The sequence below is a fragment of the Schistocerca cancellata genome, chromosome 1 (assembly GCF_023864275.1).
Source record: "Schistocerca cancellata isolate TAMUIC-IGC-003103 chromosome 1, iqSchCanc2.1, whole genome shotgun sequence".
Lineage (NCBI taxonomy): Eukaryota > Metazoa > Arthropoda > Insecta > Orthoptera > Acrididae > Schistocerca > Schistocerca cancellata.
In genome coordinates, this window is record NC_064626.1 from 831,593,953 (window position 1) to 831,666,041 (window position 72,089).

Consider the following 72,089-nt stretch of genomic DNA (forward strand, 5'->3'; position numbering starts at 1 on the left):
GTGTCCGGAGCAAGTATGGTGGGTCTGACACACCGGTGTCAATGTGTTCTTTTTTCCATTTCCAGGAGTGTATAAAGAGTCAAGGAAGATGTACGTTTTGAGAACTGTAGATCAAAATATGAAATGACATCTTTCCATTTATTTTCGTCTTAATGGAAAGAAAGGAAAAAAAAAACGTTTTTGTGTACAGAAACGTCGTTCTTGGTGCTCTGACACTCTGTTCAGTTTTACGATGTTATCAAAGGCGCAACCGTCTGAGCCTGCAACAACGTTCTGTCAACATTATAACGAAAGTCAATGATCTTCTTCTTTATTGTTTTTCTGTTGCGTTGACGTAGGTCGTTCGGCATTTTTAACGATAACCATCTTCTTATAGGAGCCCCGGCGACTTTCTGTTCAGTCTGTAAGAATGACAATGATTAGAACAAAGATCCACTTTAACAAAACCATGTTATCTTGTCCGTTGGTCTTGTGTTGAATTTGATGTTTTTGATGCAATAAAATCAGTACCCTTACATCGATTGAAACACAGCAGAAAAACAAAAGCGTGTTGGAAATTTTTAAAAATATAAGTGCAATGAAACTCCTAGCTCTATACCAGCTTATTTACGGAGCAAACATTGCTGTATATGCAAAGTAACATTTTATAAAACAAAAAGGTTGTAACATCTCAGTTTTTCTCGACGTCATTGATTACTGCTGTGCTTTCGGCTGCTCTGTCGAGATTTTTCCTTTATTTTGTTTATAAAATATAACACTCAGAGGCACGCCATTAAACGGATAGTATTCATTACGCTTACGTTACAGTGGCCACTACATTGGTTTTCTGCCCGAACTGTAAATAATAAAATTTCACTAGATGCCACTACACTTATACTGCAGAATAGTATAAAACGGTCTCAAATGTAATGGACTGGCTATTCTTCTGTCTTTTCACACGATGAAAAAGCAAAGGAATGTACTACTACTGGCAACTAAAGTTCACAGCAAGCTAACCACCACAGGTAATAATGAAGCTGACATCCTAGTAATTTCATACCCCAACGAGTGAGCGTCGATACATACATTCATGCTCATAAATTAAGAACAATGCTGATACATAGTGAAACAACGCTCTGGTGGGCGGTTTGCGGGTTTGAATCACCTCCGCGTATGACCATACGGTGCATCTGACCTGCAGTCGTAGCACGGTGGTGCTGGCAGCAGTCCACATACGCATGTCAGAGTACGGTGCAGCGAGTAAGTGTGCAGACAGCCCGCGCGGTTGGCCGTGCGGTCTAACACACGACATTCCGCGCGGGAAGGAGCGCCTGGTCCCCGGCACGAATCCGCCCGGCGGATTTGTGTCGAGGTCCGGTGAACCGGCCAGTCTGTGGATGGTTTTTTACGCGGTTTTCAATCTGCCTCGACGAATGCGGTCTGGTTCCCCTTATTCCGCCTCAGTTACACTATGCCGACGATTGCTGCGCAAACAAGTTCTCCACATACGCGTACACCACCATTACTCTACCACGCGAACATAGGGGTTACAGTCGTCTGGTGTGAGACGTTCCCTGGGGGGGAGGGGGGTCCACCGGGGGCCGAACTGCACAATAACCACGGGTTCAGTTTGGGGTGGGGGAGGGGTGAAGTGGACTGCGGTAGGGGTGAAGTGGACTGCGGTAGCTGTCGTGGGGTTGTGGACCACTGCGGCTGCGGCAGGGATGGAGGCTCTCCATCGTTTCTAGGTCCCCGGTTAACATACAATACAATACAAGTGTGCAGACGTTTTCAGACGTGCTAATGGTGACTGTGTGTTGAAAATGGCACAAAGAACACATATTGGTCAAATACCGCAGGTCGTAGCATGGGCCCTTCGTGTGCCACAAAGTGTGATCTCAAGATTATGGCAACGATTCCAGCAGACAGGAAACGTGTGCAGGCGCTACAGTACGGGGCAGTGTACAACACCACAAGAAGACCGATATCTCACCATCTGTGCCCGCAAACGGTCACGGAGTATTGCAGGTAGACTCGCTCGGGACCTTACTGCAGCCACTGGAACAGTTGTCTCCCGACACACATAATATAGACGACTGAACAGACATGGTGTATTCACCCGGAGACCTGCAAGGTGCATTCCACTGACTCCTGGTCACAGGAGAGCCCGTAAAGCCTGGTGTCAAGAACACATTGCGTGGTCATTGGAACAGTGGTCCCCGGTTATGTTTACGGACAAGTTCAGGTATAGTCTGAACAGTGATGCCTGCCGGGTTTTCATCTGGCGTGAACCAGGAACCAGATACCAACCCCTTAATGTCCTTGAAAGGGACCTGAATGGAGGTCGTGGTTTGATGGTGTGTAGTGGGATTATGCTCTATTCACGTACAGCCCTGCATATATTTGACAGAGGAACTGTAACGGGTCAGGTGTATCGAGACATAATTTTGCATCAGTATGTCCGCCTTTTCAGGGGTGCAGCGGGTCTGACCTTCCTCCTGACGGATGATAAGGCACGCCTCCACCGAGCTGCCATGGTGGATGACTACCTTGAAACAGAAGACATCAGGCGAATGGGGTGACCTGCCTGTTCTCCAGACCTAAACCCCATCGAGCACGTCTGGGATGCTCTCGGTCGACGTATCGCTGCACGTCTTCAAACCTCTATGACACTTCAGGAACTCCGACAGGCACTGGTGCCAGAATGGGAGGCTATACCCCAGCAACTGCTCGACCACCTGATCCAGAGTATGCCAACCTGTTGTGCGGCCCGTGTACGTATGCATGGTGATCATATCCCATACTGAGGTTGGGGTACATGCACTGGAAACAGTGGCGTTTTGTAGCACATGTGTTTCAGAAACGTTTTCTCAACTTATCACCGATACTGTAGACTTACAGATCTGTGTCGTTTGTGTTCCCTAAGTGACTATGCTATTAGCGCCAGTTTTGTGTGGTGTCAGATTGTGTGGCACCACATTCTGCTATTATCCTTAATTTATGAGCATAAGTGTAGAATACGAGCAAATATTGTGAAAGGACTTCAGATGATAGTCTGTAGACCTCCTGACGCGTTGCTATATTTGAGTGTATTACGTCGTCAGCGAGTCTCGGTAGAAGTCATGGGAAGGTCTGGGTCTGATTTCAGTTATTTGGATGCGAAACATGTGCTACGGTGGATGGAAAAATAGATTTTTTTTATAGAAACGTTTTAGACATGAGATCGGTTTCTGTACTGTGGTGACAATTCTGATCCGTTGATTTTCTATATCAGCATGGTAATACTCTTATCCACTATGGCATCTTTGTTGAAGACAAATTAGTAGGCCCTCTGGAGTCACCAGCTCAAAGTCCTGACCTGAACGTGGATAATATAGAGAATTGGTTGTAACACCATAGCTCTAATGTTGTACGGATTTATTTTGCTTTTTTGGTTTGGTTTAATGTTATAACATTGAGTATCTGTAAATATGTTTGAATCGATAACATAAAATTGTATACTCCTTTCTTTGTTAAAACTTTGATGTCGTGGTTCGATTCTATGCAATGTAGTATATCTGTCATTTAAATTCTTTGTCTCAATTGAAGGGAGACAAAACGTACTGTGTACATTTGGAATTTGGGTGAATAATTTTTTGTAGACACACTGATGTGTGCAAATGTTCTGTTTTATTTAAAATGTTTGTTTGCTGTTATGTAAAAAGCTGATCCTCACTTAGGGTTCTTAGTCATCCTGTATGTAAAAGGTGTAGTGGTTCCCCTCGGAAACGGAACTGTGTATCGCGCGCAAATTGTGGTTGGCCTAGGAAGAAAAGGTGGAACCAAGAGGCAGTCGGGGACGAGCTACCAAACTGTGCACTGCCATGTAAAAGTTGTATATTGTGCTGGTTCCACGAGAGGCTTTTCCTGCCACTTTCCAATGCCTCGGATGGATGGATGGATAAATAGCTGGAACGAATCTGGGATTGGTATCCATCATCGCCACCAAGAAGGGACAGAGTCCAGCAATTCTGCCTGCATATCCACCTACCAACATGCAGTTGCCACCACATTGCGCGATCACTGTAACGGAATACTATAATAATGTACAGTGAAGGATCAGCTTACTGGATGTGTTAGTGTGCTCAAATATAAGGGAACTTATAACTGAATTCATGTATCTATCTTGATTTTTTCCCTATCACAACACCTCTCAGGTTCCTCTATATTTAAACTATGATTACCGAGTGTCCTAGTTTGTGGGAAAAAATGAAAGCCTCAGAACATTAAATAATGTAGTTTGATCTTTGGTTAGAAGGGAGTGTTCAGATTTACTGTGGATTTAGTGAAAGTGTGGGAGGTAGTAAATGTAGTCTTGTGAAAGCCTCCCAGGGATGGAAACAGTGTAATTTAAAGTTTTGTGGAGTTTCAAAGTCACCTATTTAATCATTTACTTGAAAGTAGAAGACAGTGGTAATAAAGACAATTTGCAGTTTCTTTTAAAAATTAAAAGCTCTTAAAACTGAGGCTTCTAAAGTGTTGCTTAATTAATTATCATAGTAAATTTTAAAAGGTGAATCAGTTTCTTGTAAATTTGTCAACATTGTGTCTCACTGCAGCAAAAGTAGTGAATTGCAGTTGTGGAAAGTTATATTCACTTGTTAAGCACTTGTTTCTTTCGGGTATTGAAAGTGCACATTAATAGTGTAACAAGATCCACATGTTATCCTTTACCACTATTTATGAAAACAACAATTTCTTTATTCAAAAGGTAGTGAGGAGTAACCTGTTAGTGGATTACAATTAACTTTCATTTTAAATAGTAAAGTATTTAACTGAGAGAGACTAAACCTATGTCCAATTTATGATTCTGCAGTGAATATTAATAGTAATGATATAAAACTTATTCGGTTTGAATAAGCTTTGAATGTTTTACTAGAAGATTTTACTAGAATAAGAATAATTTCTTTACACGAATTGCCTTAGGCTTTGAGGTTATGGTATAGTAGAAGCGGACAGGAATGTTATACGTGGCTTTTCCGTGACAGGACTAGTTTTTCTGTTGGGGCATAGTACGTAATAGACCAAACTTGGTATTTGATTACATAAACTACGTAAATGCTGTTGCAGTGTTATATGGTATATAACCATGTCACTGGAAGAATTTACAACAATTACTCCTTATTCTTCAGTAAAAAGGAAGAAACATTCACCTTTACTGGATCAGAGCTTCGTAGAACGACCAAAGCTATTAGATGAATTTCACGCGTTCGCGTCACATCATTGTAATGAATTTAAGAATCTATTTGTGCATCAGACACAGTACGCATAAACACTGATGTCGCTGTTCATCTTATAAGCTGTACATTTAAGGACAGGGACTTCGACTTGAAAAGTAATCGGTTGTGAAAGTCAGTATTCGACCTTCCAGCACCTTCCACAATATTGTAACATCAGGGGTGTTCACAACCTTCGACTGTTCGTATCATAATAGAGAGCGGAGGACCAACAAAGTGCCTTTAGACGCCTTCAAGGTAAGCTCTTTCGACTGCGATACACACAGCTAGGAATCAAGTGGAGGAAGTCATTGAAGACTGCTTATGAAGCACTCGGCTTCTCTTCCATGGGACTGCGCGAACATCACATGTCTCTCTCTGTCGCTGTTATTTGTAACAAAACTTCTCGCGGAAACATTCCTCTTTTTCGTTATGTCTGGTGCCTATATATTCACTTGCGGAAAACAAATCTGTTTGAGTTTAAACTGTTTAATGCTGTGGCGCTTCTCCACATGCTCATTTATATGTCTTTAACATAGAACACCATTTAGTTAATGACTCTATCATTAAAATTTTTATATATATCTTATAATCAATTATAGCTTACAATCATTATGCACAAAACAAGCAAAAGAAGCACAGACTCAATCATATAACCTGTCGTAGACAAGAAATATTGACGTTGAACAAAAGCTTATGTTGTTTTATGTTTGGACGAGAGTCTGCTGCTGGTTACGATGCATTTGGAGAGGAGGCAGCATCACTGCACTTCTGAAGCAGTTCTTTTTTATTTCCGCCTCAACTAGCGGTTTGTTTTTGGACAATAGATACATTTCATGGTCATTTCACAGTTGCAATTCCCTTAATTCTGTCCTCTTCAGTTTCAAAGCCTCGCATCTTATTACAGCTTTACTGTAACGTTAAAAGGCTCGAAAGTTCTAAAGATTAATTATTTTCAGACGTTAATATGGAAATAATATTTGGTTTACTCAAAGAAATGAGATATGCTGTTTTCTGTTAAAAAAGGCAGGCGGCCCAACGAGAAGCAGTGAGACACTCCGGGAGAGAAATTAAACTTTTAAATTGCATCGCAGCCGTCTGTTTGATGGCAAGGCTTTTACTTGGAATTTAATGTGGAGCTAAATTAAATGCCACGCGTTTTCAGCATAAAATAGAACCGAGTCAAGAATTTATTTCCAAAAATTCACCTATTAATCATCCTGATGTGATACAACAAAAGTCTTACGTTACTAACACAGGCTACTACTTATCAATAAGACACATCTTCAGTTCAATTAATATGATTGTATGCAAGGTTCTTCTGTTTGATACTGATTAATATTTAGATGGATCTTTTCCGTGGCGCTCCGCAGTGCTGCATGATTCTCTTACACCATCAGGCAGAAAGTACATGCATCAGAAAATGTTTTGCATCACCCCAGTTCCAAGATCTCCAGAAGATAGACGTTGACTGCGGATATTGTATCACAGACACAGTCCCTCTGACTGTTCAGAGATGTCACTAAACCCGCCCAAACATGTAAAAAACCATGCATGAGCAGCGCCCATTAGCTGGAGGGGCTTCGACAGCCGAGGAGTTCCAGTCATTCCACCAGGAAGGAGGTACACGGCTCATGTTGTCTGTAGTTCAACCGTGTCTACACGCTCAATACCGCGGTTCGATCGCGTCCGAATTGTTACTTTGTGCTAAGAAGGGCTCTTAACAAGGGAAGTGTTCTGGACTCTCGGAGAGAACCAAAGCAATGTTGTTCGGACATGGAGGAGACACAGAGAGACAGGAACTGTTGATGACATGCCTCGCTCAGGCCGGCCAAAGGTTACTAACGCAGTGGATGACCGCTACCTACGGATTATGGCTCGGAGGAACCCTGACAGCAACGCTACCATGTTGAATAATGCTTTTTGTGCAGCCGCAAGACGTCGTGTTACGACTCAAACTGTGTGCAATAGGCTGTATGCTTCGCAACTTCACCTCCGACGTACATGGCGAGGTCCATCTTTGCAACCACTTCACCATGCAGCGAGGTACAGATGGGCCCAACAACATGTCGAATGGACCGCTCAGGATTGGCATCACGTTCTCTTTACCGATGAGTGTCGCATATGCCTTCAAACAAACAATCGTTGGAGACATGTTTGGAGGCAACCCTGCTGCTTCGGGATGGCATTATGTGGGGCCGGCGTACGCCGCTGGCGGTCATGGAAGGCGCCGTAACGGCTGTACGATACGCGAATGCCATCATCCGACCGATAGTGCAACCAGATCGGCAGCAAATTGGCGAGGCATTCTTCTTCATGAATGACAATTCGCACACCCATGATGCGCATCTTGTGAATGACTTCCTTTAGCTAACGACATCGGTCGACTGGAGTGGCCAGTATGTTCTTCAGACATGATCGAATATGCCTGTGATAGATTGAAAACCACTGTTTATGAACGATGTGACCCACCAACCACTCTGAGGGATCTACGCCGAATCGCCGTTGAGGAGTGAGACAATCTGGACCAACAGTGCCTTGATGAACTTTTGGATAGTACGTCACGATGAATACAGGCATGCATCAATGCAAGAGGACGTGCTACTGGGTATGTGTGTACATCAATCTGGACCACCACCTCTGAAGGTCTTGCTGTATGCTGGTACAACATGCATTGTGTAGTTTTTACGAGCAATCAAAAGTGCGGAAATGATGTTTATATTGATCTCTATTCCAGTTGTCTGTACAGGTTCCGGAATTCTCGGAACCGAGGTGAGGCAAAACGTTTTCTGATGTGTATATATTGTGTGGAGCGAGGAACTCATGTTGAGGGTTTTCCTTTTCTTTATATTTAGCCAAATCACTTCTATATACACTGACGGAAAAAACGTATCACCGAAATAATTAATGAAGAGTGATGAAATTTAGAGGATGCATTTGTTTAGGTCACTCCAAGATCACAGGATAATGAAAGCGCGAGATAAGCCATTAACTGCAATTAATGTCAAATGCCGGTACATTTATATTAATAACCAACGTAACGGCCGGAACGTTGAATGCAAGCATACAAACGTGCATGCATTGGGCTGTACAGGTGCTGGGTGTCATTTGGTGGGATGGAGTTCCATGTCTGTTGCAATTGGTTGATGAATACAGGGACGGTTAATGCTGTTTGTGAATCACGCTGGAGTTATCTTCCGATGATGTCGCATATGTGCTCGACTGGTGACAGATCTGGTGATGGGGCACGCCGAGGCGACATGTCGAAGTCTGTAGAGCATGTTGGGTTACAACAGCAGTACGTGGCCGATTATTATTCTGTTGAAAAATACCCTCTGGAATACTGTTCATGAAGACAGCACATCGAATCACCAGACTGACGTACAAATATTCAGTCGTGGTACATGGGATAACCAAAAGAGTGCTCCGGCTGTCAAACGAAATCGCACCCCAAACCATATGTCCAGTTTTTGGTCCAGAGCGTCTAACACGCAGACACGTTGGTTGCAGATCCTCAACTGGCATCCTTGTAACCAACGTATGGCCATCACTGGGACCGAGGCAGAACCAGTTTTCATCAAAAAATACACCCGATCTCCAGCCTGATCCACAGTAAGGTGTCACTTTGCACCACTCAAGTCGAAAATGATAAGGCTATGGGGTCAGTGTAATGTATGCTACAGTGCACCAGGCTCGCAGCTGTCATCGAAGTAACCGATTTTTAGTACTCCGGTGCGTCGCCGTGGCACGAACTGGGGCTCAAATTGTTGCTGCAGATGCAGTATGAAGTGCCAGAGTCATACGCTGAACACAATGGTCTTCTCTCTTGGTAGTGCCACGTGGCCGTGCGGCGCAAGTATTTCTGCGGTATCGTAGAAAGAACATCCAGATTTTCGTATCTTTATTACACGACCGCATTCAAACTCAGTGAGTTGTGATAATGGCGGCTCTGTTGTCCTAAAGGCATTCTTCACTAACATCAACTAACCACGTACAATCTCAAAGGTGACTAACGCTGACTACTATTACAACGTGTGTATAAAACAAACCTGATTTGCATCCTTATAGTGGCACTATTAGCGCCATTTATAAACGACTGGTGCGAAATTTGAATAGGTGTAATCTTTTAAATGAAGAAACACTCCTACTAACTTCCGTTTATGTTGCAGAACTCCTCCTTGGCGTTGCGATTTTCTTCCGCCGTTGTGTACATAAAAAGGATACATCTTCTGCAAATCAGTTAAAACGGGACGATGGTACCGTCACAGGAATTTTCTTACGTCTTCCTAAGCCAGTTCTGTTGAGAGGAGAGGTTAGCTGACAAAAGACACATATTCCTGAACTAACTGCCTAGAGTGTTATAGGTTGTGTTCACGTGCTTGGCTTTTATATTTGGGCTTCCGGAATTTTGGAAATTTAGATTTGTAGATTTACATTATTCAGCACTTGCGTATCATTAGTGCCGTACGTCAACCCGTTCGCGTCACTTTACTTTCAATACCCAGAAATTAAACTTATCGCCTTTTCGTCAATGCTTCTCAGTACACGATTATTCTGACATTTAATACTAGATTGTGAATTTACTGCTGCTATCTTTGACTACTGCTCAGATTGCATCCCTCAAGAGGATATTGCCATTTTACTTCCAGGTTTGATGCATATTTATGGAGATTGGAGATATCAGGTGACATATTAGCGTCATCAGCGTTTCTCGCTGCTTATCAGACATATTTCTGACATCTCCAAGCATAAAATTCTTCAGCAATACACATTTATAGTTCCGGTGAATGTTTAACCATTCCAATACTGGCAAATGATCAGTGAGAAATAGAAGAGATACGAAAACACTCAAACAAGTGGTGGTACTGAGAGAAGGTGCTGTGATGTCCGTCCTTGTGAAAGGCTTAGTCTTTGCTCCACCACCTGTCGCGTAGTTCCCCAGTGCGCTCTCATAGATCTCCTCCTACTATACAGGGTTCTGGGTCCGCCTTAAAATAAACCACATTGTATTTATTTAATTCTCCAAACTACTTTCGGCAAAATACATTGATCTTCAGTGGGTACTTGTTTCTCAGTGACAAATGTGTCTTATTATGGTGTTGAGTAACGGCGGTAGGGAGGAGTTACCTTATATGATCCAAGAAAATGATGACTAGGCTTCCACTTATGGGGGCCTCATAGGTAGCCCTCCTTGTTGCAAACAAATGTTATAGTTAAAAGTAAAATAATTTTGTTCTATGGTTAGCTTTAGGATGAATAAGATTTCACTTACGTGCCTGAGGTTTTATTGCTTTTCGGTTGTCATGTAATACATCTAGTTTCTTCTGTGAGTGTTTGTGTGTATATTACACAGGGCACAACGCACGAACATACTCGCAAGCACGCTAACCCCCACCCTCCCCCCGGTCCCTCACAGAGTTCTATGCAAGTCACAGAAGTCGTCGAATTTCTGCAAAGTTTTCAAATTTTCTCACGATACGCGATAAATGTTGCGAAACATGTCAACAGCAAGACTCCGTAATATTTTAATTACCGCCAAATATAAAAGCTAATGTTTCCTGTCATTTACGGAGTACTTGAAGCCGACAAGTTTGGGTTAGTATATGTCAGAATATATTACAACCTAGTACCCACCGAATCTGTATCACAACACAGACGCAAATACCCGTTTTATAAACACGGACGTTTTGAAGTTCGCATTTTCGTAGTCTATCAACTGAAGACCTAAAATCTGTAAATTAATTCGCGATCATGTTATGGCAATTTATTCGCAAAAGCACGTCTTCTCCATATAAACTTTACATTTCACAATTGCCAGTTTCGGCCATTACCATCTTCAGATATGTAACAAATAGAAAAACAGTGGAATAACTAAATAAGTTCAATTAATTGCAGCAAAATCGACAATAGGTCTAGTGATATAGGTAATATAAAAATAGAAACGTTAATATGATTAACAGCCATGCATACCAGCCATACACAACATGTAAATATTCTGATGTAGGTGTCAACGTCAAAATCTATATTCTAGGTACAGAGTAGGTACTGGTTACGGCCTGGATATGCACAGTATATGTACAAGTAATTCAAGTCAGTAGCAACTAGAGTAATGTGCACGGGTAGCCAGTATAGTAAATTCAGTACTTAAAATAAAGTGTGCGCATTCGTCGATCAAAATCACTTCATATACCAAAATGAACGTTGACAATAAAACGGCGACTCACATAAAATATGAGGAAATAAAACTCATATTTAAAATTCACATAAAATGTGTAAAGAGTAGTAATGGTTCAAATGGCTCTAAGCACTATCCGACTTAACATCTGAGGTCATCAGTCCCCTAGACTTAGAACTACTTAAACCTATCTAACCTAAGGACAACACACACATCCATGCCCGAGGCAGGATTCGAACCTGCGACCGTAGCAGCAGGGCGGTTCCGGACTGAAGCGCCTAGAACCGCTCTACCACAACGGCCGGCAACGAGTAGTAATAGAAAGCTAATTGCCTGGCAAAGTAAATAGCACATAAATATATGGAAGCCAGATTAAACAGATTAAAAGTAACTTGAAATTTATAAACCAAAACATTTCAGCATCACAAGCAAATATAGCCGCAAGTTTAAGACAGTTAAAAAGACAGAGATTCTTAATTAAAATCTCTGTAGTCCATGACACATGCGATGTGGAATCTCAGTGGCACCGCCTCGTGGCTTCTCTGTAAGTAGTCTTTGTTTTCCTTTGACGGAGATAACGCAGTTCTATGCACCGACAACCAGCGGCAAAAAGACCGGGCCTTCTTTCGAAAGCTCCGCCACAGGGAAACAAAAACTTCTTACAGCGAAGCCACGAAGCGGGGACACTGAGATTCCACTGCGAATGTGTCATCGATTATCGAGACTTAAATTAAGATTAGTTTGCCATATGAAGTAAGTTTAATTGACGATTACGAAGGCTGCATTTTGACTGTTCAATCTACGATACTGGTTACCCAGGCACCCAAGCATTAGTGTCTTCTACTCTCCTCAGTTAATTCTGTAACTGTTGGAAGCATCTCGGCCTTGACCAGAAGTTAATGTGTACCTTGATTACAGAAAAAATTTATGGCCGGGAGTCCCCACCTGCGGAATTTTGACCGCAGAATTGCACGTCTTTTCAGGTCATGCCACGTTTGGCGGCTTGCTCGTCGATGATGATAAAATGATGATCAGGACAACACAACACGCAGTCCCTTAGCGAGGAAAATATCAGAGTATTTTCATGGTATGTTGTTGTTAATCATGTTAACATTTATATTTTGGGTGTACCACTAGGCCTGTTGCAGATTTTGCTTCAGATAATTGAATTTAGTTACTTCACTGTTTAACTATTTGTAACAGATTTAAAGAAAGCAATGGCCACAACTGGTAATTGCGAAAAGTATAATTTAGATCATCAAGATGGATGTACACAAATAAAATTTTCGTAGCTGTTAATGACAGTTATTCATACTTTTCCTCAGCAGACGGAACGCTGTATGCCGAAACCGGCAACAACCACAGAAATTATGCGATAACTTTCAAGTAAAAAGCTGCTACAAAATTATTCACACAAACATCTTGAACCAAAGAGCACACACATAATAATATTTTTTCATAATATAATGTAACGATTTCAACTTTTCATATTTTCCAACAAAGGAACCCACTAAAGATGGCGGTATGTCGTCGAAATAGGTATGAGGAATTAACTAAAGCCGGCATTTGTGGCCGAGCGGTTCTAGGCGCTTCAGTCCGGAATCGCGTGACCGCTACGGTCGCAGGTTCGAATCCTGCCTCGGGCATGCATGTGTGTGATGTCCTTAGGATGGTTAGGTTTAAGTAGTTCTAAGTACTAGGGGCCTGATGACCTCAGATGTTAAGTCCCATAGTGCTTAGAGCCATTTGAACCTTTATTGAATAAAATAAACAAAAGAGCGTTTGCACCAAGGTGGACACACAATCCCATTTTTTGTTTATGCAGACAAGGACTAACAAGAGAAGAATTCCCTAGCACCTGCTGTAGCCGAGGTTTTGCGCCAGGAAGTGTGCCGTATCTTCACCAAGGCGTACACGCAGACCAACAAAATAAGAGCTTAGTTACACCTGATGTGGATGAAAAAAAAATGTTCAAATGTGTGTGAAATCTTATGGGACTTAACTGCTAAGGTCATCAGCTTACACACTACTTAAACTAAATTATCCTAAGGACAAACACACACACCCATGCCCGAAGGAGGACTCGAACCTCCGTCGGGATCAGCCGCACAGTCCATGACTGCAGTGCCCCAGACCACTCGGCTAATCCCGCGCGGCATGTGGCTGAAGATATACGTCATACAACGTGCCTCACTCTCACGGGAATGGGGAATTAATAATCAAAATATTTTTTGCATAATGGTGGACTTACAATCCCCACTTTATTTTTACGCAGATACGGACCAACAAATGAGGAGTTCCCCACCACGTTGTGCGGCTGACGATATAAGGCAGGAAGCGCGCCGCACTCTCGCAAGAGCTGTGACACCGGCACACACCTCCAGACCAGAAACTGCCATACTGCATTCTTGACGTAAACGTCTTCACAAAGTGACTTTGGCCTCGTGCTACAACACTACCTAGGCTCTACTGGCTTCCTAATTGGCACCTGAGATCCGTAGTAACCACATCAGGAGCGTCAACACACAAGTTTGCAATACACATAGCGTCAGTTCTGATTCTGTCAGCTTGCAAATGTGGGCACCAAGGGTTCTACTCAGTTTAAGAAACAATAACAATAGCGTAGATTTTACAGCTTAGATGCCACGATTTATTTCAACGTTATGTCACCGTTTAATGTGTTCCACGAAAGCAAACACTGCATGCAACTGGAAAGTAATTTGGGACAGCAAACACATAGAATTTCATTTTCTTGAGAACGAAGTCTTTCGCGAAGGCGCTCTTGTATAAAACAATCTCTGATTTCTTGCAGCGCCAGTTCACGGTAAAATATCGACCTTCCGACTATTACGGTGGAGGCAACTGTCTAAATCTCGATGTTTTAGCCTGAGTTGACGCGGCGAGAAGTCTTAGAAAATTGTATACAATTGTTTCCTAGTGACGGCTACATACTTTCTCTTCGGTTGGTATTTCTCTGTAAGCTGATGACTGTCTATATTATCTGTGGTTGCTAATACATACACGACATATCTGAAGGACAGTGTTATAGGATGAGAACCATTGAAATTGACAGTTTTCTATTAAAATATAATCAGAGAGTATTGCAAGATGTAATTATGACGCCCTGTGTTCTTTTGCTTCAGTCATTTGTGTGTGAATTCCTAAGGGACCAAACTGCTGAGATCATCGGTCCCTAGACTTACACACTACTTAAACTAACTTATACTAAGAACAACACACACACCCATGTCCGAGGGAGGACTCGAAACTCCGGCGGGAGGAGCCGCACAATCCGTGACATCTCGTTTCTAACAGAGCGGCCACTCTGCGGGGCTTCAGTCATCATCTCCTTGGTTAAACTGGAGCAGCTCTCTGTTTCGATTATTGTCTACCATTCTCCTCCTGTCAGCGTGGCTGTTGGAACCCCCGCTTCTACAAATCTTTCCTTCCATATTCCACTTGAGAAAATATTTCAGCAACAACTCGTAGCATAATATCTACTCAGACAGTCTATCCCTTTGAATTATTGTGTTTTGTGTGATGCATTTCGTATCATTTGCTCGTTCAGAACGTCTACTGGCCAAATTCTCCTGTTTTTTAACAGTCTCCTGCAGCACCCCATTACAATTGCTTCTAACAGTTTCCTTCCTGACATCGTCATTGCACAACTTTTCCCTGTTCGAACTATAACTTCTCACAAATTCCTCCTTTAATGTTTTCCAGTTTCGTGGAAGGACGGAACTGAGTAAAAAAAATGGTTAAAATGGCTCTCAGCACTATTGGACTTGACTTCTGATGTCATCAGTCCTCTAGAACTTAGGACTACTTAAACCTAAATAACCTAAGGACATCACACACGTCCATGCCCGAGGCAGGATTCCAACCTGCGACAGTAGCGGTCTCGTGGTTCCAGACTGAAGCTCCTAGAACCGTTCGGCCACACCGGCCGGTGGAACTGCGTATTCGCAATACTTTTCGTCACGTATGATGGTTGAAATCTCGTTTCGCAGGACAGAGCGGATCAGGTTGTGGAAAGGGGGCCAAATCACTTGCTGCTATTTGCACAAACATACAAGCTTTGTTTGCTAAAAACAATCACACATGTCCTTAAGGGAATTCAGAAACAATACGGCTGAAGCCCAGAACACAAGTTATTAAAATTGCTTTAAGGAATACATACGGCTGAAGGCCTTAGTTACAGGCTTAAGGCCTGGAGGACAAAACTCAAGTAAGGAAATTTTAAAAGTGTTTAGACAAAGACCTTTCAAATTTTAATTTAAGCGAGCTGAAGGCCTAATCTTAAAATATTTCACATAAGGTTCGGATTAAGGCCATATACTGAACATAGAACAACTCAAGGCTTAAGGGTTGGATAACAAAATAAGATAGGAAAATTTTGAAATTTCAAATGATTTTTTATTTGTCGTCTGAAGGCCATATCTTAAAATACTTCATGTAAAGTTCGCCTGAAGTCCACATACTGAACATAGAACAACTCAAGGCTTAAGGCCTGGATAATAAATTAAGATAGAGATAAAATTTTCAAATGTTGATTTTCTTTTTTTTTACTTCATTTTAAAATATTCCACATAAGGTTTTCCTGAAGGCCACATACTGAACATTAAAACAAACTAAATTAATACACGGGTGAATGCCTCGCACAGTACTTGAGACAAAAGAAAATCACAATCCTAAACAACAGAACAGTGGTGCTGAGAAGTGTTCCAAGGGTTGGAATGGAGAGGAAACTGTAACAACAAGTTAGGTGAGACAGGCAGCCTAGCATAACACTAAATAATCGGGTGGCAGCACGACCTAGGGGCGGCTGAAGAGACAACCAACAACCTAATCAATTCCATTTCACCCAACCAACGGCATGGCAACTGAAAACGACAGCGAGGACGAAGATCACAGCAGCCTACGTCTTGATAACTGGCATTGAAACACAGTCAAGGCACAATAACCACTCAAAAAAAGGAGAACAACATCAAGCTGTCGAACTACACGCCGTGCTGGACAGCATCAACACAGCAAGGAAAACACACTACCGGAAAACTACGCTAACGACCAGTACAGGTAACCGGAACGTTAACAGCCACAAGGCAGAAGATACCGCTGGTGCACTTCACTAATAAGTTACACTCATTTCAATAGAAAGACAGCTGTAGAACTTTCCGACTCCAGCACACCATATGTTGCTGCTTGCAGGAACGGCCCAGGAAGCAACAATCGGCAATGAACGAAGAGATGTCACAGCAGTTGAGGCTTCCCAACAGGTTAACTGATTACTCAACTCCAGTCTCCAGGCTCGGCAGGCGACGAACTTTGCAGCTCTTGCAGCTAGTGCCACACAACTCCGACCGTGCGTGCACGCCGCCAGCGGTCCCTGCCTGATCACACACCGCACAGACATCCTCGCTGTTCTCTACTAACCGACTATCCACACACACCACCACACGGAAAATATAGCGGTCACACCCAAGATGGTACAGCAGTACTAGTATCGATAAGCGCTGCTGCTGCCACTGATGGAGGCAAGTGAGTTACTCGTTCAGGTAGTAACTGAGGGAGCATAAGGCGTCACTCGATGGTGAGAAAATGTCAAAAATAAAAACTGCAACAGCACGAGCCAGCCACGGCTCAGTGGTTTACGTAACTTCCTCGGGGAGAGGACTAACTAGTTGCTACCGGTCTGTAGTCAGTAAACCAGCGACAAAACGAGCTGTCCAGAAGACTGAACGCTTCGACCTGTAAACCTTATGATCAAATCGCTCACAGCCATTCCGAAACCATTCTGGTGCTCAGAAAGATATTAGTAACATGAAAATCCACCAAGAATTCTTTTAAAGGGAAAATTATTTGTGTATTTTGTTTTCTCTTGAGCAAATGTCCACTGTGAAGTCAGTTGCGTACGGCTTGAAGTTTCCATTCTTTTAAACAAATAACTACGATGGCATGGCTAAAAATACAATATCACTAATCAGATATACCACGTACTCCTAATTAGCTGATGTTAAGAGGGAGCACAGAGATATAGTTCTGCATTATCCTACTTGTTGACGTGTTTGTCCTCAAACAACCGCGACGCTACTCCTGTTCAAGGCTTCTGCTTAATTACCTCTGCTTGGGAGATGAAATCCGTGACTGAGCGATACTAATTCAGGTATAGTTCAATTTCATCGACAGGTATTATATGAGACACCGCCAGATGCAGATTAGATCACGCGAACTGACAATTACCATCCAATGAAGTCTTTTCGTGTGATTAACTTGATGCTTTCTAGTTTGCAATGACTCTGATATCCGTTTCATGGACTGTAACCAATATTTTCGGTGAACTTGTTAACACATGCTTGATGATCTCGGTTATTACGCTTAATAATTGCCAGTCCGACAGTGGATCACAATTAACAATTTCACTCCTGTAGCAAAGTACTCCAATAGCAAAGTACTCCAACATTACCATACATGTTATATCCTTCTCACTCGAGATTAATACATTTACTTGCTTTATATTCGTATTTTATTTATCTAGCACTGTCTGCTTCGCGTGTGTTAATCGTTTCAGCTCTGGTAGGACTGTCATGTGGCTCAATAAAACTACAGTTCCGTATTTCACAGCAGTTAGTCCAGAAACATGTTTTGATCGTTGAAATGAAACATGTTTCCAGCTGAAAAAGGCGGATTGAGATGTGTATTGTGAAACCTCTGGAGCGAAATTAAAATTTTAAATCTCATCGCAGGGCTCACAGGTGTTATGGCCTATTCCAGGAATTTAATAATGAGAAAACTTAAATGCCGTGTTGCCTCGGTTTCACAGAGAGGGTTTCCACGGATTTATTAGTAATTCTGATTTTATTCTAGGCACAATTGCAGAACAAATTTCGCTACTGTAATGACAGAAAGTTAACGTGAGTGCTCTTAATATTATTGTAAGATACACAAACTTTTTAGTCACTGTATTAGTGAATAGAGACGAAAAAATTAATCACAGTCAGAAATACGTCCCTGGTTTGAAACATTCTTCGACAAACGTGTACAGTGTAATCGTTACAGGAAACATTACGATTAAACGTATATCTGAAACATACAGTTCGTTAAGTGAGATCGAAAATTGCCTACTCTAAGGCTGCGCCGGAAGACGAAGACCATTTCAGGAGAAATCAGACTGAAACTGGTAAGATCTGCTGTTGTGCTACTGTTGAATATAGACAGAATCACGAAAAATAGTGGGTAACAACAGCGAGGACTGGAGGAAAGACAGTACCCTAGCGGGTTGCTGAACAGCCAAAGCATTGGTCAGAATTGGGGATGAAGGTGGAAGCGAAGGTAAATTGGTGAAGCAAGTACACACCCACCAATGTGCCAGAGATCGACGTTAGGGACGTATGCAGGAAATGGATAATCAGTCACTAGTGGAGCAAGTGGAGCAGACGACGGAAGAGGATGCTAAATATATCGGACAAGGAGGGGGAGATAAGAAGATAAAACGGAGACGCTCTAGGAGGAGAAGAAGAAACAGCAGTCCAAGAAGGGTCTGCGGCAAGTGCTCTAGGGAATCTCAATATCATTGTAATATCGTTTGTCAACGTTAACATGTGCCGTAGCTTACCCTAATTGAGTCAACGAAGCTCCAACTAACACTATAATTTTGTACGTCACGACGTTCTGATGGATAGAGTGGTTTGGGCGCACGACAGCAAGATCCTTACGGACCGGACGAAAATAGTAAGACTCGGGTGCCAGAAAAGTGCTCGCCTTACGGAAGCATTTTTTCCTAATTCGTTGTAGTAACCTACCTTGTTACACCGCACTGAACAACACTAACAGATATCCATTTCATCATTTTGTATTGAGTATAGTCTCTCCACGCGGCATACTTTACGCTCACAATGGTGTAAATAAATTTGTATTCTCTCAATATTTTAACCATAGACTGGTTCATAGAAGACACGTCCGCTTCCGTAGCGGCGCCGGTGGCAGCGGTGGTGAGCAGTTGTCTGCGCTGTGCTGCAACTGACTTCAGTCGCGGCTTGTTGAGTTTGCGCGCTTTGCAACTTAGTGCTGTCAGTGTGTGGAAACGTTTGAACAGCAGAACATGCGATGATGTCTCAACCAAGCAGGACACACTCTTTGAAGTTCACTTTCGATGGAAACTGTGTTAGACCGACTACCTTAGAGGATGAAAAGTTCGTAGAAGAAGAACTGAAACCCAATTTTGACGATCTTATTGGAATCAATAGACTGTGGAGTGCAGAACTTTGTGAGGAAGTAGTACAATCGTATGGAGTTAGGGTAACATTTATTTATTATTTCTCGTTCAGCTACAGGCAAAGCGTGATACACTTACAAACATCAACATAAAAATTTAAATTAACATTAACAATGATTTACAATAAAATTTTCAGGGTTTCCAGCCACAAAAGTGCTTGGTCACTTATCACATGTATGTCCATCAGATTTCCTCCCTTAAGTCCGTGTACGTCGCACTCAACTATATGCTGCATGGTTTGACTCTCTCCGCACTCACAATTGGGGTCCTGGGAGAAACCCCACTTTTTCAACAAATATCCGCACCGACCAACACCTGTCCGAAGACGATTTAGAGTTACCCACACTCTACGTTGGAGTTGGAAGCCTGGAACTCGTTGAGATGGGTCCTCAATAAGGAAACTGTTATTCACTTTGCTTTCCTGCCATTGCTGTTTCCACAGGTTATCGATATCAATCTGTTGTTTGAGTTCTTTCCAGAAGGGATTTCTTGACATCAATCTGTCAGGGGGAGGAGGTAGGTCCCTGAACTTTTCTTTGTACCTCTGGATTGCTCTTTCACGTCTAATCGAGGGTGGTTCGATATTGGCAAGGACGGGCAGCCAAGGTTTCGGGGTGGGTCTTACTGTTCCTGTTATGAGCCTCATTGTCTCGTTAAGTTGCACATCAATATATCTGACATGCCTACTGCGGGCGCAGACGGGTGCGCAATATTCCGCTACACTATACAGAAGTGCCAGTGCTGATGTGCGTAGAGTTTCAGTGGAACATCCCCAGGTTGTTCCTGCCAGTTTCATTATGATGTTGTTTCTTGTTTTCATTTTTTGGGCAACTTCGTACAGGTGGCTCTTATATGTGAGAGTGCGATCTAGCTTAACACCCAGATATTTTGGCGTTCTATCGTTTTTCAACAATTTACCTTTTATTTGCACTTTTAGCTCACGATTTGCATCTTTGTTACACAAGTGCATTATTGATGCCACGGATTTAGTCGGATTTACTTTGAGGTGCCAGTTGTCATAATATTGTTGTAGTCGTTCCAGATCCCTGTTTAAAATTTCTTCCAGTTCTTCGAAAGTGTTGGCGTGAGCCGCGATAGCGATGTCGTCTGCATACATAAAAGAACGAGATTCCTGGTTTGGGATGTCCGCTATGTATAAATTGAAAAGGCATGGAGCCAGCACAGACCCTTGGGGGAGACCATTTTGTAGTGTCCCATTCAGAGATACCTTGAATCTCCTGTTTATCAACATATTTCTGACTAGATCTATGATCTTCTTGCATTTCACGACTTTTGACAATTTATACAGTATCCCTTTTGTCCATACGGTGTCGTATGCTGAGGTGAGATCTAATAATACCATGCCCGTTTTCTTTTTGTTTTGGTAACCTCTTTCAATGAAAGTGGTTAGGGCGAGAACTTGGTCGCAGCAGTCTCTTTCTTTTCGAAAACCGCCTTGCTCTGGGGGAAGAGCAGCTTCTATTTTACTTTCTATTCTGCCTAGGACGACTCGTTCAAACAGCTTGTAAGTGGTGCACAATAAAGATATCGGTCTATAAACTTTAGCATTCTCTCCTGTTTTCCCTGGTTTCTGGACGGCTATGACTTGTGCGTTTTTCCATTGCTTTGGTAACCGGCTGGTATCTATGATATTAGAGAAAAGAGAAGACAGCCATACTCTTCCCTTTGGCCCGAGGTTCTTCAAGAATTCTGGAAGAAGGCCGTCACAGCCAGCTGCTTTACCAGGTAACATTTTCTTTAGTGCTATATTTATCTCTTCTTGTGTTACCCAGTTCGCTAAACCTGCTTCCTCCTCGCTTGCATCTAGCTCTTCGTTCATCAGTTGGTGCAGTTCTTTTTTCTTCGAGGCGGAGGCATGGATTCTGGATGTTTGTAGTATAGAAGAGCATATCTTGTTAGGGGTCATTTTATTATTGATGTTCCGTCCCTTGAATTGTGCTCCGCCAAGTTTCCTCAGTAGACTCCAGCTCTTCTGTGAGGAGTGCGTAAAGTCCATTTGTTCCATCCGCTTTTGCCATCTCTGTTTGCGTTCCTCGTCCATAGCTCTTATGAGCTGTTCTCCTAGTTCTGGATTCTCTGTTTTGTTGTATTCATCGAGTAGTTGTTCGCACTCCTTTGCCCAGCATGGGATGTATTCTTTCCGCGCTCCTCTTGGTATTGAGTTATGTGCCGCTTTGATAATTAACTTCGTAAATCTGTCGTAATTTTCTGGAATTGGGGGAATTCTGTTTACATTATTTTCAATGGTATCTTTGAACTTAACCCAGTTAGCCTTCCTGAGGTTCCAGCGGGCTATAGGGGGGCTCTTTATTACTGGTATTTGGATCCCAAGGTCTATAATAACTGGTCTGTGTTGGCTCCGAGGAATGCGGCTTAGTACAGTTCTCTTGGACGGAAGTGCTATTCCAGTTTCTCCAGATGAGACAAAACAAAGATCGGGCGTTGATGTTGTGCCCCACGCTCCTGAACAGAAGGTGGGGGTACCTTTTGCATCGTATATTAATGTATAATTATTTATATCTGCCCAGTCTGCCAGCATGAGTCCTTCTTTGTCGCAAGACTGATAGCCCCATCTGGGGTGGTGGGAGTTAAAATCGCCAATTATGACTGCAGGGTGTTGTGGGTTAGGTAAAACAGGTTGTTCCCATTTTTCTGAAGGTGGCTTGTACACGTTATACACAGTCATATCGTTTAGTTTGATTCCCATGGCAAATTCGTGGTGCATAGTTTCCTCAATATTATCAACCAGTTCTTTCTTGATCAGTGTTGCAATACCGTGTTTATTATGGGGTTTATAGCCCACAATTTCATAGCCTGGTATTAGAAGTCTCGAGATATTTTCTTCTGATAGATGTGTTTCCTGCAAGGTCAGCACATCAATTTTTTCTTCTGTTAGTAGCTTTGTGAGGATGTCTCCTTTTGTCCTCGTGTATCCTTCTATGTTAACTTGGCATATACGTATTCGTCCACGCACTTGGCTCCGGGGGGGAAACTGAGGCATTTGTCTCGCTCTCTTGCGTAACTTCGCCTGTGAGGGCCGGGAGGTATTACTACGTCCGGCCGCCGTTTGGTGGTGACATTTGCTTCTCGTGTCGCAGCTCGTTCTGAGCATTTCGATTTTCTTCTCGCAATGCGATCGTTGTGCGGCACGATACTGGGGGGGTAGGCCACGTCGAGGCTGTCACCATCTACCCCAGGGTAACATTTAAACGTTGTGATGGCAATACTGGTGATGGTAGTGTTTCACATACCGGATTGGGTATCACAGCTGTCAGAACTTTTTATTTGCGTTTTGAGGTGTCTGCTGAGTACGTTAATGCAGTAATCTCGAGTTGTGGAAAAATGTTAAGCACTATTGCCGAGAAATGGCGTAATGCTCGCAAGTTCCCTATAGTGAACGGTGCGAGACAATTAAATGTTGATCTTAACCTACATACTCCGTCCTACATTAATGTGTGCCGATATAGACACATAGTATCTACGAAAGGCAACCCAAAGCTGGATACGGTGGAATGGGCCACGTGCGCACCCAGTGTATACTGACAAGGGAACCTCCCCATCGCACCCCCTTCAGATTTAGTTATAAGTTGGCACAGTGGATAGGCCTTGAAAAACTGAACACAGATCAATCGAGAAAACAGGAAGAAGTTGTGTGGAACCATGAAAAAATTAGTAAAATATACAAACTGAGTAGTCTATGCGCAAGATATGCAACATCAAGGAACATATGCGGTAAGAAGCGCCGTGGTCCCGTGGTTAGCGTGAGTAGCTGCGGAGTGAGAGGTCATTGGTTCAAGTCTTCCCTCGACTGAAAATTTTACTTTCTTTATTTTCGCAAAGTTTTGATCTGTCCGTTCGTTCATTGACGTCTCTGTTCACTGCAATAAGTTTAGTGTCTGTGTTTTGCGACCGCACCGCAAAACCGTGCGATTAGTAGACGAAAGGACGTGCCTCTCCAATGGGAACCGAAAACATTTGATCGCAAGGTCATAGGTCAACCGATTCCTCCACGGGAAAACACGTCTGATATATTCTATACGATACTGGTGACGGCATGTGCATCACATGACAGGAATATGTTGTCGACCCACCTAACTTGTACACTTAGCGAATGGGTAAAAAGATTCTTCTACCTTGCCCGATTTAGGTTTTCTTGTGGATGTGATAATCACTCCCAAAAAAGTGATGAAAACATAAGAGTTTGTCACATAAACTAAAAATAAAAAATTAAACTTTTCACTCGAGGGAGAACTTGAACCGAGGACCTCTCGTTCCGTAGCTGCTCTCGCTAACCACGGGACCACGGCGCTCCATGACTCCCAGTGCCCTAATGTTATCTATCTTCGCATGGACTACTAAGTTTGTATATTTTGCTTATTTTTTTCATAGTTCCACACAACTTCTTCTTGTTTTCTCGATTGATCTGTGTTCAATTTTTCAAGGCCTATCCACTGTGCCAACTTATTAATAAATCTGAGGGTGGTGCGATGGGGAGGTTCCCTTGTGAGGTGCGTGGCCCAGCTGCCGGTAGGCAAAGAAAAGGGCCTGCGGCTACGACCTGTATACCGCTAATTGAACAGAAACCACCCATCCCAATCACAGCAATTATCCTAAATGACAGTGTCAGTGAAAGAGTCATTCCGAAGGAAACAGATACTGTGGAAGTGTCGCCGACCAAACTGTAACCGACAGAACCTGTGATGAACGCTTCAATATCTAACGTATCAGGAAACGCTGTGGTAGTGCCTGTCACTGGACGGGAACCATCAACCCCGATCTCGACAACACTTATGAATGACAACTCGAAAGTTTCTGAATCAGCATCTATCGGCGATAACATTTCTGATCAGGACGAGGAAACTGAAGGGACTGCGTCAAAAAGCGTTCTGCTAGAAAAGAATTGTGCATGAAAGGTCTTAGCAAAAAGTTTAACAAGTAGCAAATAAAATCAATGAAGCATCTGTGGGAACCTCTGCCATGGTCCACCAGTATCATCCATCAAAAGTGTCTCCACTCCTGCTAACTTGAGCGACATTCGAGGTTCAATCAATAACCATGTCTCCGCAATACCCTTCCTTTCAGGAGTACTAGTTCTGGAAGGTTCACAGGAGAGCTTCTGTAAAGTTTTGAACGTAGGAGACGAGGTACTGGCAGAAGTAAAGCTGTGACGACCGGGAATGAGTCGTGCTTGGGTACCTCAGTTGGTAGAGCAGTTGCCCGCGAAGGTCAAAGGTCCCGAGTTCGAGTCTCAGCCTGGCACACAGTTTTAATCTGCCAGGAAGATTCATATCGGCACACACTCCGCTGCAGAATGAAAATCTCATTGTGAATAACCACGAGACAGAACAGATCCCTCGCGGCTTTGGAGAAAATGCAAAGAATTCTACCATTGAAGGGAACTGGGCAAACGAACCAATCGAGGACGTAGAAACGAATGAATTACGAAGCACCTCTTAAGCAGTGAAAGGGTGATTCTAACGGATCAGACAATGGGAAGATGTTACGTGCCAGATATATATTAAAACTGTTAAAACATGGCTGGCAGTGAGGAGAGATCTTAAATCAGCAATGCTCAAAAAATTTTGACACCCCTACAAACCCTTTCGAATTGCAACCATGAATATAAACAGTATTCGAAGTTCACTGAAGTTGAATAACACGAAAAATTTTTTATATGCCGCCGATACGGACATTAATTAAGTGACATAAATCGGTATAATACTATTTTGATCTCTGTGCGTGGAAGTGAACTAGGGCAGCGACAGTAACGAAAGAGGAAATTGCCGTTAACGACATTGAAACTGACAGAGGCACTGCTTGCGCACTCTGCAACAGGAGGATCAACAGTACCTACGTATCATCAGGAAGCGGCAATCGACGCAATAGAACAGCGTTTTCCAAGCACGAAATTGCTCCTCTGTTCAGTGTGCGCCACGACAATGTCATAATTGCGGGAGACTTTAACTGTGTTTTAAATCTCCATGATCAAATCATAAACTGTAACACATCCAGGTAGTAGCAAACGTAGTGAAAGAATTTAGACTGTCTGACACATGCGAGCTTAAAAGTGTGAGCTTAAAAGTGGTGACGCCCTTGGATTTACGTTCAAAATAAATATTTCAGCGAGCTGTTTAGACAGGAATTACGTCTATAACAACTTCAAACACAGAGTGTTGCAGACTGAATTGGTTCTACAAGTTTTTTCGACCATGCCGGTTGTATAACCTCATTAAATATGGAACGCCAAAAAAACCATCGAGCATGGGGATACTGGAAATTAAGTGCCGGGCATCACCAAACTGCCGCATCTCTCGCGCGTTTTAGCCACACTTGGGGGGAATGTGAAAGCAAGTTCCCTTCTTGTAACTATGCTTTGACAATGTGGCTTCAGTATGCCAAAACAAAACTACGAAATATGTTAATAAATTTTTTTGGGCGTAAAAAGTTTTTTGATAAGAAAACGGTTGAATTCTATTAGCAGTGTCTGAGGTATCTCCATAAACAAGATGCATCTGCAACTGGAAACTTCGTCCAGATCAAGAAAATAAAATAAAAATTGTTGGCTCTTAAATGCAAAAATTAGAAGAACATAAAGTTCGGTCGAGAAGGCAGGATACTGTTTCTGCGAAGAAACATTATCTTTTAGTTTTGCACTAGGAAAGGAGAGAGCGCAAGCGAAAATTTTTGCAGAAGTCAAAACAAATGAAGGAGCAATTTTAACGACTCGACAGGAAAGTAAAGAAGGAATACAGAGACGCTTTATACAACTTGTGTCCCACTACGCTGTTGATAGCAGCGCACAGGCAGAACTGTTAAGAAATATTCAAGGGAAACTTAGTATTACAGCACCTTAGTCTTACAGACAAGATCGAGGAAGACGATATACATGCTACAATAGTACTTAGTTCGAAAGACAAATCTTCCGGTCCAGATGGCAAATGTGCAGAGTTTTACCAAGTTTTCCAGGCACAATTGACTCCTAACACATGTGTAACGAACTTTAGACCCCTGACTTCGAAATCCTGGAAGGTTTTTTGGAAGGAACGGTTGTGCTCAAGCCGAATAACCCTAAAATTATGTCTCGCGTGTCTTTCGGAAGTCTATCACCCATCACATTGCTTAGCCCGCATCCTTGCACAAAAGCTCAAGACGATAATACATGAGGTCCCCAGAGACTATCAAACTAGTATAGGCCAGATCAGATAAATCCTCCACACCGTTTGTGATTATAGAAACGTTATAGCTACAGCAGACATTCTTGAAATTAGACGTGCAATAATGTCACTGGATTTTGAAAACGCTTTTTTACATGGTCAGCCATTGGTCCTTCCTAGAGACAATAAGCGCCATGGGCTTTCCACTACGGTCTCTCAACATGATACGTAGAATACTAAAGAACGGATCCTCAGGAATTACAATCAACGGTCAGTTATCGGGGAGTTTTGACTTTAGTATTTGAGTGAGGCAGGGCTGCCCAATGTCGATGGCCTTGTTTCCCATGATTATTGAACCTCTGTTTGTCATTCTACAGCAAAAGTTTTGAGGATTAAACGTATATGGTCAAAGCATTACTTGCAAGAATTACGTCACAATGTAAGTCTTGTAGTAACAAACGAAAACGACACACAGATCGCATTACAAATTATACGCAGATACGAATTGTCATCAGGTGCAAAACTGCGCATGACAAAACCAAGTATAATGAATGTAGGACGAGGACTTCGCTCGAAAAACACCCGGGGAAATATAAGTGGTCTCCTACATGCATACGTTGGAGATCGGGTATAGGTGCAGCATCAGGCACACCATCGCTGCCAATTACAAGATCTTAGAGAGCGTACGTACAGCAGTCCAAGCACACAGTGTGAGAAAGCGGGACGAGGTTCAGACAATAGTACTTGCAAATACACATATAATATCCAAATTGAACCATGAGGCTCACGTGTTACCAATATCAAAGGACACAGTCCCGAGGAATAACATCGGCATTAGGACGCCACATAAGCCGCTGCATTATTTTCGAAGTGAATTTTGACACTCTCTCTCTTTGGAGAATAAATGGAAGACTAAACTTCACTAATGTAAATTTAAATCACAAACTTTATACGTGGGTAACACATTTAAGCTGTGGACAAAGCCGCCCGACACTATAACGCCCCATTTACTGAATGACATCACTCTGGTTAACCTGAACCCGCTCATTGATATGCAGCACATTCCAAACAGTTTTTATCATTTTAAGTATTTTTAATAGAATTTAGCTATATCTAAATGATTTTACCGCAAAATTTCTGGCAAAAATGAAAGACATATTTCAGAAATTAAGAGAAGATAAGAACAGAAATATGATAGAACAGAAAAACCTACATTACTGTTGGGAGAAGATTTGGAGAAACATTAGCCACCGCAACTTAACTTCGGATGTGAAAGCGACGTGGTACAAGGCCGTGAACAGAAAAATAAAAGACAAGCTGCGCACTTTACGCCATTCATCTAACACAGTACGCGCTGTGTTCTTATTATTGTTTATTGGATACTGAGGAACACAGATTAGTGGGCGTAAAAGTAAAAGACATCTGGTAGAAGTTAACTAGCATATCTAGGACAGCACCGAACAAGTATTACATCAGCAGACGTCTTATACACAGATGCAGTTTCATGCACTAACACAAAAAGAAATGCCGTCAATTGGCTCAAGGGACATTAAATGCATACATCCTGAACAGCAGATACCGAATATACCGCAGACTTTCGGCTATATTATAACACTGAAACTGCTACTGTTATACCATAACCTCAAAGCTGGATGCAGTTCGTATAGTGAAATTATTTTTGTTAAAGCAGTTATATTATAAAGAAACAGAACAGTTTTACCCTCTGAAAAGAGCTTTGTTGTATTGACCGTGATGTACCTAAAGGAGGTTTCCTATCGGACGTGAAAGTAATTATACAACCAGTAATAGATAATGTTTTACCTATTTAAACTGTTCAAATGATAAAGGAAAACAGTCGCAGCCTAATTAGGCATAAGAATGTGTAACATCCTTATTAAAAAAACAGATTTAACTAATTTCAATGGATAGACACATGCTATACATTCCCACACGAGAGTGCAATGAACCCAGCCACAAGTATATGTTAACGTTAAAGGGAGTGCTGACAGTTATAGCAGAACAAACCTATTTGAATAAGCACAACATATAATGACACACACATTTGCATTCAGTACTTAGTCGAACCGAATAGTTTCAATAACATTACTATTAAAGTTTACTGTAGAACTGTAAAATTGGGCATGAATTTTGTCCCTCTTTCTAACTCACATGAAAATTAAGTAGAGCTGAGTAGCAAACAACTTCTCACAGTTCTCTGAAGAAGAGAAGTTACTGTTTTTATAGTTAAAGCTCTTTCTGTTAATAATTTTCTATCAGTGAGCACAAAAGACAGAATATGGATCCTGTTAAACTGGTGGCGAGTACGTACTAGCAGATGGATCAGCAGCTGATAATGATAAAGATCTGTCATTTCTTGGTGGCGATGATAGATACAATATCCAGTACAGAGCTAGCTTAGTAATCCATCCGTCCAAGGCTTTGGCACATTGCAAAACAGCACAAATAAACCTCTCTCATCACAGCACAATCCAGAGTTGTTACATGAGCTGTTGGTGGTTCAGTAGCTCGTGTCCGACTAACGCTTGGTTCCACCTTTCTGTCCCTGCCTACCACATTTTGCGCGCGCTGCATTTTTTCGTTCCAGATGGGAACTAAACCACCCTTTCATCTTACAATAAGCTAAAAGCCCTAAGTACAGGTCAGTAATTACATAGCGGCAACCAAATATTTTAAATAAAAAGGAACATTTGCACATGTTGACATTTCTACAAAAAATTATTTAAACAAAATTATTCAATTTTAAAGATAACCAAAGAGATTATGGGAGAAAGACAAAAACATATCATTTGCTCATATTGTACATATTACATAGATTACACTTCCTACAATCTAAAAGACATCAAAGTTTTAACAGAAAACAGAGTACACATTTTCACAGAGTACTGAATTAATCATACAATAATTACAGAAGCTAAACGATGGGATGTTGAATAAAACAGAGAGCAAAATAAATCAGAAGATCATTAGAACTATGGTGTTATTGTATCTTGCCACGCACCATCACAAGTATCCAAGACAAAAATGTAGACGAAAACACATGAACATTTTTGAAATATATAACTGTGTAAGGTTCATTCACCAACGGTGCCGCTTTATAGAAAATATGTTCTTCGTTTATTAATTATTTGCTTTTCCTCATTAATTTGAACAATAATTATGCTCGAAAAGAACATAGATAGTTTAATAACAACGGAATGAAAGTAACTGAGTTTAGTATTACATCATACCCAAAATACATGGACACAACACAGAAAATTACAGCCCTATTCATTTTATAATGTGTACTTCTGCCTCACAAATTTTTAAGTCAAGAGTATGACATTTAATTGTTACATGAAGAGCTTTATGTGTATCTTGCCCTAGTTTTAAACTTCCTAAGTGTACAACAGGAAAGACACCGTTTCATTCAAGGGAAAGAAAACATTACGTGATGTGGAATTCCAAAGAAGCTACTTTCGTTTCAAAGGCTGCCGAAACCGACGTTTAAGGAGGTGAATTTGGAGAGCGCAAGATAGGGCTGAAGGGGAGGAAGGAGGTCCTAAAAAATAAAAAAATAATAAAAAACAACTGGTCAGTGCGGCAAATTTTCATGCATTCAACTCGGGTTCGATTCCCGTTACTGCCAAGACTGTTTTCTTGGTGGGACGATTTGAATGGGCTGCACTCAGCGGCAGAACGTGGAACTATTACACAGGTAACGCATAGTATCGATAAGGAGCCGCGACCTTTATATTCATATGTTTCTTACAGCGCTAATCGTCAATTGGATTATTATAAAATTACTCCTAAAATAAGAACGTATAGTCGTTTGCAGAACAAGCCTCTTGGTATAACACCAGTTATACGTGAAATAAAATCGTACAAATCCTCGAGATGAAGCTACACGTCTCGTCTTTGACTCTGCTCCCGCTCTCGTTTGAGTGTCACTTTTTATGGCTGACCACAGGAAAATATCATCTCACCCGTTTCTTTTCAGTCGCTGACTCCATATACACGTCACAACTGTGGCATTATGCTCCGCAAAGCGTCAATATTGGATACGATATCCTGGTTCACCCAGGTGGGTGGTATACACCGCTTCTGATTCTCTTATTTTTCTGGTTTACACTTCGCTGAAGACGATCCTCTGTTTCATGTCTCCAAAACATTTCCTGCGTTCTGACGCCTCGTACAAACCGCTAAAGTTCACTGTAGCGGTAGGAGTGCATTGAACTGTAGTTTGAGCAAGCTTTTGTCGTTTCTGCTGGTGACCTCTTGCGGTTTAAATTTCTCGAAACAATGTGCGGTTACCGCATTATCATGAATAGCTCACCTCTAGGCTAAAAAAGTTCCCGGAAACAACACAATTATACACAATTATACCATCACTTTCTTTGTTAAGTTAACGTCAACTGGATAGTCAGGTACTTCTTCAAGTTATTTATAATGAACGACCCACTTGCAGGTCGTTGTCACAATCAACATAAGCAAATGTTTGTGAGAAGGCAGAGATTCCCACTCAAGCGTTCAAGCGGAATGGAATCCTTCCTCGTAATTAATTACCTTACCAGTAACGACTGCGTTCATGCAAAAACCCAACAAAATAAAATTGTTCTGTTACAAAAACTGAAATCTAGTAAATCATGTTAAGGAAACGGAAGAAACTTCAATCCAGTTATATAACTAATTTTACTTCCAAAAATTTACTGAACAATATTCTCCCTTATAGTAGAATAATCGTTAATATTCATCGACACAAGGCCCTTCAATGTCTATAATACTGGGAACGATAAGTTTTCATATACAAACAATATATATTCAACAAACTATCTCCATATTAAAACTTCCCCAATGTTTAAACGCTCTAATAATGGAAGTGTAGGTACTTACTCCCTAACACCTCGAATGCAATATTGCACAGTCCACTCCAGAATTTCCCCCAAGATTCAAAAGAACGAAAAGCACTCATAAACACTGCTAATGTCAATTTAAACAAAGTAAGAGAAAACAACAACAAAATAGCGTATCTCTTATTACTCCGGGATGTCCAGAATATATAGTTATGTAGAACAATGAGAAAATGTGCAAAGCATGCAGCAAAAGAACATTTATTTTACAAATCATTGTAAATAAGATAATTGACAGGAGCGAATAATATTCTGTAGAAGAAACTTAGCTATGATAAACGGTGACTCTCTGTCCCATGCAATCCTCCTACAAGCGTATTCCAGTAGTTGTGATTCTTGCTTAGTAATGGAAGTGCAGCTTTCCACTTTAAACTGATAGCATGAAGACGTGATAAAAAATGAGTACCACCTCCTTTTTGACTAACTCATTGGTGGTCGATGATGCAGAGGAAATGTAATTTGTACTGAGCGAAGTAATGTTTACCAGCCTCACTGCATGTAATAAGCATTTGTAACCACTACTCGAACGTTGTAAATTTTGTATAATGTTGGGAGTAAGTACTCAGTGGTGACTCTATCCTTTTACAGACACTGTTTTCCTATTCCTCCGCAATACATCAGTTCACGGCAAGAGCCACATTGTCAGTGGTCCGCAGTTCAGATTACATGATCAATACACAAGTAAAGCCACTCGATAAATCAGGCTATCTACAGTCAATGCTTTTACATTTCTACAAGAAATATTAATTCACGACAGAAAGTTCGTCGACTCATCGGAACGTTAACCGTGCCGTCCGCGTTGTGCTTTGTAGACCTTCCCTTTAGTAGACACGTCTATGCACTAAACCGCATCGCTGTCTTTATAACATTGCGTAGATCATTAATCCGGGACGCATGACTCAACAAAGTTTTGCAACTGTCGTCCTACCATTGTTATATTAAACCTTATTACTTAGCGATAGACACTGAAACTCTCGCTCTTGCAGAAGAGGATCACAATTTAATCTTACTTCACGTTTTTAAATACAACAGATACAAACAATTTTTAAGATTAACACTAAATACCAAATAGTACAACACAATAAAACCCATCCAGTGCCTGACAGTCACAGCGGTTACGCAAAGTAAGATATATTGAATCAGAGACAAATGCGGTTATCTTGGTTATCTTCACAGCTTAGAAAACAAGAAACTTCATTTGGTACTTGAGAATACCAAGCTGGCAAAGACGCATGGCGCTGATGAAAAACAGATGACAGGTGAGCTTCGTGTCACATTAGACCAGTGGTTCGCAAATGTAATCGCAAGTGTAACCCCTCCCCACCCCCCACACGAACACACCCGCCCACACACCAATCCATAATTAGCGACTAACTAAAGTTTAGAATGGAAAATAATTTTCTTGGTACACTTTTATTTTGAAGGCGGTGAATCATTAATAGTATTTAGTTTTTATAGCTGTTTTATTAAACCTCACACTGAAGATTTTTTCAGACAACTGGTACTGCTTCTTTCTGAAAACCTTCCCTTTACAGAATGATGAAACAATTCTCTGTACATGGCGAATGTTACCCACATTTCATCCCAGAAAAGAGAACTAATCATCTGTACTGAAGGTAGACTTCAACTTACAACATATCGAGCCATGAAGCCTCTCAGAAACGCCACGTGCCGTGACAAGCGCGTGGGAGGCCGCGCAGGGCCGGAAACGATGGAAAAGTCTAGATGTTAGTAATAAATATGAAAGCAGGTGACAATTTCGGGACATTTTAATGAGGAGCAAACCGCTGCAGTGTCCATAATTTGATTATCAACTTTATATCGAATTATCTAAAGATTCAACCACGAATTAAGCCACATGGGTAATTGCAAGGAGGAAAGAAGCCTTATAAAAACAATTCCATATTTACAGATTTCGGCTGGCGTTACTTTGACAGGAATTAATAATTTATTCAGTGCGGTGACGACCGTTGAAAAGTTTCAAGATTGAACAACGTAGAATCTCCTTGGTCTTAAGAAACATGGAAAAGCTCATCGTTCCAATGCGCGAGGCTCTGCCAGGTTAGGAGAGCTCTGTGGTAAAAAGTGTCCATTTCTGTGGCTCAGCAGGCGACATCTAGCCGCTTGACTAACCAGCAAGTTACCACCAGAAGTACTTTTTCAGCCGGAGGCTGGGCATCGCCTCTCCGGGACATTCTGCAGTGTCTTCTTGGAAGGTCCGCCAGCTGCCGTCTCGCCCGCGACCGCGTCTTTTCTATAGGTGCACTCCGCCGTGCTTTGATAAAGTTTAACGGTTGGTTACTTCGGGAACAGTCTAGTAAGGATTCTCGGATTCAATCACCGCTTCGGTCGTTTGGCGATCGAGAGTACTTTTCCACACAGAAGGTTCACCGAAGTCACCCATTCCCTTATGTTGCCTTATTCCATTTCTCAATATTCTCTCCTCGCGCTGTCCCCGGACGTAGTCGTAGGTCAGTCATCTTTCGTATATGTCGTTCTGTGAATGTGTGGAGGCTGGTCCTGGTTACGATGTTCTGCACTAATTTCAGATCATGTCTCTTCGTGTTGGTTATTAATCTTTTATTTGTGTTGCGATTTCTATCATGTTTCCCCCAGCATTCATTCGGATTAGTAGCTCCCTGCAAGTAGGATCGTAGTCCATGCCTTCCCATGGTCTGATATTTGGTAGAATAATAACGCAAGATGCCGATTGCCTGTCAATATCCCGCTAACAGTTACAAGCTCTTTTCGTTCAGGCCGCCTGGGATACCAAAACGTTGCAGCTGGTTTGGGTGTGGCAGCGCACTATGTAGCATACAGAGACCTGGCGACATCCCCTGTTTAAAATAAACCGAGCTCAAATGCGTCCATCTTATTTACTGTCTGAAAATCACTTAATTGCCGGACTCTTCCTTCTGAACTGGTCGCCGTTGGAATACGTCAGGAAGCCAAGCTTCGTATCTGACCAATCCCACTAATAATAATAATATTAACACTGTGTAGGCCCTACAACAGTATAGTAGCCGAATGTAAATACTGTTATGTTATGTTGTCAATTAGTTCGTTTAGCGTTGCGAAATGAATAATGGACATATTTCTGGTCTCTTGCGGGAATTACCTACAGCTCGAAGAATGAATTTTCATGAGATATTTCAGCATGTGTGGTATTCATGATTCAATTTAACTGTCATAAATACGTGGGTCAAATTATATATGTTTAAAGGTCAACTATATCCATACATTCGTTGCACAAGTTGTAACCCCCATCACATTGTATCACACGCTATTGCCAGAATATAAAATATAAAAACGTAATTACTGGGAACTTACGTAATCAATATTACAGTCTTACGACATAGTGATAATGTAAAAGATATTTTAAAAATAATTTAGTGTCGTTCCTGAAACTGAATCCTTTTGTTTCTCCTCTGAGAAAATTTCATTTTACTCCTCAGGTAGGTAGTTACCACAGGTTGGGAACCACTGCATTAGAAGGTAAATTAAATTATTTTTGTCGTTTTTGGGTAATGATATATCAGTTTATTAGTGGTCGTGTGAGACTATGAGAATAGAAAGGGGCGAGGAGAAGCCGCCAACATCTGACATCACACTGAACGATTTCACAACCGCTTCTCTGTCAGATTGACTGTATGGAATGTCGTTATCTCACGATGATGTATCACGTACGTCGACAGTTTTCAAAGTCTCGTACGTTACCTGAAGTAAGTTGTAATCAGTGTCCCAACTTAATAACTATCAGCAGCAATGCGTGGTACTGTTGCAGTGTTGCATTTTTTTTTTTTTTTTTTTTTTTGAGTCATCAGTCTTCTGAATGGTTTGATGCAGGCCTTCACAATTTGTATTTCTTTGTTTTCCTCTAAAATTCTTAGGCTATACAGCTCCTTCTAATACCATGAAGTTATTCCCTCAAGTCTTAACAAACGTCCGATCATCGTTTCCCTTCTTCTTGTCAGTATTTTCTATTATCCCTACCCTCATCGATTTTGTGGAGAACCTCCGCGTTTCTTATCTTATCAGTCCACACAATTTTCAGCATTCTTCGCTAACACCACATCTCAAATACTTGGATTCGACTCTTTACTGATTTTCGCACAGCCCCTGTTTCACTATCATACAATACTTTGCTCAAATTAAGCCCTATGTTTGATACTAGCAGACTTCTCTTGACCAGGAATGTCTTTTTTGCCGATGCTACATTGCTTTTTACGTTATCCTTGCTCCCTTCGTCACGAATCACTTTGTTGCTTAGGTAAAAGAATTCCTTAACCTCATCTATTTCGTGATCACCAATTCTTACGTTAAGTTTCTCGTGTTATCATTTCTGCTACTTCTCATCACTTTCGTCTTTCTTCGATTTACTCTCAATCTATATTCTGTACACATTAGATCGTGCATTCCATTCCGCAGATCTTGTAATTCTAATTCACTAGGGATAGTAATGTCATCAGATAGTGTTATCATTGATATCACTTCATCTTGAATTTCAATTCCAATCTCGAACCTTCCATTTATTTCTGTCACTGCGCGTTTGATGTACAGATTGAACAGTAGGAGCGAAATTCTACATCCCTGTCTTACACCATTTTAATCCGATCACTTCGTGCTTGGTCTTCCACAATTATTGTTCCCTCTAGGTTCTTGAACATACCGTGTACTAACCGTCTTTTCCTGTAGCTTATCGCAATTTTTCTCATAATTTCGAAAATTTTGCACCTTTTGAAACAGTCGGACACACTTTTGAAGTCGACAAATGCTTTTTTCCTAGCCTTGGCTCTGAGCACTAAGGGTCTTAACAACTGTGGTCATCAGTCCCCTAGAACTTAGAACTACTTAAACATAACTAACCTAAGGACATCACACACATCCATGCCCGTGGCAGGATTCGAACCTGCGACCGTAGCGGTCACGCGGTTCCAGACGGAAGCGCCTAGAACCGCACGGCCACACCGGCCGGCTTCCTAGCCCTGCTTCCATAGTCAGCCGCAACGTAAGAATTACCTCTCTGCTGTCTTTTTCCCTAAAGGCAAACTGATCGGCATATGACACGTCTACCATTTTATTTTCTATTCTTCTGTATATTATAATTGTCAACTACTTAGATTCATAAACTATTAAGATGATTGTGCGATAAATCTCACACCTGTCGGCTCTTGCAATATTGAGAATTGTGTGGATGATATTTTTACGAAAGTCGGATGGTATATGTACAGACTGATATATTCCACACAACAACGTGAATAGTTGCTTTGTTGCCACTTCCTCAAATGATTTTAGAAATTTAAAGGGCATGTTTTCGATCCCTTCTGCCTTATTCGATCTGAATTCTTCCAAAGATCTTTTAAATTCTAAAACCGGATCCCCCATCTCTTCTGTATCGACTCCTGTCATCAGACACGTCTTACTCCTCATAGAGGCCTTCAGTGTACACCTTCCATCTATCCGCTCTCTGCTCTGCGTTTTTCGGTGGAATTCTCATTGCACTCTTAATATTACCACCATTGCTCATAATTTCACCGAAGTTTGTTTTGACTTTTCTACCTGTTGGGTGAGTCTCTCCGACAATCATTTCTTTTTCGAATTCTTCGCATTTTTCAAGTAGCCATATCGCCCTAGCTTCCAGTATTCCTGAATACAGAACATTTATGTACTTCCTTCTTTCATCGATCATCTGAAGGATATCCTTTGTTATCCGGGATTTCTTTGCAGTTACCTTCTCTGTATCTGTGTTTTTCCTTTCACCATCTGTGAGTACCTTTTTCAAATGCACTGAGCTATTCTTTATCGCAGTATGTATAGCCACAGAGAATTTCATGAGAATGTTCCCATTTCGTAGCACAGGGTGATTATAATTAAAGTTAAAATTTCAAACCACTGTAGAAATAACACCACTGGTCCGAATGACGTCAGATTGCAACGGAATATTATCGGAGAAGGGGGAAAACGTATGGCAGATGAAAAATAAATAGTTACAAAATGTAGCAATAGATGGCGCTGTAAGCATCATAATTTAATAGTGGTCGACTATAAATGACAAATAAATCGTACAACAATGGCTAAGGTGCACGTTTGACGTTAAACAAACTGTTCTACTCAGTGTGCATGAGTATTCAGGTGTGATATTGTTAGTTGCGTAAGCCCATCCACCACAGCAAGGTCATATCATATCGGATGGGAAAAATCGGTTTTTAACTGTCCTGAGGCTAAAAAATGCATAAAAAGCATCAATCAAAATCAAATCGTATTATTAATTTACGTGTGACTAGCGTAAAACATGTTCAATATGCTGTCCACCGTTTTCTGCAACAAGTTGAAATCGAGAAACAGTACGTTACACAACCGATCGAAGCCCGCATCTCGTGGTCGTGCGGTAGCGTTCTCGCTTCCCACGCCTGGGTTCCCGGATTCGATTCCCGGCGGGGTCAGGGATTTTCTCTGCCTCGTGATGGCTGGGTGTTGTGTGCTGTCCTTAGGTTAGTTAGGTTTAAGTAGTTCTAAGTTCTAGGGGACTTATGACCACAAGCAGTTGAGTCCCATAGTGCTCAGAGCCATTTGAACCATTTTTGAACCATTTGAACAACTGATCGAAGTGTTTCCGGGCCACAGGGAGAAGAAGAGCTTCAGAGATTCCACTAACATCTCAATCATCAGCACTGCAAAATTCGCTTCATCGTGGAGATACAAAAGGACGGGGTATTGCCTTTTCTCGATGTGGAAGTTTACGGTAAGCCTGATGGGAGCTTGACCCCAAAGCTCATAGAAAGCCCACGAACACGGACAGGTACCTGCATGCAGTCTCCCACCACCATCCTACGGAAAAGAAATCCGCCCTGCACACATTAACTAAGAGTACACAAAGTATCAGCGATGAACACAATCTCAAAGCTGAACTACAGTACCTCAGGAGCTAATTACTACGAAATGAGGATTATACATAAAACTATGACGCCAAAAGAGGAGGGCTATAGGGGAATGCAGAACGAAGCACGGAATCCCATCCTGCAACCATACTTACAAGGGGTCACGGAAAGCCTGGGCAAAATTCTCCGGCCGGCCGTAGTGGCCGAGTGGTTCTAGGCGCTACAGTCTGGACCCGCACAACCGCTACGCTCGCAGGTTCGAATCCTGCCTCGGGCATGGATGTGTGTGATGTCCTTTGGTTAGTTAGGTTTAAGTAGTTCTAAGTTCTAGGGGACTGATGACCTCAGATGTTAAGTCCCATAGTGCTCAGAGCCATTTTTTAAAAAATTCTCCGTCAGGCATGTATTAAGGCTATTTTTCGTAGTAACAACAAAGCAAGAGAAGTTTTGGGCTCGACGGGAGATACAACTGACAAGTTTCATGCCACCGTAGTTTAAGAAATCGGGCGCGCATGTCTACTGGTGTATGTTGGCGACACTGGGCGCCCAATAAGCACAACATTATCTGAACACGAGTGATATATCCGTCTCAAACAACACAACAAATCAGCAGTGGCAGAGCACCAGAAACAGTGCAGAATGAAGACCGAATTTCGAGAGGCCCTCGTACTGGCGAAACAGCCATTTAGTTTGAGGAGGAAGATCAGAGAGGCTATAGTAATAGCCAAGCGAAACTCAGACACTACCAGACTGTTATTAGACCGCAGATACTATATGCATCAGAAACACTGGCAAATTTTACATACGCAGAACAGATAGAAAATCGTGAAAGAAGAATTGTGAGGACAGTTCTTGGACACAGGAAAGTAACAGATGATCAAGGCAAGCTCGTATACAGACTAAAAAGTAACAAAGAAGTGTATACGAAGTGCAGTAAAATTACAGACGAAATTAGAAAAAGAAGATGCTCCTTTTATGCTCACATCATGAGGATGAACCCGAATAGGCTTACAAAACAAATATTTTCGTACATCGCAAATCTAAAAAATAAAAATTTATGGTTGATTAACACAGAAAGAGATCTAAAAGATATGGACATAGATCAGGAAACAATATTTAACAGAAACCTTTTTAGAAAAAAACTGAATTCATTCTCGGGTTTCGGTGTGAAAATTAAGAAGACTTGTGGAACTAAATGGTCTGAAGAGAGAAAAGCCGCCTTCAGCGCAAGAATGAAAGAAGTGTGGACTGAGAGAAAGAAGACTTCCCAGAAGCGCAAGAAATAACTGTTTTCACGGTCTTTAACGGCCAAATTTGTATAATAATAATAATAATAATAGCCAAGCGAACCGACAACGTGAATTGAGAAGACAGGTACCGACTCCCAGGGTCCTGGCTGCCAGTAGTGTCAGCTCTGCGGTAGGACACCTCTAGCAAAGCAACCAGGCGCACGGTAGGCCACGGCGGCAGTGGGCACACAGTGCTGACGCGCCTTGCCGACACTAAAAGTGTAGTAAGCAAACAGCAATACGCTGCAGTCGCCGCTCAGTTTCATACTCGCCGCTTTCCACCAATGGCAAACAACAAATGAAATTCCAACGGAAAAGTTGGGATTTTGCAGTTGACAATGCGGTCACAAACCCAGAAGTATTTCATGGCCTACGGCAACGGCCGCGGAAGCCTACGTTTACATTTAACGTACCACTATGGGCAAGAGATCTACAAAAACATGACGCAGTGAAGGCTTCAGTTCGTACTTACCACAATCAGAGGCGGAGAAGATGCAGTAAGAAACAGTACGAGTCTTCATTCACGTAAAGCCTCCGAGGCAAAACTTCAGTAAGGGGGAACGTCATGTCATCAATTAGCTGAAGAACAACTCTCACGTAGTGGTAATACAGAACGTTCTGGAAACATCCCCCAGTCTGTGCTAAGCCATGTCTCCGCAATATCCTTTCTTTCAGGAGTGTTAGTTCTGCAGGTTCGCAGGAGAGCTTCTGTAAAGTTTGGAAGGTAGGAGACGAGGTACTGGCTGAAGTAAAGCTGTGAAGACGGGGCGTGAATCGTGCTTGGGTAGCACTTGCACGCGAAACGCAAAAGTCCCGAGTTCGAGTCTCGGTCCGGCACACAGTTTTAATCTGCCAGGAAGTTTCCTATCAGCGCACACTCCGCTGCAGTTATCGTTCTGTGCATTAATTAATGCCAAATATTGTACTGTTACAGTTGAGTTACAGTTAGGAATGTAAACACATAAGAATCAAATGGCCCTGAGTACTATGGGACTTAACTACTATGGTCATCAGTCCCCTAGAACTTAGAACTACTTAAACCTTTACAGTTGAGTTACAGTTAGGAATGTAAACACATAAGATTCAAATGGCCCTGAGCACTATGGGACTTAACTACTATGGTCATCAATCCCCTAGAACTTAGAACTACTTAAACCTAACTAACCTAAGGACATCACACACATCCATGCCCGAGGCAGGATTCGAACCTGCGACCGAAGCAGTCGCGCGGTTCCGCACTAAAACACATAAGAGATATTACATTATATTGGGGTGTGAGTTTGTTTACTATTGGAACACTTTGTGGTTAGTAGCAGGTTTACTGTACTGTGTAAAGTTTAAGTGATGTGCTCATTTCCAATTGGTCATTTAGAACCAGCTGTGGAAATAGGGCTAAGTGTTTGTTGATTTCAACTGCTTCTAGTTTGCTGAGTTTTCTGCCTTTGTTTGCTATGTGTATCACTTCTGTGTGTGTTAGATATTTGTGTCCTTCTTTGAGCACATGTTCAGCAAAGGTGGAGTCTGATTTATTTAATCTACAGCTGCGTTCATGCTCAGTCAGCTTTTGTGTCTTTGAGCTAATCGTGAAACTGGTTATCTTTAAGGCATAGCAGCAGACATGATATGATGATACGTCCCATACTCCGAGGAGCGTAGGCGAACGATGCAAGAGACCCGCTGCGCCGACTAGGGAAGGTCCTAGCGGAGGTGGTTAGCCATTGCCTTCCTCCGACCGTAATGGGGATGAATCATGAGGACGAAGACGACACAACACCCAGTCATCTCGAGGCAGGGAAAATCCCTGACCCTTCCGGGAATCGAACCCGGGGCCCAGCTCGCGGGAAGCAAGAACGCTACCACAAGACCACGAGCTGAGGACACCAGCAGCAGATAGTGCGATAATATGTTGTACTGACACGGAAAGAATAAACATCCAGATGCTGAATTTGTCTAGTGGTTCCAGGTGGCATGAATTGCAACGTCACATACTTCTCAGGAGGGATAGTTTTCTCTAAAGGAGTATGATTTTTATACACAGTCCAGCAATTAAGAAAAAAACATGTTATTTTGAACAGCTATTGGCCAAAGGTAGCGCTCATAACATAGCTGTAGTTTATTTACACTAGTTTTGCCACTCTAGCTTTCTATGACGTAAATATTCCCTTCTACCCTTGTAAGATCACACACACGAGACAGAATGGCAGGGGCACAACATCTCCAACTTCTCGCAGCACAGTAAATAACTTTCCAGCCAATTTACCATCCACATAGTCAATCGGCATAATTGTATACGAATGCACTAAGGCATTGATGTACCTCTAACTCCCAGGATTCCTTTCACATGCATTTCCTCTTCATCAGACGGAGTTGGAAACATATTCCTTATTGAACGATAGGATAAGTTTGTTTATCTCATCTACAAATTTTCGTGCAGATTCCTCAGTTTGCTGTGCATCGTCAAGTTGCCGCTTCGTTTGATATTTCGTTATTTTGCGACTTCAAATTCTATAGCACTGTTTCAAGTTATGCTACCAGCCACTCCTTCCATTCTGATCACTGTAATCTATGTCGCGCGCTATTTGATGTGCATAACGTAGCAGGTCACTGTCATGCATAGCCTGTAAATTGCATCGAGCGTCCCTGAAACGTGCAAACACTACTTTTCGTAAAAAGTGCATCTTGTCCTTTGAATATCCGTAGTTTTTCTGATGCATTACACGGTCAGATTGCTGCAAACTTACACGAATCATTGTTTTTTCCGACCAAGTTGCAGGCGATCTTCCATGTTTAGAACCCGCTGCTTGCAGAGCGGTTGTCCTTTACTAAGTTTCACTGGAGGCGGGACCTGTGGCTCCCTGTCCGACAAGCATGATGAACTACATGTCTTGACATCTGTTTCACTTGTTACGCACCTATAATCGTCATTCTAGTTCTTATGTACATTGTCTGAACAGTCCAGCGTATACGACACCACACATTCCACTGATTAGTCTCGCAGAAAGTCTAATATTTCACCTGCCACTTCTCTGTGATATTTCTTGGTTTCCACATCTACATCTACATTTATACTCCGCAAGCCACCCAACGGTGTGTGGTTTGCGGGAAGAATGACTGCCGGAAAGCCTCCGTGCGCGCTCGAATCTCTCTAATTTTATATTCGTGATCTCCTCTGGAGGTATAAGTAGGGGCAAGCAATATATTCGATACCTCATCCAGAAATGCACCCTCTCGAAACCTGGACAGCAAGCTACACCGCGATACAGAGCGCCTCTCTTGCAGAGTCTGCCACTTGAGTTTGCTAAACGTCTCCGTAACGCTATCACGCTTACCAAATAACCCTGTGACGAAACGCGCCGCTCTTCTTTGGATCTTCTCTATCTCCTCCGTCAACCCAACCTGGTACGGATCCCACACTGATGAGCAATACTCAAGTATAGGTCGAACGAGTGTTTTGTAAACCACCTTCTTTGTTGATGGACTACATTTTCTAAGGACTCTCCCAATGAATCTCAACCTGGCACCCGCGTTACCAACAATTAATTTTATATGATCATTCCACTTCAAATCGTTCCGCACGCATACTCCCAGATATTTTGCAGAAGTAACTGCTACCAGTGTTCCTTTCGGTCCAACGTCAAATTCGGCAATTGTTGTCTTAGATGTAATGCAATGTTTGCTATTTTATGTTGCCACTGCTCCGCTTTGTATCAACATCTCTAGCACTGTAGCACTGTTGTGAGTTACTCCTCGACCAAGCAGTTCAACTACGCTCCGAAGCGTCATGCTGTGCTTACCGCAGGATACATCCAGTCCCGCCCATGTATTGTCACTGGCAGCCAATTCTGTGTTTGCATGGTAAAAAATATATGGGGCGTCGAATAACGTAAACATCATTGGCCATTTGTGACATCGCACCCAACGTGTTCCTTGTAAGCAAGTGGAATTTGTAGATGTCGTTCTTCTACGATGAACGACAGTTGTTTTGTGTTCGAAATATGATCAGTGGGCTTACAAATCGAATATTCATCGTGTTTTGTTTTGTTAGTGAGTGTTTTGCACAAGCATAATATATTATCGTCCATAAACGCGAATTTACGCATTTAGATGTACAGGAAGAGAGACATCACAGCCCGACTGAGAGCTGCGCCGCTGGGTTGGGCAGCGTGGCGCGCGACCAGAGGCGGTCGCCCACACAGCCGCCCACTGGATGGGGACGGGACGCGATTCCGCCGATCGATGGCGTTGCCAAGCGTCGCTCCGGTCCCCACTCCATGAAGCGGGCAGGTTACTATGGAAACAACCTCCCCGCCACATTCGCGCTCCCCAGGTCTCTATAAATAGCCCGTAGAACTGAAAGCGCACGTACTGCACTCTTTTCATCTCCTTATAAACGTATACCGTCAAAACTCTTAAAATTAGGAACTGCATGTGAAAATTATTGAAAAGCTAAAAGTGATTCTGCTTGCAGTTTTTGTTAAAAGAGATACTAAATAAAACAAATTACTCAGCGAATAAACAGTATTTGAAGATGAATTTATGACTGTAACGCAGATGAAATGGGTGTAGGCGGGTGATGCAGACAGGTGAATGGATGGTAGATGGACTAAGGAATCCCTTGATAGATTAGAAGGGATAAGATGAGACAGACTTATGGAAAGCACGTAGATGATGATAGGAAACTTAGAGCGGGAAATTCAGTTGTCTACTGAGGTGATGAACTGGTTTGGACACTAGCTCACATTCGAAAGGATTTGGGCTCTGTTGTCCAAGTGACAGCCCAGTTATCGATTTAAGCCGCACCACACCTAATCGTCTAATGCGAAGCAGTGGAGATCTAAAGACATCGACTGTTATCGTCATCAAGTCTGGAAGAAATTGTGTCCAATGAGGATTTGGCAAAGCGCCTACTACCTTTTCAGGGCACTGGTTGACTACACGATTCACGGGGAGTGAAACCACACAATGGACTCTGGTTAGATGTGGGCTCTAGTCGGCTAGGATCGCTTTCCTTTTCATCTCCGTGTTCAAATCAAATTATAGCTATACTTCACAGAGATAAGAAGGAACTAGGTTCATCTAATCAAAACTGAATCCATTCACGGAGAGAATTAAACGTAATTGAGGATTACAGTCGTCACGAATAAGACTTCCCTCGGCACAGCGAGTTGTCTGAGATGATAGAGTTCTAAACTATCCCCGTATCACAGGCTCCTCAGTTAAAACTAGTACTAGTGCGAAGTCACACTAAGTGTCCCATGTGCAACCCACTCAGAACAGTCGACACCAGAATCCTCTCCAGACCGGAGTCCGAAACAGAAGACCATTCCAGATCGGAGCCAAAGCCAGGAAGCCACTCTAGACCAGAGTCTGAAACGGAAGGCACCGCTCCAGACTGGAGTCTGTTTCGGAAGATCCACTCCAGACTGGAGCCTGAACTGGAAGATAAAGTTTCTCCCCTCCTCACTTTCCATCAAATCTCAGTAAACTCCAGAAAAGGCCTCCTTCAACCGCCCCCACAAGGGTTTCGTGCTAATCACAAGACTCCACGAGCTCCATGTCTCCCCTCCAACGAGTCTGCTATACCAATCGGCCAATCCTAATCAAAGTTATCAATACTGTCCTCTTTCGAGGAGCAGTAGCCAATCTCTGACTCACAAATTCCAACGCAGAGAGGAGAAGACATTGTGCTCCCAATCTGTTTTTTCCAACAGCCACTTTAGGCAGCATGTTCTGAATTTTCTTATAGCTCGAAAGTGAAGAACACATTTACTACAGAGTTTATTATATGGACAGCCCAAACGTTAAAGCGTGTACTATCAGGCGCATTGGCTAAACTAAGATAAGTGTTTTTGTTTCCCAACATGATCATTTCAGTGCTGCCATAAATTTTACGTTCCTTCTAAAATCGTTTTGAAGGTCGAGGCTTCCCGAAAAACTCTGCAGGCAGAGGAATGACATCACCTGACAGTTCCCTTGATAACGTCTGGTCCACAATGAATACGGAAATCAGCGAATTCATGTGGCCGCCATCCCTGTTCACAAGAGGCGTTTACGACACTGTCGAAACCCGTTGGCCGGGCGACATAGATCCCTCTCTCATGCCCCTGCTCCTGCTGTGGCTACAGGCGACTAATAGGCAGGTCCAGGTAGGTAGTTTTTTCACCTCTTGGGCCAAAGGCATTGTCTGCTTACCGGTGAGACATTCTTGGGACCACATTCTTTCTCCAGTAAGTGCTTCGAGATGTTCCTTACCCTAATAGCTGCACATCGCTTCTAACGTCCAAACTTCCACTGCAAGATTTACTGTTAAATAAGGAAACTTCCTGCTTGTTCTCAACTCCAGAAGAAATACTATTCGAAGGAGAACCACCATAAAAATCCAGCATGGATTAACAATGCACATGCTGCCATCAATGCCTGCTCATGCTGATAACTCCTTGTCATCTCACAAAAACGATGTCTTTCGTGTCAAATCAACATTAAAGAGTACCCCTGAATATGGAAACTACCGAGAGAGTGACACGTTCTCTCTCAACGACTGAAACAGTAACATTTGCATTGAGATGTCGATGCTAACAAACAAGCAACACTTCATCGAATATCGCAGCAGAAATCAATGTGAAACGTACGACAAATGCATCCAATAGGACAGTGCGGCAAAAGTTGACATTAATGGCCCATGGCAGCAGGCTGCCGACACGGGAGCCTTTGCTAACAGCACAACATCGTCTGCAGTATCTCTCCTAAATTAGTTGTACCCCAGACGACTGGAAAACCGTGGCCTGGTCAGATGAATCCCGATTTCAGTTGATAAGAGATGATGATAGTGTTACAGTGTGGCCAGGTTTTCAACAAGGTACTGTGCAAGCTGGTGACGTTTCTATAATGATGTTGGCTGTGTTTATATGGGATGGACAGGGTGCTCTGATCTAACTGAACCGATCTTTGAATGGGAACGGTTATGTTCGTCTACTTATAGACCGCTTTCAACCATTCAGTGACGGGATTTTTATGGATAACAAAGCGACACGTCACTGGGTCCCAACTGTTCGCATTTATTTCGAAGAACATTCTGGACAACGCAAGCTAATAACTTGACCACACAAATCACCCGTCATGAATCCTATCGACAATTTATGGGACACAATCGAGAGGACGATTTGTGCAGAAAACCCTGCACTGGCAACATTTCCGCAATTATGAACGACTGTAGACACAGCATGGCTCAGTATTTAAGCAGGTGACCTCCAACGACTTAATGAGCCCATATCACGTCAAGCCGCTGACTACTCTGGGAAAAAGGAGGTCCGACACGATTTTAGGAGGTATCCCATGACTCTTGTCACCTCAGTGTAAGTCTGAAAGAGTGGGATTGTCCAAATTTGGCACAGAAGAGCGGATGAATCATTTATTATTACATATTGTTACAACTTGTGGAATGACCATAGCAGCATGAAATAGAAGAAACGAACCCAACACTAGTGGTTTACCCGGATGTCGAAGAGCATGCATAACTCAGGTAACCCAAATCCAAGACACCTGGTTCAAATACTACATATCATGAGACTATTGGGAATATGGGTTTTCCATTTCATTTCAGTTTGTCTCAAATGTTTGACGTGTTTCCGGAAAACCTAGTCTTTTACCAAATTTTAGCAACAGACGAAAGTAATTTAATTCTTCAAAAAGTGGGAGGAGAATAGCTTAGAAAATACGGAGAGATCAGATTTCTGGACACACGGTACAATTTGTATCCTGCTAATTGTAAAAAAGATGCTCCGTTTATGTATCTTAGATGAAGAAGAAATGCATTTTCAGATTGGAAGCTCTACAGAAGATGCTGTATTTTTGTTATTAGAAATGAACGAAAGCGAACGTCAATTAATAAGAGAAGACGAAATGTGAGTGGCAAGCGCAGAAAAGATAAGAACATCTATAACGTTAGGACAGGAAGATATAGAAGAAGTCAGTTGTTTCAGATATCTGAGATGAAATAAGAAGGCGAAAACACGTATATCAGTTGCCAAGGAGGCGTTTAGTAAGAACAAGAGGCTTCTATGTATTACTTTGCAATGATCTCACACCAAGTTGCTGCATAGTGAATATGTTTTCCTGTACTCCTTGCATGGGTGTACTGTCCTGTACGTGTACATCCCCCATTTCTTCATGGTGGGAAAGCGTTGCATTCTGTTAACCTTCCTTGCCACTATGGTACGGTAAAACTTTTTTAATGTCGGGGAGTCATACAGATAGGCAAAATTTGAATCGCGTCGATAGACTTTCATGTCCTATCAGTTACGCCACTAGATTTATTTTATTAGGAGTACTGTAACGGTTGTGGTTTCGGGGGTGATACCCTCCAAAACAATATGCTCCTTACTCGTCACATGTATGGACCTGGATGTGTGTGGATCACAGTGCCTGACAGCACTGGGCTGAACAGGCGGAGTAAAATCTGCAGCCACAGTAAATTATTCACTTCCCGGAATTAAAACCAACTGAACACGATCAGGTAGTCCTTGTGAGAAGGGTCCACTGGGACCACCAGAAACACTGAACCAGCAGTGGGGAGATTTTAACACATATTAGACGACATATTGGATGACTGCCTAGACATCAGGTCCGGAAGTGACCTTCTGCGTACACTGAATTATGAACACGAGTGCAGCTAGATGGGACTGCCAAGGGGAAGTAACCTTGTGAGAAAAGTAGAACTACTAACGAAAGGCTAATGTTATTAGAGTCAGGGCGCGAAATGTCAGATGTCTGAACGTGGCAGGGAAGTCAGGAAACCTGTAAAGAAAAATGGTAAGACTAAATCTAATATAGTAGGGATCATTGACTTGAAATTGAAAGAAGACACGAGTTTCTGGTCAGAAAATTGTAGAGGAATAGCAACAGCAGCAGAGTAAGCTGTAGCGGGAGTGGGATTCAGAACATAAAGCACACACACGCAAAAGAACCACTCCTCCATCACATACTGAGGATGAGATGTCGTCAGAACTCATGATACAGTTTTCATAGAAATCTCGCAACATGTAATACATTTCTCGCGACACACGGGAGCAGCAAGATGGCGTAATGTTTTGGATCATAAACCAAGTGCGAAAGCTTTGCTTTTAAAAACTGAAGTCTTCCCGAACAGGCCATGAAGGCCCAACGAACGTGAGTGCTCGGCAAACTAAGTAACAGCCTAGTACACACCAAAACTGTATCCACAACACAACCACAATATCAATTGTGTAACGCTGCACTCATAATTTCACGTTTTAATATTTGTTTACTAACAACCGCTCGCACACTTGCAGATGACATGATGTATTCGGACAAAAACGGCAACAGAAAAGCACAGAAAATATGCCACAAACAGCGGTTACAAGTCTTAAAAACATGCAATAATGAACAATAAATAAGGTAGTATGAAGGTATCCACACAAAACTATATTCAAAAACAGTACAAATATAACAATGTGTTACAGCGTTTGCCGGCCGCGGTGGTCTAGCGGTTCAGGCGCTCAGTCCGGAACCGCGCGACTACTACGGTCGCAGGTTCGAATCCTGCCTCGGACGTGGATGTGTGTGATGTCCATAGGTTAGTTAGGTTTAAGTAGTTCTAAGTTCTAGGGGACTGATGACCACAGATGTTAAGTCCCATAGTGCTCAGAGCCATTTGAACCATTTTTTTTTGTTACAGTGTTTGTGTCATTATTCCATTCTCTGCATGTTTTAGATTTAAAGAACCCACTGATTATGGAGATATCTGTGGCTGAAACTAGTCTGGGAAATAAATAAGTAAATAAAGAACAAAAAGCTTTTTGCATCAAGGCGGACTCCCAGTTCCCAAAGGTAGGTATACTTAGTACAGGCAGGGAAATACGGAAAGATCCCAGTTGGATTCCATTAGGGACAAGTGGAGATTCCGAAATCAGATATTGGATTGTGAGACGTACCCAGGAGCCGATATCGACTTAGATCACAATTTGGTGATGATTAAGATTAGGCTGAGACTTATCAGGAAGTATCACTGCGCAAAGAAGTGGGATACGGGAGTATTAAGGAAAGAAGAGATAACCTCGAAGTTCTCTGAGGCTTTAGATATGGCGATAAAGAGTAACTTAGTAGGCTGTTGAGTTGAAAAGGAATGGATGTCTCTAAAAACAACAATCATAGAAGTTTGAGACGAGACCATAGGTACAAGGAAGATTAAAAAAATGGATCAAATGGCTCTAAGCACTACGAGATTTAACATCTGAGGTCATCAGTCTCCTAGACTTAGAACTACTTAAACCTAACTAAGGACATCACACACAACCATGACCGAGGCAGGATTCGAACCTGCGACCGTAGCAGCAGTGCGGTTCCGGACTGAAGCGCCTAGAACCTCTCGGCCACAGTAGCCGGCCAAGGAAGATAGGAGTGAAGAAACAATGGGTAACAGAAGAAGTACTCGCACTTCACCCGAACGACGAAAGAATTCAGTTCAAAAATTGAAACGCCTCTGTAGAATCGTTTCATCATACATCTCACCAATTTTGTCTATTATCCGCCTAATTTGTTGCACCGCTTGTTCACGGTATACTTCTTGAAACTCACCCAGAAGGACTGATCGGTGGGACTGATACAAATTCAGTAATTCACTGACGTCTAGATGCAAGCATCTTGTGCTCTGCATCAGAATTTTTATATACTATGTAACTCAATTACTAATCTTGTGTGTCCTGTATAATCCATGTCCGTATTTATGAAATTGAATCTTATATTATCATGTTTCCTAGTTTACCTTGCCTCTTGTGTAAAAGAATAAGAGAGTATTTGAGTTTCTTCAGGTATACAAGCCATGTGGCAGACTATCTGCTTTCCATCTCCTAGGGACGCAGGGTAACCATATTTTTGTGGTGAAAACGACTCCGTTGGTCTCTTCCGTTTTACCTGGTTGGTTCTCTGGCTGGTACTGCTCTGGAGGGACTCTGCTGTTACTTGTTGGTAACTTTGGTTAGTAATTCTTTAGCACGTTCTTGGTACTTTAAAGTAGCTGTGAATGTGTATTACGGTATCATGTGGGTCTTTCATCATGTACTACACAAACTTCCTCAGGCTAATGAAGAGTTTTACTTTTTCTTTCCAGACGTGTTCAATTAAAAGCATAATACTTAAGTAATTTTAGGAATTGTTACGAGTTTCGATTCATTCAGTATTCTAGGTTTTCTGTATTCCTTGGGAACAATGTGACGTGGAATGTTCTCCTCCACATAATGATCAGGCCAAATTAAAGTGAAGCTTACCATGTGTGACTGTGAAAATAATTGTGTGTACGTGTAGGTGTGTTTCCTTTACACTAATGTATGGATTTTTGTCCTGCCTCAGATTAATGTGTGTATAGATATGCCGATTTTCACATGTACGTAGTTACACCTGTTAACACGTGTTCCTCGTTCAAAACGCCTTCGGCTATAAATTCCGTACTTCACCGCGTGATCCTAGATGGACTGAATTACCAGCGTATAACTTGTTATTTGGGCACCTTTCAGCTCTCCTAGTCTCGTTTATCTGTTCGCGGTTCTTCATGATTTAATCTAACCCTTGTAGTCGTGTACTCTTTATTCAGTAATTTAATAATTTTTAGCTCTTTCATTAAGTGTTGCTTCATGACTAGTTTATTCAGCTACGTGTTCTTTCCTTTTTCTTATGTGTTGTGTGGTCGAGTTCTCGTATCTTATACTGGTAATTACATCTGTAAATTGTTTCAGGCGGTATAAATATTTTTCCGTAATTGTATGCTTATGGCGACACTTAATTTCTCTCTGAAATTTTATCTTCCCGTGTGAATACAGTCTGAGTGCAGAAAAATGAAAATTCCTTTTCCTCTCCTTTCACCTCCAATATGTTTAATTTAGATGTAGGAAATTGCGCTTTTCTGATGTTCAAAATGGTTCAAATGGCTCTGAGCACTATGGGACTTAGCTTCTGAGGTCATCAGTCCCCTAGAACTTACAACTACTTAAACCTAACTAACATAAGGACATCACACACATCCATGCCCGAGGCATGATTCGAACCTGCGACCGTAGCGGTTGCGCGGTTTCAGACTGTAGCACCTAGAATCGCTTGGCCACTCCGGGCGGCTTTTCTGATGTGACATGGTGAGTTGCTTCATGATCAGGCACCAACCAGCTGTCGTAATTTCTCATCTAGATTGAAGAATGTTCTCATTGGAAACTAATACCAATGTCTCATCGTACTCTCTCTCTGACATACCACGTAGGCACCTTGATTCCAGAATTTAATGGGCCAAACGCTTAGGTTTAGCAGAATACTTCAGCGTTGTTTTTGTAAGCTGCATAAGGGGACAGTGATATTAACGGAACATAATCTGAGAAACACTCCTCACCACTGGAGCGGATAGTCCTCGGTTTACTAATTTAGTACATATTTTATCGTGTGATTACGTGATTTGATTAAGCATAGATTGAATGTATTAATTTAATTTAACTTTTAGTATGCAGACACACAAAATTTTACAGTTCGGTCTGACTTCCAGTGTACAAAGAAAAGTTTGAGCTGGTGGCGACCCTGTAATTACAATTGTTCATACCTAACGTAAGTGGTTTGAACACCGATAACGCATGTGCACTTACATATGTAGCACTCGGTATTGTACAATATGTTTAGGGAAATACAGGAAGCAGAAATTGAAGTCACTAAGTAATTAAGTAAATAAGAAGTACAGGGTAGCTAAGGCGAAATGGCTGCAGGGAAAATGTGAAGAAATCTACAAAGATATGATTTTCAGAACTGATTCAGCATACTGAAAAGTCAAAACAATATACGGTGAAATTAGAAGTATGGGCGGTAGCATCAAGAGTGCAACTGGAATTCCTACGTTAAAAGTAGATTAGTAAGCGGAAAGGTGTAAACAATACATTGAAGGCCCCTGTGAGGGGGGGGACTAGTCCGATGATGTGATAGGAGCAGAAACAGGAATCGGCAGCGAAGCGTCCCAGTATTAGAATCAGAATAAAAGATGAATGGAAGACTTAAGATCAAATGTGGCAGAAGGGATGGATAACATCCCATCAGAATTTCTAAAATCATTTGGAAGAAGTGGTATGAGACCTGCGATGTAGCGTCAAACCTCGGGAGAAACATCATCCACAAATTTCCGAAGATTGTAAGAGCCGACAAGTGTGAGAAGTATGGCTCAATCAGCTTAACAGCAGACTCATCAAAGTTGCTGACAAGAATAATATATAGAAGAATGGAAATGAAAATGCAAGGTCTTGTATATGACGATCGGTTTGGTTTTAGGAAAGGTAAAGGTGTCAGAGAGGCAGTTCTGACAGTGCGGTTGATAATTAAAGCTAGGCTGAAGGAAGCACTCCGTCTTCAGGCCACAAGTGCCCCATTGGGCCCATCCGACTGCCGTGTCATCCTCACTGAGCATACAGATAGAAGGGGCGTGTGGTCAGCACACCACTCTCCCGGTCGTTATGATGGTTTCCTGTGATCGGAGCCGCTACTATTCGGTCCAGTAGCTCCTCAATTGGCATCACGAGGCTGAGTGCACCCCCAAAAATGGCAACAGCGCATGGCGGCCCCGATGGTCACCCATCCAAATGCCGGCCACACCCGACAGCTCTTAACTGGGGTGATCTGACGAGAACCGGCGTATCCACTTCGACAAGGCCGTTGCCTAGGCTCCAGAAAGGCAAGTTCATATCATATGCTGGCCAGGAAAAAGGATTCTCCTGTGTAAAATTTTGGAAGACATTCGAAATCCTGGGGAAAAGGGGGGTAAGCTACATGGAAAGACGGATAATATACATTTTGTACAATACTCGCAGACACGAAGTGCTTGGATTGAAAAGGGTATAAGACAGCGATATAGTCTTTCGGCCCTACTGTTCAATCTGTACATCGAATAAGCAGTGACGGAAATAAAAGTTCAAAACTGAGATTAAAAAAGGTGAAAGAATATTAACGACAAGATTCGCTGATGACAGTGCTGTCCCCAGGGAAACTGAAAAAGAATTACTGAAACAGTTGAACGGAATGGACAGTCTAACGAATGCAGAATATGGATTGAGGGTAAATCGAAGAAAGACAAAATCCATGAGAAGAGGCAGAAACGAGAACACCGAGAAACTTAACATCAGAATTGGTGATAGCGAAGATGAAGAATTATGATACCTAGACAGCAAAGTAACCCATGACGGAAGGAACAAGGAAGATACAAGTAACAGGCTAGCGCTGGCACAAAGGGCACTCCTGGACAATAAAAGTCTGTCATCAAACTTAGACCTTACTTTGAGAAAGAAGTTTCTGAGAATGTACGTTTGGTGTAGTTCATTGTATAGTACTGAAACATGGATTGTGGGAAAACCGGAACAGAAAAGACTCGAAGCTTTTCAGATGTGGTGCTACATTAAAAATCTTGAAAATAAGGTAAGAAATGGGGATGTTCTCAGCAGAATCGAAGAGGAGAGGAATATATGTAAAACATTGAGAAGAAGACGGCACAGGATGACAGGATATGTGTTAAGATATTAGGGTTAACTTGCATAGTAGCAGAGGAAACTAGAGCGTAAAAACTTCAGAGGAGGACAGAGTTCGGAATACATCCAGCAAATAATTGAAGACTTAGTTGCATGTGCTACTTTGAATGAAATGGATGGCACAGGAGAAGCATTCGTGGCTGGCAGAATCAAAGCACTCGCTCGAATAGTGACTCAAAAAGAGAATTATATATGATTGTTGTGATAGCTTAGACTGATCGTTAGTGTGAACCAACCTAGAAAATAAACTAGCAGCAACTGCGAGAGACTGCATAGAAATTCCGTCCCATGCACACCCAGGGTAACTTGTTGTTATTTTGGTGCCACTATGTCTGGATGTTGAGAAGGTCATTCATCAAAGTGTTGCAACACTTATATTGTGATCATTAAGAGTAGAATGAATGACTATGTTGCTTGAGATTGTCGTATTCGACACACTACTATCATGACTTTTTGTTCCTTGTTTCACATTCTCATTGCTACTGACTCTGTTTTCATATTTACTGAATCTGGAGTCGAAAATGCATGGCTATGGTTCACATGTTTAATTATCTTTGCGGCTTTTGGATCCTATTTCTTGGTCACTGGGAAAAATTCCCTTCCACGGTTTTCTTTTGTGTGATGAAACTGGATGTTATTCGCAGCATGTGAAATCTGATTACAGAACTCAAACATCCACAAACAGTGCTACACCTTTTTTCATTTCTATTATTATGTATTAAAGGTGGTGTCAATGCAAGCATTTCTAAGGAAAATATGTTTTAAGTATATAATATTAAAAAGGACGCTATTTACTCACAACGTTAATAGCGTCCGGTGATGCTAACAAAGCGAACTGCTTCTAGTGAATGAGTTTTTTAGCCTGCAGTTTCCTCAAGACTGAGAAACAAAAATACCAATGACAACTACAGAAGAGGAGAACCGCCGATATAATCATCCCTACCCTTTATGACTAGCTGTTACCCTCAGTTGCGCTCGCATGTGAGTATTTTTGTTACGATGAGTGATGATGAGTAAGTAAGCTAATGTATGTGCAATAACATCAGCTACCCTAACATGTCTGGCTCTTTTAGTCCATGATGTGGCTTCCGCTCTCCCCCTCTGAAGTGTCCCAACGCACACTGTGTTCGTATGCGCACCATTGCTGCCACTCAGTGCATACGGAGGGGCATGGGCAAAGGCGCACATGTATGCATAGTGCTATTGAAGTATCTAAATATATTGTGCAGTTCGTACATTATACAACATGTAGTAGGGAAGTATGGATTAAACACAATGAATATTGTACAAGCGTTGCAGTCATTCCTTTGAATCATATCATGTAGCACATATCACCCAATAAAAGTATTTTCACAAATATGGTAATGTTCAAAACTCAAAGAGTAATAATCTTTCTCGAAGAGCGAATACTTCTCCAATCTGTGTAATATTCTCTAAAAGTTGTACTGCACTCTTTCTAAAGTAGCTTTGTTCTTCCACAGAGTTCATGCTATCTCTGCACCAAATTCCATCAAAATAGGTATTTGTACACATATTTACCCAATATCTGTAGCGAATTTCGCCCCGCAGTTTAATTTTCATGAAACTCTTTGTTTATGTCATCATATCTCCAGAATTATATGTCGTACTATGATATAAATTTGTAGGTATATTCAGCGGCATACCTGGATGTGAATACTGTCGGCGAAATGTGTTGCGAGTATAGCCAGTAGAAATTAAGTAATAAATTTAAACTCATTATGATGTGGCAGTTTTCCACCCATCTCAGTGTTTATAACGTCATATGTCCTGAAGTATGTGTCTTACAATAATATAATTTTACAAGTACATTCAGTGGTACTGTGAACACTGTCTGTAAGATGTTTCGAAAATGCAGTTAGTAGTAATAATTTAAAATGACTCTTGCGACAGCTTAATCGCGTGAACAGCGAACATGTAGCCGCCAGCAAACTTTTTTGTTCTTACATCATTTTATGCGGGTCGTAATCGAGGAAAAGTTTCGTAAAGATTTGAAACTACGCGTAAAAGTTGTTAGAGGTTACTAAGTGGTCTCATTCTCAGATACTGGATCGATAAAACTTGGGTATTTACACGTCATGGGCTACACTTCTTCTCTCTTTCCTCCCCGCACCTTTGATAGGTAACTCGTTATTGCCCCCAAAAGAGATTCTTTCCAGACAGTAAATGATGTGTATACTCAGTTTGGTGGATATCGCTTTTTGGTTTCGGAACAGATGTGGAATATACATACATGTATAGAATTTTATAGTAGTAATGTATATCTTTTTTTTTCTAATTAATTTTTATGAAATAAAACCCAGGCGGTGACCCAAGCAATATCCATGTAACCTTTGAAAACCCCATGAAAATTCGGATACTAGTACGAACAAACTTATATGTCGGGAAACCACAGCCGAAGAACTTGTACGTAATGTGAAGGAAAATCAAACGATTAGAATTCATAGATGTTAAAGTAGTGATTATTAAACAAAGTGACTGTCAAAGTCAGCAATATATATTTATTTTGTTTTAATTGTCTAACAACCGGTCTCATGCATTAGAGGTACATCTTCAGGGCATAAAAAACTAATACTTCATGTGACGCAACTTCCAAGGTGCAAGTGCGCATAAAAACATGTCATTGCTCGGAAAAACCTTGGATGAAACGGCAGATGGGCAACCGATCCGAATCATGAATGACCAGTAAAACATCTCCAAAACTCTGTCAAAAGACGAGCCCGGACAGTACATGACAGTCGAGGCATGACATAATGAGAAAAAAAGCTTGTATTTGCATTATGTTTCCATGTCTGTATGACAAATACCACCATCCTGCAACTTGTGATGTCTTGGCATCAGACGGGTAATTGTACACTCCTGGAAATTGAAATAAGAACACCGTGAATTCATTGTCCCAGGAAGGGGAAACTTTATTGACACATTCCTGGGGTCAGATACATCACATGATCACACTGACAGAACCACAGGCACATAGACACAGGCAACAGAGCATGCACAATGTCGGCACTAGTACAGTGTATATCCACCTTTCGCAGCAATGCAGGCTGCTATTCTCCCATGGAGACGATCGTAGAGATGCTGGATGTAGTCCTGTGGAACGGCTTACCATGCCATTTCCACCTGGCGCCTCAGTTGGACCAGCGTTCGTGCTGGACGTGCAGACTGCGTGAGACGACGCTTCATCCAGTCCCAAACATGCTCAATGGGGGACAGATCCGGAGATCTTGCTGGCCAGGGTAGTTGACTTACACCTTCTAGAGCACGTTGGGTGGCACGGGATACATGCGGTCGTGCATTGTCCTGTTGGAACAGCAAGTTCCCTTGCCGGTCTAGGAATGGTAGAACGATGGGTTCGATGACGGTTTGGATGTACCGTGCACCATTCAGTGTCCCCTCGACGATCACCAGTGGTGTACGGCCAGTGTAGGAGATCGCTCCCCACACCATGATGCCGGGTGTTGGCCCTGTGTGCCTCGGTCGTATGCAGTCCTGATTGTGGCGCTCACCTGCACGGCGCCAAACACGCATACGACCATCATTGGCACCAAGGCAGAAGCGACTCTCATCGCTGAAGACGACACGTCTCCATTCGTCCCTCCATTCACGCCTGTCGCGACACCACTGGAGGCGGGCTGCACGATGTTGGGGCGTGAGCGGAAGACGGCCTAATGGTGTGCGGGACCGTAGCTCAGCTTCATGGAGACGGTTGCGAATGGTCCTCGCCGATACCCCAGGAGCAACAGTGTCCCTAATTTGCTGGGAAGTGGCGGTGCGGTCCCCTACGGCACTGCGTAGGATCCTACGGTCTTGGCGTGCATCCGTGCGTCGCTGCGGTCCGGTCCCAGGTCGACGGGCACGTGCACCTTCCGCCGACCACTGGCGACAACATCGATGTACTGTGGAGACCTCACGCCCCACGTGTTGAGCAATTCGGCGGTACGTCCACCCGGCCTCCCGCATGCCCACTATCCGCCCTCGCTCCAAGTCCGTCAACTGCACATACGGTTCACGTCCACGCTGTCGCGGCATGCTACCAGTGTTAAAGACTGCGATGGAGCTCCGTATGCCACGGCAAACTGGCTGACACTGACGGCGGCGGTGCACAAATGCTGCGCAGCTAGCGCCATTCGACGGCCAACACCGCGGTTCCTGGTGTGTCCGCTGTGCCGTGCGTGTGATCATTGCTTGTACAGCCCTCTCGCAGTGTCCGGAGCAAGTATGGTGGGTCTGACACACCGGTGTCAATGTGTTCTTTTTTCCATTTCCAGGAGTGTACATAACTCTTGTGGTATGGCACATTGTGCCTTACTATATTACTGGTTGTGAATAATGCCATTCGCATCATTATCTATCGAGGTTAGAGTTAGGCTTTCCCAACCTGTCACTCGTCCTTGAAAATTTAATTCTAAACAGTAAATTTTCAAATAACATATGAAATTCACTACAACTTTGTGGAAATGCAGGTATTTTTTTCTTTATACTATCCGTCATTTGTCATATAAATTAAATAATGTGACCAGTGACGAAAAATCAAAGCAAACACGGACAGAACGTTAAGCTGCAGCGGGGTTAGAAGCGTTGACTCGTCCAAGACCACTTGCCAGGCGCTAATGCTAGCCGCTTGACCACAATGGTTTCCTTCGGTCAGATATAGTGATTGTCGGTCAACAGAATCATACACTTTCTTGATATCTATTAACGTGCAAATGATAGGCGCATTCCTTAGTACCTTGTACTTTAGAATTGCTTACAGAAAGGATTTGTTTTGTACATGAACGACCGGGGCGAAAGCCTGCCTGGTATTCACCAGTTTTGAGTTCTAACTGTTCTTGTTTTCTCTGGAGTAAGCATGCTGAGAAGATGTTGTAGGTGACTTATAGCAGGGAGATTCCTCTGTAGTTATTCACATTCGTCCTATCTCCCTTCTTGTGCAGTGGATGGATGAGTGCGCATATCCAGTCGTCAGGAATTTTTTCTGTTTGCCAGATGGTAGAGATTATTTGGTCCAAGATTCATTAGTAATTCTGCAATGATGCTGTCTTCTCCAGATGTCCTGTTGTTTTTTGGTTTAAGTATATGTTTGTTGATCACTTCGCATGTTAGTGGGCGTGATTCAGGTTGGACGGAGGTGCCGTTCTGTACTGGAAATCTTGTTACAGGTTCAGGGCAGTAAGGAGACCGAAGAAATAACGTTCCAGTTCTTGGCAATTCTATTGGTTAGTTAGCACTAGTTTTCCATCTGGTTTCCTGAAGCACAAATTTTGATGTGTGTATCCGCAGATCTTACTTGAGAGGGTCCTGTAGAATTCTCTTGTGTTGGGGTTACGGAAGTAACTCTATAGCGTTCAGTTGCTCCTTCGTGTATTTTCGCTTCGTTTGCCTAATAAGTTTTGCGGTCAGTTTTCTTGATTTTTGGAAACAACATAGGCTTTCTGGGGACTTTCTACTATTGTAGTCCTGAACAGTTTCTAGTGCATTTTCACACTCTGAGTCCCACCAAGGGTGTTTAGTGCTCTTTATCCGTGGTATTAGTTGTTTTCCTTTTTGTATGATCTTTCTAAGGAATTCTTTCCATGTGTTTGCTGTTTGTTTTCCTATTCCTCTTTTACGTTGGATTCCATGATCTTTTTGTGTGAAACTTTTCTACGTGCGTTGTTTTCTGGTGGATTTTCTTCGGTATAAATTTTATCTTGATTCGGGTTAGATATTGGCCTGAATCCATATTGGCACCTCTGCGTACTTGAACGTCATGGATCTCCTTCTCGACTGGGTAGGAAATCGTTACATGATCTATTTGGAATTCTCCCATCTCTTTTATTGGCAACCTCCATGTTTCCTCTTTCCGTGGGATTTCATGAGGGATGTTGACATGTCTTTAGGTTATTCTGCTGGCATAGTTCGATGAGTCTCACGCTATTTCTGTCTGCGTATTTGTGCGCCGGAAACTTGCCGATAGTTCTTTGATGACTTTTCCTCTGCCGATTTGTGCGTTAAAATCACATAACAAAATATTTATAATGTCTTTGGGGATCTAGGCCATCACTGTCTCTAGTGTTGCCCAGAATTTCTCTGTTGATATGACGTGTTTTGTGTTATCCCCGTTAGTGGGAACATGTACATTGATCATGGTGTGTTTCTTGTTTGCACACTGTAAGCGCTTGTCATTAATCTGTTGTTTATTGGATTGACTTCTCTAATGAAATGGATTGCCCTCTTATGTAGCATGAAGGCTATGCCAAAAAGCGAAGCACCGTTGGCGACTCCTTTGTCTGCCTTGCTCTTGAAGATACGGTAGTCCCCACAATCCATTGTGTCTTCAGCTGTCATGCGGTTTTCCTGCAGCGCAAGTATCATTATCTTCTGTTTGTTGAGCTCCGATGTTAGGTTGTCCAGTTTTCCTGGTTACATCAGTGTGTTTACGTTGAAGTATTCAAGAAATGTAAATGTTTTGTGTGGAAGTTTTCCAGAGAAGCCCGGCTTTCTCTGTGATCGTGTAAGTCGAGGTTCCCCAGAACCCGAGTTCTTGGTTGCCGTCTGTTGACGAGTGGATTGGTTACCACCTGGGGTATTCTTGTTATTCCTCGAACGAGTCATGGTTGCCCGTAATCATGTTGGTCCAGTGTTTCCACTGGGAGGTTAGAACTAGGGACAGTTAGTTCTTGGAGGATTCATTTGCAGTCGCACCTTCTGGGTGGACAGGCGCTGACCAGGGAGCCGCCCACACTGGATGGCGTCGCGCCTAGATTTGCTCTGCTATTTTTTGGTCCGCCCCGAGTACTTTATTTCCTCGGCACCCTTTATATTTGATGGGCATTCCACTATCCTCCACCTGGGGAGGCGCCCGGTATGGGAATAGTAACCCACCCGGGAATATGAGAGTGAGTATGTGTGTAATAAGATACACCTAAGCTGAAGGAAAATCAAAAAATCTTAGCTAGCAGGAAGATAGAAACGTTGTGAAATGGAAGAAACTCTTACAGAAAAGCAAAAGCAGAACTCCATAACAAGTACACAGTTTATCGAAAACATAATTGCGTAGAATTAGGTTATAAGTGCGACGGAATTATTGCCTGTAATACAACATTGCACCTCCAGATTCTGTTGTTTTCGTAACATTTCTACTTTACTCTAAATAAAAACGTCTGCATCTAGCTTAGATTATTTCCTAGATCACAGGATAGTGCCATTGTCAGTGCTCACTAGGTGCTGAATACTAAAGATCGGCAAAATTATATTGTCGCCTCTGAAAAAGAAAGTACTTTTTAAAATGATATGTCATTAGCTGAAATTTCATAATTTTCGATAATTTCTTTATTTCTTGTAACAACTGCAATTTTTCTATATCAAGAGAACCTTCCTCTCATCCCCGCACCACTCCCCTTCACAATGGCCTATTCAGCGACGTTTCTCTGAATTACCCAGCAAACTGAAGCAGCTTTTAGTTGTGTATCTCCATTCATTAGTTATCCAGTCTCTTCTGTGCTCGTATAGACTATCGAGGGCATTAAACACAGTATTTGATGGCGCACACGCAAAACTCCCTCAGGATCTTAAACCTTAGTCGGAAAACGGTACTGGCAAGTTGATCGTTCCGTTTCCATGTGAAATTGATAATTTGCTAGATTGTTTACTCTACGTCGACAATACCCTGGATTACAATGAAGGCCTTGTAATGGTGCAAAGAACTGTATTCAATAGTAGTGAGATTGTGATCCGTGTTGATACACTTCAAGGCGTCGTTACGGGAGTACGTGGTAAATTCTAGGAGACTGAATTTTTATCCCACAGACACTGAAAGCACGGATGAGACATTACTATTACTTGTAGTGGCGACGACAGTCATATTACAAGAAATTTCGTGCTAACACCTGGGTGATACTTCGGGAACTCTGTGTTTACCCTTCCGTAGGCTGCAAGTCTGGTTCAGGGCGCTACGCTTTGGTTTCGCGATCTGCTCTGCTGTGCTGCGTGGCGGCCCGCCGCCCACGTACTGGGCGACGCAGGATTAGCCGTGAATTGCGGGCTGCGTTATCTGCAGCCGCGGGGCACCGGCTTGCAGGTTTATCTGGAGTCGCACGCTCTGCAGGAATCAACACAGGCGCTACCGGAGGCGTGCCCTGCTGCGATAGGCGCTGCCTCTGCCCACGTACCTCGCCGTATCTCTGGCGGAATACTGACTGGAGCCACGGCACAGCTAGAGCTCCAAGCCTACCGCTCTTGACACGTTCAGAGGAACACCTGTAATTAGGTAAAAGCCTTCCCGCGGTTGTCTTACATTGTGAGTCCTACCACAACAAAATATTTGCCTCCTGTTAATGAACCGACGACGCTGTGTGTCTAAATACTGGAACTGGCAGCTGAAGATGAATAAAGTAATTTGGCTAGCTATACCATTTAAACTGAGTTATCTATAAACTGAACCATTCCATGGTGACAAATTGGTACAGCATCCATATTGTAAATTGACTATGAAACAGGGGTACGTTGCGGATCTGTAACTAATTTATTATACCCCTGGTAGAGCTTCATCACATAATATGAAATTACACAGGAAGGAAAAAGTTATAAATAGATAATAATAAGAAGATATAACAGCATAAATTCGGAAAAGATGAATCTTGGTGACTCACATTAAAATTAATGCCAGCACATATATCACGTACAAATTAAAGAGGGCAGCATATAAATCTACATCTACATCTACATTTATACTCCGCAAGCCACCCAACGGTGTGTGGCGGAGGGCACTTTACGTGCCACTGTCATTACCTCCCTTTCCTGTTCCAGTCGCGTATGGTTCGCGGGAAGAACGACTGTATGAAAGCCTCCGTGCGCGCTCTAATCTCTCTAATTTTACATTCGTGATCTCCTCGGGAGGTACAAGTAGGGGGAAGCAATATATTCGATACCTCATCCAGAAACGCACCCTCTCGAAACCTGGTGAGCAAGCTTCACCGCGATGCAGAGCGCCTCTCTTGCAGAGTCTGCCACTTGAGTTTGCTAAACATCTCCGTAACGCTATCACGGTTACCAAATACCCCTGTGACGAAACGCGCCGCTCTTCTTTGGATCTTCTCTATCTCCTCCGTCAACCCGATCTGGTACGGATCCCACACTGATGAGCAATACTCAAGTATAGGTCGAACGAGTGTTTTGTAAGCCACCTCCTTTGTTGATGGACTACATTTTCTAAGGACTCTCCCAATGAATCTCAACCTGGTACCCGCCTTACCAAAAATTAATTTTATATGATCATTCCACTTCAAATCGTTCCGCACGCATACTCCCACATATTTTACAGAAGTAACTGCTACCAGTGTTTGTTCCGCTATCATATAATCATACAATAAAGGATCCTTCTTTCTATGTATTCGCAATACATTACATTTGTCTATGTTAAGGGTCAGTTGCCACTCCCTGTACCAAGTGCCTATCCGCTGCAGATCTTCCTGCATTTCGCTACAATTTTCTAATGCTGCAACTTCTCTGTATACTACAGCATCATCCGCGAAAAGCCGCATGGAACTTCCGACACTATCTACTAGGTCATTTATATAAATGCATTTATATATATGTAGCATATACACTGATCAAATGTATCCGGACACCTGGCTGAAAATGACTTAGAAGTTCGTGGTGCCCTCCATCGGCAATGCTAAAACTCAATATGGCGTTAGCCCACCCTTAGCCTTGATGACAGCTTCCACTCTAGCAAGCATACGTTCAATCAGGTGCTGCAGCCCACTTGTCACGGAGTGCTGCCGTGAAGACAGGTATCGATGTCGATAGGTGAGGTCTGGCACGAATTCGGGCGTTCCAAATATCCCAAAGGTGTTCTATAAGATTCAAGTCAGGACTCTGTGCAGGCCAGTCAATTACAGGGATGTTATTGTCGTGTAACCACTCCGCCACAGGCCGTGCATTATGAACAGGTGTTCGATCGTGTTGAAAGATGCAATCGCCATCCCCGAATTGCTCTCCAACAGTGTGAAGCAAGAAGGAGCCTAAAACATCAATGTAGGCCTGTGCTGTGATAGTTCCACGCAAAACAACAAGGGTTGCAAGCCTCTTCCATGAAAAACACGACCACACCATAACACCACCGCCTCCGAATTTTACTGTTGGCACTACACGCGTTGCCAGACAACGTTCACAGGGAATTAGCGATGCCCATACCCTGCCATCGGATCTGCACACTGTGTACGGTGATTCGTTGCTCCACACAACGTTTTTCCACGGTTCAATCGTCCAATGTTTACGCTCCTTACACCAAGCGAGGCGTCGTTTGGCATTTGCCGGCGTGATGTGTGGCTTACGAGCAGCTACTCGACGATGATATCCTCGCCTCCCACCTCTGACAGTACTTGCAGTGGATTCTGATGCTGTTTGGAATTCCTGTGCGGTATTCGGGATACATGTCTACCTATTACACATTACGACCCTCTACAATTGTCGGCAGTCTCTGCCACTCAACAGACGTGGTCAGCCTGTAAGCTTTTGCGCTGTATGTGTCCCTTTACGTTTCCACATCACTATCGCTTCGGAAACAGTGCACCTAGGCATGTTTAGGGGTGAAGAAATCTCATGTACAGACGTATGACACAAGTGACACCCAACCACCCGACCACGTTCGAAGTCCGTGAGCTCTGCGGAGCGCCCCATTCTGGTCTCTCACGAAGTCTAATGACTTCTGAGGTCGCTGATATGGAGTACCTGGCAGTAGGTGGCAGCACAATGCACTTAATGTGAAGAACGTATGTTTTTGGGGCTGTCCGATTACTTTTGATCACGTAGTGTAACTGTTGCTGAACACCAAGTGTAACGTTTTCTAATGAGTCAGGCGAAGTATAGCAAAGAAACTTACGATACGGGGGCGAATTCAAATTGTCCGGCAACAGGTAAGGGTCCAAAAGCACTGATTACACGAGTCTTGCCCAAAGATTATGCCAAAGCGTGCGTTAAAGCCACTTGCACGTGTGACATGGGGATTGCAGATTTCTCAGGTCAGTTCACGTTATTTATAACACATTCGCAATCGTACATTGGGTCAAAAAGCCACTCACAAAACTGAACTCATCCTGCAACACTTCAAAAAACCGTCTCAGAGATACGTGGAAATGCTTTGCAGTATCGCGGGTTCTTCTCCAAAATGATTGGTGAACGGTTTCAAGAATCGCGTCCTCTCTTCTTGGAGTGCCTTTAGTCCATGTACGACTTCTCTCCATTACTTGTCGACGAAGATTACCGCTTTCTCGAAGGCATTGTTCCAGGGACGAGAAATATTCTTATCGGAATGCCGCTTTTGAGGGAAACCGTGCCGTATCCTCACGAGCAGCTGCAGCTATCGGGTTATCGGATGCACTCAGCACCAAAAGCATATCGTTGCATTCATCACTTATATACTCCATTTCATAGCCGCCCTACATGAACTTGTTAGGCGCAGTTACAGTTGTGCTCTGTCCGTTAGTAGACACATGCATGCAGTTTAATGGATCCCACTGTCATGCGACGGGCTATTATAATATGAAAAAATGAAGTCCTGTTTATAAACGACGAAAATTACGGAACGGACGTCTAAAAAATAAAAAAAAAAATTAATATAACGAGGATTAGAGCCATAGCTGCACGGTGGATGTGGATTTCACGTCGCAGCAGTCTACTTTGGGGGCTAAGACAGCTGGTACTGCAGCACGGGGTGATAAACGTTTCTCTGTACATTCTGATGCGCTGCAAAACGTGACAGTGTTGGCAGCTCCACGGTTTTATAAATGTCTTGTCAAAATGCACCCAGTCTGATTTTGCTAGATAATTTTTTCTCTTGAATCAATTTGAGGAATCGCATACCGACGTCCAAGTGTGGCGTGTTTTCTTAACCCAGTGTACGTATTTCAGTATCTGCAGTTAAAGTTTGTACAAAACAACAACCTAATGAAATTAATAAGCTACAAATGTAAAGGAAATGTCATTGTTCCTATATGTTAATATCTGTCTTCGAGTTCCGTGGGTCACAGGCTTTTAAAAGAAAACATTTACTGCGTTAGATACGAAAGCGTGCTGAGAAGTACTGTCTCCGATTTCTTTACATGAAAACTCTTGAAGCTTTTTTAAATAAACAACCATGATTAACATTCTACATCTTTATTCTTCGTGTCTACGTATTTATTTCTCAATATAGTCAGCCTGGTCACGAATACTTTCTTCCAACGAGAGACTAGTTTGTTGATACCGTCACTGTAAAATGTTCGACTTCGTTGGCGGAGCCACAACTTCAACTCTCGTTGTACCGCTTCATCTTTCTCAAAGTCCTCGGAGGTGTTCTTCAAGTTCTTAAAACGGATGGAACTGGAATCGGGCTAAGTCGACACTGCATGTTGGGTGATCTATGACAGTGAACCCAGGGCGCCGGATTGTTGCAGATGTCGCAGCGACCGTGCGTGAGCTGCCATTGCCAAGCTGAACACAAGCGAGTACACAAGAAAATGAGTCATCTGTGGAACCTGCCCTCGCTTGTAGCGGACCGGAGATCGCGGCGACCTGCCAGGTGACGTGGCGCGAGTTCCGGCGCGCGGCCTCCTACCAGAGCACTTAATGCGGAGGCAGGCTGTACGTTGCACCGCCACAGGTGGTGAAGACTGGAGGGAAGGGTCGACATCCGACAACTGTGACAGCTGCACGTCGCACTCTGCGTCGGTTACTGTGAGAACTGTACTGTGATACAGTACTGAATATTTCTATTCCCTGTTATTGTAAACGATAGGTCCATATGTTATGCCGAAGGGTTGAAACGTCCCCTTTTGAAAAATTATACAAGACTGTGCTTAAACTGACACACAATATTTTTTTAGCGCAACGCAATCTCACTTTCAGAAATCCCTACAAACGAATGGCCCTGACTAACATTAACCTGTACCTTTCACAAATCACTTACCTCACCAAAAATCTTCGTTACTCGAACTACTGCAATACAGCGAGCGCCACTACTGCCAGCTAAATAAAAGAAACTACGGAAGTCACTAACTACTGATAGGGATAGTTAGCAAATGAAAGATTTTAATAGAGAACAAACAATGTATTTACCTTAATAGTCATAATATATATAGCAGTTCATAATATCCAGTATAACAAATTTCAAAACTCCGCCATCTCTCTCCCCACATCTACCACTGCTGGCGGCTCACCTCCAACTGCGCAACGCTAAGCGCTGTTCACATCCAGCTGCCGCTGCCCAACACTACAATGGCAGACAACAATGCAAACTAGCCACAGACTGCACACAGCACAGCCAGTGATTTTCATATAGAGCGCTACGTAACGTTGCCAATAAGAAAACATAAACAGCCGACTTACATAGCCCCCATGCTCCCCACAAAAAATTTTACAAATTGTTTTGGGCAGTAACCAATAATGATTTGATAAAATTTTTCGTAATTACAATAACAAAGATATCCAATGCACACACTTATTGATAAAATGTTGGTCAAAAGCTAAAATTTTCTCACAGTCCATAAAGACAGTCCAGATTGGTCATCACAGTAAAATTGCAGTGTTTTTCCTAAAGTCTGAGCAGTAAAAGAAAATGCACATGGAAGTAGTGGATTTCCATGCAGTCTTGAAGAAGTAGTGTTGTCCTTCCAACAGAAAGACAATGCTGACTCTTGACATGCTGACAGGTAATGGGCTACAACAGAGCAAACCCACAGCAGAGTCATTCGACGTTTTGAAGAAGATTGGTAGGTGGGTCATCACAGAGCAGACCCACTGTAGTCCTGGTAGAGAGTATGGTATTGGTGGGCCACCAGAGACGCAGACCCACTGCAGTCCTTGTAGAAATTGTGGCCAGGACCACTGTAGTCCTGGTAGATATTGTGGTATTGGTGGGTCATCAGAGATGCAGACCCACTGTAGTCCTTGTAGAGATTGTGGTATTGGTGGGTCATCAGAGATGCAGACCCACTGTAGTCCTTGTAAAGATGGCCAGCAGCCATCTGTTGTGACTGTGCGGGTGCACAATCACCATTGAAGAGTCTTGCAGTTAATATAGCAAGTCCATAATCACCACTTGTGCACTCACAAAGTTATTGGAATTGTCCTTAGAACCAGCAATGCTGTTATCCAGTCCCTTTCTGAATTATTAACACACGTGCAAACACTAACAGTCCCAACTTCTCACATATTATCCATATACTATGACCAACAGAAAAGTGTGCAGTGAAATGTAACTAACAAGTTAATAATATGATGAACTGGTATCAATTACAATTTTATAACATAAGAATACAATTACAAAGGTACAAAATACATCATTAAAGAACATTACAATACAGATAACATTTGTAGTACAGGCTTTACAACAGAATAGAAATAAACATATACATCAGTGTTATAGGAAAACATAAACAGCCGACTTACAGGGTGAATGAAGTAAGTGTCCGTAAAACGAACACAAATAATATCTTTGCGAGATTGGTAGCAGAATATTATGGTCCTAAAGATCTGCTTTGAAAACTAATTTCAAGAGATATTGTATTCAACATGCTGCCTATAGACACGACGTGACAAAAGCCATCGAATAGCAATATGCAAATATACAGATGGCGGTAGTTTCGCGTACACAATGTATAGGAGGGCAGACCAAAGCCGGAGCTGTCGTTCGTGCCCAGGTGATTCATGTGAAAGCGTTTCAGATGGTTCAAATGGCTCTGAGCACTATGGGACTTAACATATGAGATCATCAGCCCTCTAGAGCTTAGAACTACTTAAACATAAATAACCTAAGGACAGCACACACATCCATGGCCGAGGCTGGATTCGAACCTGCGATCGTAGCAGTCGCGAGGTTGGAGACTGAAGCGCCTAGAACTGGCCGTTACGGGCTGCGAAAACGTTTCAGAAGTTATTATGACTGCACGACCGGAAATAACAGCCTTTCAACGCCGGACGGTAGTTGGAGCTAGACGCAGCGGACATTCCCATTTCGGAAATGGGAATTTCATTGTTCCGCCATCCATAGTATCAAGAGCGTGCCGAGAATACCAAATTTCATGCTTCACCTCACACCACGGACAAGGCAGTGGCCGATAGCCTTCAATTAACAACCGGAAGCAGTGGTGTTTGGGGAGAGTTGTCAGTGCTCAGAGACAAGCAGCACTGAGTGAAATAAATGCAGAAAGCAATGTGACACTTACAACTAACATATCCGTTAGGATAATGTGGCGAAATTTGGCACTAATCAGATATACTTTATTTGATTGGATGGCACAGTGGAAACGCGTAGTAAGAACAGTAACATAGAATTTTATAACATATATACAGCAAAGGACTTGGAAGAGCAGTTGAACGGAATGGACAGTGTCTTGAAAGAAGGATATAAGATTAACATCAAAAAAACAAAATGAGGATAATGGAATGTAGTCGAATTAAGTCGGGTGCTGCTGAGGGAATTAGATTAGGAAATGAGACATTTAAAGTAGTAAAGGAATTTTGCTATTTGGAGACCAAAATAACCCATGATGGTCGAATTAGAGAGCATATAAAATGTAGACTGGCAATGGCAAGGAAAGTGTTTCTAAAGAAGAGAAATTTGTTAACATCGACTATAGATTTAAGTGCCAGGAAGTCGAATCTGAAAGTATTTGTGTAGATTGTAGCCATGTATGGAAGTGAATCATGGATGATAAATAGTTTGGACAGAAAGAGAATAGAAGCTTTCGAAATGTGGTGCTACAGAAGACAGGAGACTTCCCTGTCACTAGAGGTCTGACAGGAGACTTCCCGGTCACTAGAGGGCTGTTATGAAGTAGGTCGACAGCGGTCGACACAGACCTCCGTTTATCGCGAATCGTAATCAACACTGTAATCACAATTTTACAGTGGCCACGATCTCTAATACATGTCTATTCATCGACGTAGTTCTTTCATACCAAAACTAAGCACAGAAATTACGTTCTAGAGAAAGTTGGGCTAACACAGAAGCTAAATTCTGCAAAATGTACAAATTTTAAGATCCGGCTGCTACAGCTGACGCTGTTTCCAGTGCTAATGTCATGGTATCTGAGACAATATCGATTATTATTTAATGGCCACTGGCTGAAACTGTATCAGGCAACGGTCTTGCTCATGTCAGCGTTCAAATGTGCCATAACTTAGCTCTGGTGAAAACAAAATCAAGTAATGAAATTAAAAGAAGCGCTATTATTTATATACAGAAGTGCGTAAGATAAAATAAATTAAGGGAATACACAAGTGTAAATCCGGCTGCATCCTCACTGTACTGGTGCCATGTGACTTGAAGCATTGCTGTTTTTTTCCAGAACTTTACTGCGTCTGTGTTATATTATATCACTATATTATAAGAGTATAAAATTACTCATGTAACCAATTATTTTCTAGCACTGCTGTGTTAACGTACAGTGACGAGCTACAGATTTACGTCCACTGTCCATAGCGAGATTGGAAGCCGACTGCCGACGTTTCCCGAAAAAAGGAAGTTAAATAAGCGGAGCAGAGACTAATAAGGAATTATTCCACCGATAATATAGATCACAAATGGGCAAATCCAGTGGTACAACCGACTTTGTCAAAGATCAGATTGTTCTGGTTCAGCGCCAGGAAATGAGCAACTCGGAAATTTCGAAGCTGCCCATAGGCTTGCGTGTTACTTTAGTGAACATTTATGCAAACTGGCCTCATCACATAAAGTGCAGTATGGGATATGCAGATATCTATAGCAGATCTGACGAGAGAGCACAATGTTAGTGTACGCAAAAGTGTTTCAGACTACATCGTTCAACATACATTGATGAACAAATGGCCACACAGAAAACTCAACGTCTTCCCACGGTGACCCAACGATATCGTCAAATACGGTTTCAGTGGGTACGGGTTCATCAAGATTACACCTTGGATCACTGGCAAAGGGTCGACTGGTCGTTTGAATCGATATTATGGTGACCAGATCGATGGCAGTGTACGGAAACGCCCAAATCTGGGCGAACGGTTGCTCCAAGCATCCTTCGCGCATAGATGCAGCCCGGGTAGTGAGGGGCGAAATAAATGTATTATGCATTTTTTGTGGGATCATTGGTCCTCTGGTTTCATTGGAGCTTCTCACTATATCCTCTCCAGTGTCAACATCTTTATCTCAGAATAGTACACCCACGTCCTCAATTATTTGTTAGATGTATTCCAGCCTCTGTCTTCCACCGCGGTTTTTGTCTCCTACAGCTGCCTGTAGTACCACGGAAGTTATTCTCTGGCGTCGTGAAATACATATGTCCTATCATCTCACTCCTTGCTTTTATCTGTGTTTAACGCATATGTACTCTGCTCTGTCCCTCCTACAAGACAGCAGTCTTCAAACCTGCAACACACTCGCAACCTCTGGGCCACATTTCAGGAATCGGTCACAACTACTTGCAAGCGAAACACCGACCACCACTCGCCCCACATCTTGGTCCTGCTCTATCACGGTATTATTGCATTTGGCCGTCATAGTAAACAAGTGATGACGTTACTGTAAACAAGCACAGTGCAGACTAACAAAAACACATCGCTCTGTCGATTATTTCAGGTCGGTTGTGCATACAC